Source organism: Argentina anserina, chromosome 4, assembly GCF_933775445.1.
Source record: "Argentina anserina chromosome 4, drPotAnse1.1, whole genome shotgun sequence".
Taxonomy (NCBI): Eukaryota; Viridiplantae; Streptophyta; class Magnoliopsida; order Rosales; family Rosaceae; genus Argentina; species Argentina anserina.
The window spans coordinates 7487183-7551435 of record NC_065875.1 but is presented as its reverse complement, the minus strand read 5'-3'; the positions used below and the strand labels follow the sequence as shown (position 1 = coordinate 7551435).

At 38.4% G+C, this 64253-nt stretch overlaps 5 protein-coding genes and 1 pseudogene across 5 annotated transcripts; 3 read left to right on the top strand and 3 right to left on the bottom strand.

Annotated features, from left to right (window-relative positions):
• Positions 1-5421: 5421 nt before the first annotated feature.
• Positions 5422-12875, top strand: LOC126792808 (calmodulin-binding protein 60 B-like). The gene is made up of 9 exons (XM_050519289.1): positions 5422-5681; positions 5768-5914; positions 6616-6691; positions 7625-7683; positions 8857-9350; positions 9429-9589; positions 9686-9889; positions 10513-10753; positions 11841-12875. The coding sequence occupies exons 2-9, from the start codon at positions 5805-5807 to the stop codon at positions 12422-12424; spliced, it is 1929 nt and encodes a 642-aa protein (XP_050375246.1). The 5' UTR covers positions 5422-5681; positions 5768-5804; the 3' UTR covers positions 12425-12875.
• A 4394-nt stretch (positions 12876-17269) lies between these two features.
• LOC126792821 (probable xyloglucan endotransglucosylase/hydrolase protein 23) lies at positions 17270-18542 on the bottom strand. The gene is made up of 3 exons (XM_050519297.1): positions 18242-18542; positions 17943-18136; positions 17270-17822 (listed from the first exon to the last, which is right to left on the bottom strand). Exons 1-3 carry the CDS (start codon positions 18512-18514, stop codon positions 17432-17434), a joined length of 858 nt encoding a protein of 285 aa, XP_050375254.1. The 5' UTR covers positions 18515-18542; the 3' UTR covers positions 17270-17431.
• A 1557-nt stretch (positions 18543-20099) lies between these two features.
• Positions 20100-21357, top strand: LOC126792820 (probable xyloglucan endotransglucosylase/hydrolase protein 23). The gene is made up of 3 exons (XM_050519296.1): positions 20100-20446; positions 20559-20752; positions 20858-21357. The coding sequence occupies exons 1-3, from the start codon at positions 20168-20170 to the stop codon at positions 21246-21248; spliced, it is 864 nt and encodes a 287-aa protein (XP_050375253.1). The 5' UTR covers positions 20100-20167; the 3' UTR covers positions 21249-21357.
• A 1458-nt stretch (positions 21358-22815) lies between these two features.
• On the bottom strand, positions 22816-23516 carry LOC126792113 (probable xyloglucan endotransglucosylase/hydrolase protein 25). The gene is given in 3 exon segments (XM_050518601.1): positions 22816-23013; positions 23243-23483; positions 23485-23516. Coding segments are annotated over 3 exon segments (471 nt in total).
• A 978-nt stretch (positions 23517-24494) lies between these two features.
• On the bottom strand, positions 24495-25848 carry LOC126792818 (probable xyloglucan endotransglucosylase/hydrolase protein 23; annotated as a pseudogene).
• A 28519-nt stretch (positions 25849-54367) lies between these two features.
• Positions 54368-58564, top strand: LOC126792828 (CASP-like protein 2C1). Its single transcript, XM_050519308.1, has 3 exons — positions 54368-54522; positions 54607-54751; positions 58262-58564. Exons 1-3 carry the CDS (start codon positions 54368-54370, stop codon positions 58517-58519), a joined length of 558 nt encoding a protein of 185 aa, XP_050375265.1. The 3' UTR covers positions 58520-58564.
• Positions 58565-64253: the final 5689 nt, after the last annotated feature.

Sequence of the window (64253 nt, the reverse complement as noted above, 5' to 3'; positions counted from 1 at the left end):
TTCTGATGTTTGGGGACCTTCCAAAGAGTCTACTGTGTCAGGAATGCGGTACTATGTGTCATTTATTGATGATTGCACCCGTCTTTCGTGGATTGTTCTTCTTAAAACTAAAAATGAGGTTTTCCCGGCTTTTCAGGCCTTCTATACCACTGTGCAAAACAATATAATGCCACAATTAGAGTTCTTCGTTCTGATAATGGGGGGGGGGAATATGTGAATCATGTCTTTCAGGAGTTCTTTAACTCACACAGAATTGTTCATCAAACAACGTGTCCTTACACACCCGAGCAGAATGGCATTTCTGAAAGGAAAAATCGTCATTTACTTGAAATGGCTCGGTGTATTCTTTTTAGTGCCCATATGCCTAAGTATCTTTGGGGTGATGCTGTCATCACTTCCGCCCACCTCATTAATCGTCTTCCTTCTCGTGTCTTTCAGGGAAAAGTTCCATATGAGGTACTTGCATCTCATGTCTTCTTACCCTCTTTTCATAATCTTCCAGCCCGTGTTTTCGGTTGTGTTGCTTTTGTCCATCTTCCAAAACATCAGCGGTCTAAATTGGATGCCCGGGCGGTTAAATGTGTGTTTGTTGGGTATGGAGGCCATCAAAAAGGGTACCGGTGCTATCATCTACCTACCAAGCAGTACTATGTCACTATGGATGTTACTTTCTTTGAGGACATGAGTTATTTTGCCCCTTCTGATACTGCTCTTCAGGGGGAGAATTCCTATTTTGAAGAGCTGTATCCTGGAGAGGGGGAGACAAGTAAACCAGTAGATATGGTGACAGGTTCAGTTGAGATTACCAATGTAGCAGCTACACAGGCGCCACCGGATGATTCCGGCGGTGTAGTCACTCCAGAGATTCAGGAACCAGCAGATGAAAACACAACTGCCCCTCATATCTCCCATACTACTGTTTCTAGACCTGACCAATGCTCTCCTGGTACAGAAGATCACTCACCTGAGGTTAGTCATTCTATTAGAGCTAATAGTAGACAATATGTTTTGCCAAATAGATCTACTCGGGGTCAACCAACAAAAAGATATGAACATACCCTTCAGACTATAGCCAAGTATCCGGTAGCAAATTTTATATCTACCAAAAGATTATCTCAGTCATATGAGTCATTTGTGAATCAAATATCTACTGTATCAATACCTAACAAAGTGCATGATGCGTTGGGAGATCCAAAATGGAGAAAAGCAATGGAGGAAGAGATGGAAGCATTACAAAAGAACAATACTTGGGAGCTTGTACCTCCACCATATGGCAAGAAGACAGTAGGATGTCGTTGGGTGTTTACAGTGAGGCATAATCCAGATGGGTCAGTAAGCCGGTATAAAGCACGCTTAGTAGCGAAGGGGTTCACCCAGACATATGGCATAGACTATGATGAAACATTTGCACATGTTGTAAAGATAAACACTATCCGGGTATTGCTTTCTGTCACTGCCAACTTGAACTGGCCACTTAGGCAGTTTGATGTTAAGAATGCATTCCTTCATGGAGAACTAACGGAGGAAGTATACATGGATCTTCCGCCTGGATATGTGGCCGCTTCTCCAAGTAACTCCGTATGCAGATTGAGAAAGTCTTTGTATGGTCTTAAACAGTCACCTCGTGCTTGGTTTGGAAGATTCTCACAATTCATGAGGAAGATTAGCTACAAACAGAGTAATTCAGACCACACGTTATTTCTCAAACATCAACAAGGGAAGGTAACAACCCTAATTATATATGTTGATGATATGGTAGTTACTGGGAATGATTCTGTTGAGGTGGATAAATTACAGAAACAGCTTGCCACAGAGTTTGAGATGAATGACCTAGGTACACTCAAGTACTTCTTAGGTATTGAAGTAGCCCGGGGTAGTGATGGTATCTATCTGTGTCAGAGGAAGTACATTCTTGATCTACTAACAGAGACAGGTATGTTGGACTGCACTCCCATTGATACTCCTATCGAGCAGAACCATCGGTTAGCAGAGTATCCAGATCAAGTCCCTACTGACAAACCTCGTTATCAGAGGCTAGTTGGACGTCTGATTTATCTATCACATACCAGACCAGGTGTTGGATATGCAGTAAGTGTAGTAAGTCAGTTCATGCATAATCCCAGCGAGGATCACATGGATGCTGTTGTAAGGATCTTGAGGTACTTGAAGTCAGCTCCGGGGAGAGGAGTAATGTTCTCTAATCACAATAAAATCCTTGAAATTTGTGGCTTCACAGATGCAGACTGGGCTGGAAATATTACAGATCGGAGATCCGCATCAGGGTACTTTACCTTTGTTCGTGTCCGCAGGTCGCACGGGCATACACGAGTTTCCCTTGTGACCTGAGATTTCACACCCCCCTGCGCGTGCGCGAGAGGGTATAAGGGGGCTTACACACTTTACAATCCATACACAATGGATTCTATATAAAGTCTTTTCAACACTTCTCTTTCCAATGTGGGACAAACACTTTTCCCTCATTCTAAATAGCCATCTTTGAGTGACAATTTCTTATTCACCCACAAACCAAATTACACAAACAAACATATGATTTTAGAGCCCTCATTATGGAGAACTCAAATCTATGTTCATCTTTGATTAATTATAAGTTTAACTTAATTTAATTAATCAATTAAAATTTAGTTTTAAATAATTTATTAACCATTTTTCCAACACTATGTCCAAAATCACCAATACTAGGAAATCTAGAATTGGCTTCTTGTACTTCCATTACCTTCCACGCCACACCCAAACTTGTAAGCCCCAAAGCGTGAGTGTGGCTTAGGTCCACGTGAGTGGCATGACGGTTTGAGAGAATTTGTAGTAATTTGTCTTCCCAAGTGTAGTTTTTCATGTACGTATTCTTATAATGCTTGGAATACGCATAAAGCATATTCGTGATTTTTTTGGTACCAACACTTAGATACTTGCATATATCAGTTAATAGCTTTGAACATATGTGGATTGTAATTGATTATGTTAGTGGTACTGAAACGCTGCAATTTGGTAAAAATGTTAGTTGTTCCATGCTCTGCATAAAAGGTTGCAGTTTAACCATGTTGTGAATGGTTACTGAATTCATGTTGTTGTCCGGCGCGCACAAAGTTGAGTAGACTTCATGTTTATCAGTGCATTGTTATAATGAAGTCATAAGTAATGTTTGGCCAAAATGACGCAACTGTTGTTTGAAGGGCAATGTTTTTGACCTCTATTGAAATGTTGCACTTTGGATTTTGAATAGGTATGGTTGACTGTATGCAACCCCTCTTTCGAAGCAGCTCCGAGAGGACGGTGTTTACATGAGGCTTCTGGGAAATGTCATATATCTCATGTGCGGACCTTGCACATCTCCTAAGATCTGCAACCAGGCACTCAAAAAAGTTTGCAAAAGACTTGAAGAATTTAGCCAATCTCAACTCAAATAAAATCTTGGTTGTAGATTATTCAAGTATCTAGATGCAGCTTAGCCATATCATATTTTTTGAATTCTATCATCGTGAGTTGGCTTGCTTTAAATGTACACCAATGACTTTATGCCTGAAATCAGTGAAATGCCTCTTTTTCGCCCCTTAAAATTTGGGAAAATTAGAAAAAGTTAACTTGAGGACTATTGTATTTACTGTCGTCCATATGTTTTAATTTCTTATTCTCTCATGTGGTGAATTTTTTTTTAAATTTATTAACAAACTAACACACTTTTACACATTTACACGTGTCAGTAAACTCATAACGTTACAAGTTTTAATGATAATTTCTTTTCGTTTATATTTTTAACTGCCATGCATATAAAAATAGAGGGAATATAAAAATATCACCCTTCAATCCTTCATTACATCAATTCATGTTGCTCACTTATAGAAATAAACTACACAATCTCCTTACTTTTAGTGCTAGGAGAGATGAACAAAAGTTTATTTATGTGCTCGAGCAATTGTTTGGTCTTTGAAGGATTCTCGTTCTTGGAGTCAAGACGGGCGAGACCCCGCTTCTTGCACCTCCTACCTCTCCTTAGTCTGTTGCAGATGTTCTTTAGGCCGGAAGTAAAATGCTACCCTGCTTGTGCTTCCACCAAGCCAAGAGACCACGCAGAAAATTAACTTAAATTTAAACTCTGGCTGCTGAAATTGCGTTTTGCAGTGCCCATCAGTTCGTCAGTTTCAGATAGCAGTAGCAGTCCTACATATTGACGGTTATTGATTCTTGTAGGATGGTTAAATTTCCCCAATAGGCAACGACAATAGCTATGTTGAGTATTTCAGCTATTGAGAGCCAGTTGAGTTAATTGATCAATTATAAATGCTCTATGTAATGCATTTTTTGCCGACTGTGACATGCGCATCTACCAATCGTTGTAGTGAGACAAGATTGTATGTCATTTAGTCATTACTATTTTCCAACTTCCCAAGTGGCTAAGAAAGCACCTTTGTCTCTAATTACCTCTCATCCATTCATTTGCCAAAAATAAATACAAAGAGTCTGTCGGACATAAAAGATCACCTTTGCGTAAGAACAGTGGCATTACATTAAAATTCAATGTTATTTGTATTTATATTTTATCTCCTTTATTAAATTGCTTTCAATTTTGGATATGATTGGTGCACACATGTGATGGACCACAACCAATAAGGAAAACGTACTATAGATAATAGAAAACAATTATCAACCACAACCAATAGACCAAGTGAACTTTTGGATATCCTCACACTATTTTTTATGAATTGTATCGTCCAAATTGAACAAAGCCAATGTGCTGCGTCACTTTTCCAATAATGCATCTGCGTCACCCTCTCTTTCTCCGCCTAATTTTCATTTTTCCTCTAATTAATTGATTGGATTTTTAGACTTTAAATTTCCAACAAATTATATTGACCGGACAAACATGAATAAAACTCATTTTTGAGTTTGAACTTTTTTTTCATTATATATAAATTAAATACATTTCACTTAGCACTACAATAATAATTACCCTATGGTTAGATGCAGGTGTCTTTAAAATTGTACAAATCTCTTTTGCTATGAGTTTTTCTACATTATGATTTAATCGCATTGTTTATTAATGCTAATTGCTGCTGCCGCCTTTTATTCAAAAATAAATTACCATATATGCTATAATTAACAACAAAATTTATAAAGATCAATTGACAAAATATAAAAATTGTCTGAAAATGAATACAAATAAAGAAATGACGCATACACCTGCTCTATCGCTGACGCCATCCAAAGTTTTCTATTCTCTTTTCTCGTACGGTGATTACAAACCCGTTCCAACGTACGGCCGCGATTTCACACCACGTCATCAAACTCCCAGCTCAAATCCGAACAGGCCACGTTACTTGTGTCCAAAATATTATTTATTCCTATCCATCTAAAAAAGTGCCGGTGGTCCGAGTCGCACAGGATCATTGACTCTGGAGCAGCTGAAGCAGTCGCCAGTTTAGACTTGATAGAGACTCTCTCTTGTTTCTCTCTCCCCTACCTTCCATTATTATCATATCACGCTCAGATTTTTCAGCCTGCCCTAATTCTTCTCCAGATTCCCCCACACGGATGTTTCTCTCTCACTCTCACCCGCGCCTTTTCCTCTGATTTTTTTTACTCAAAACCGCCGCACTTATTTAAACCACGGTCGCCGGCGGTCTCTGCTTCTCTCTGGTTGATTTCTATTTCTGTACGAGCCAAAGGTAATTTGATTTTGTTTGGAGCTGAGTTTTGTTGGTATGCGCTTTTCGTTTATGGTTTCGATTTGGTTTTTGTGGTGGAGGTGCAGATCTGGGAATCTCGGGTTTACTGGAAGGAGGTGAAGAATGCAGAGACAGACTAGGCTCATGGAGAGGAACAACTCCATGAGAGAGAAGAGGAAAATGGAAGGAGGAGAGGAGGAGCCGCCGGAGCGAAAGCGGCCAGCTCTCGCTAGGTAACTAATTGATTTGGTGCTTTTTTTAGCTGAATCTGCTGGTTTTCGGTTGCGAGTTGTGATGAATTAGCTGCTTAATTTTGAGAAAATTGATGAAAGCAAGCCGAATTGGTTTGAGCTGGGATTGGTTTTTTGTTTGGGGAACTTAGTTCTCAGTTTGACTAATGCTTCTATACATGTGTTGGTTTAGCTACATTTTAGCTGCGAGTTTAGAGCACCAAATCAGTTAGGAGTTCATTTGGTCCATTTGGAGTAGATACGAGTAACATTTGCTACAGCACTTGATGACCTAAATGTTGTATTGAAAGTATAATCATCTGTTTGGGAGTACACATACAAAATGCGAAATTAATCTAACGTTCCTTTGTAGGTTTGAATTGTATAATTTACGTCTGATTACATTTCTTAGTGTTATGTTAAGAGGTCCAAGGGAAGGAAATGAGACATAATGTAGCGCAGATTAGTCATCATCATTATCATCGTATAGTAAGTTTAGGTATTAAGGGGATTTGATGGTGCATAATGTAAGATTGGAAATCATATCTGGATTTTCTCATGATGGGGATTTTATGTAGATGCCATATTGGATTTGTGTGGTGTATCCTAAAATATTTATTAGCATTAGTCAACTGGTTTTTTTCTGAATTTTCAAATTCTAAGTACTGCGTTCTTACATGCTGTTGGACATTTTGTGTTTGCAGTGTAATTGTGGAAGCTCTCAAAGTTGACAGTCTGCAGAAGCTATGCTCGTCACTGGAGCCTATTCTTCGAAGAGTTGTAAGTTGGCTATGGAGAGATTCCCTAATCCCTATAGGGTCGCTGTGTTCATATGTTCGCTTTTTTAACATCGCAAACTATTTGCTCAACACCACTGATATAAGCTTGCAGCCTATCTCATTTTTTTTCTAGTGAACGGTTTAAAATTAAGGCACTCATATCTAATAATTAGTGTTAATTTATCTTCTTCCCATCTAAATCACCCAAACATCGCACATGAAGCCTCATATACTAATGATGAGTTTTGCTAAATGTCAAACTCAATGTTTTCGGGTAGCTCCTAAACACCAAATACTCGATGGAACTTTGGTTGATTGATTAGAGAGGAATTATATCGCGCGAAACTACTAGTTTTAAGTGTTGTCTATATCATATTTCAAGAACCTCGGTTGAAATTCCTTATGAGACACCCTGCTTTGAAGCTATGGTCTTAGATGCCACATTCAATGTTGCATTCATTCATAGTGTTCACTAAGATGACAAGTTATATTGTTCATATTTTAGCAATGGGAAGATAATTTTTATGTAGTTTTGGGGCTAGAAATTTAAAATGAGGTGGCACTTACATAGGCATCATTTAAAGGCAAGGTCATACATCAGAAATTTTGTTTTATTCATAAACAGTTTATCCAACAGAGAAATCTATTTAAACTCAACTTACCAAATTATGTGTTATTAACATAACTTAAACAGAAGGGAATACATTCAGTTTTCAATGTGTCATGTGCAAAGCAGATGCATATTGGATTTTCTTGAGTAATTAGGGGTTTGAGTTTCGAAGCTTTTTTATGAACGGTCAATTTAAGACTATGTAATGTAATATACATGAAGTTGGTAAAAGAAACTATAATTTCTGAATTTTATAGTGATGCTATATGATCTCTAGTCCTTATTCTTAATTCTCTGTAACCTTACTAATATATTGCTTAACAGGTTAGTGAAGAAGTGGAACGTGCATTGGCAAAGTTGGGCCCTCCAAGACTTAATGGAAGGTAAAAGAATATGTTTGAGAGTTTATTTATGCTTGACACAATTTATTTCTTTCCATATGTAAAGTGTGTCACCCTGTCTGCGAGTGTGAGTCTGTGTGTTAATCCGAACTAATTCTTTTCAAGTACTAGATGATGAAAGGAAGAGCCATTTTAAGCTGGCAATGTGATACATTATCAAAGACATAAAGTAGTCTATCATACAAAAATCTGCTAATTTATTCCTCTTTTATGTTTTTGCTGTTGTGTACTAAAATATATATTTTTGCCTTGTTGACATGATAAAGGTTTGAATATATCTGTGGTTTTTTCTCCTTGACTAAATTGTCTCATAGAGATAAAATGCAGTTCTTTCCAATGTCTGATGACACGACTACTTAACCTGTTATCCTGTTTAAATATCATAACTCATTAGTTAGGTCTAAGGTATTTCAGTTCAATCAACTATCATCAATTCTTAGTTTATCTTAGAAATTTAGAAAGCTATCACTTTTCTTTTGTTGTGTACAAGATTATATGAGGAAACAGGACCTGTCATTAATAATTGATCAATGATTTATCATAATTGTATGCCTAGCCTCATTCTTATTTCAAATAGTGGGTGGGGATTCAATGATAACATTTGTATTCTCAAGAACCTAGACATCCAATGTGTTCTTGAGCTAAAGAGTTGATGGGTTACCAGATATTAGCTTTGTTTTAGTTTGGCTTCATTGAGCAGATGGGTTCTTGACCAAAATCTTAAAATCATGTGATTAGTTTGAAGAAGGAGCATATCATTTCCTACAGATTTTCATGTTGCTTCATATGTTATTTTAGACCAGCATAGATGCTGATGTCTCTTGACGTTTTTAAAGTTCAAAATATTATTTGATCTCCTTGCAGATTTGGATAATGAGGTTTTTTTTTGAAGATGATAATGTGGTTTTACTTTTATAAATAAAATCTGCTAGCTCTCTTATTCATTTGTATTATCTGAAAGAAATGCTTTATGCTTCTGAATGTAAGACCTATTTAATTGAGGTAAGAGGGGCTGCTTGATATGGAAATCATCATCACCATGAAGTAAAGAAAGGATTAACAAATAGAAAAAAAAACATTTATATGCCAGCCCTAGAGTTGGTGAATTTCACATTCTGTATTTTCAAATTTGTTTTGACACCTGTGAGATTTTAGGTCTTCTCCCAAACGGATTGAAGGTTCAAATGAGCGAAACTTGCAACTACAGTTTAGGTCCAATCTGGCTCTCCCCATCTTCACAGGAGGGAAAGTTGAAGGCGAGCAGGGAGCTGCGATTCATGTTGTTTTAGTTGATACAAACACTCGTTGCGTTGTGACATCTGGACCTGAATCCTCTATAAAACTAGATATTGTTGTGCTTGAGGGTGATTTTAACAATGAAGATGATGAAGGCTGGACCCAAGAAGAATTTGAAAGCCATGTGGTCAAAGAGCGTGAAGGAAAGAGACCTCTTTTGACTGGGGACCTGCAAGTGATACTGAAGGAAGGGGTAGGGACTATTGGGGATCTGACTTTCACTGATAACTCAAGTTGGATACGGAGCAGGAAGTTCAGACTTGGATTGAAAGTTGCTTCAGGATTTTGTGAGGGCATGCACATCCGTGAAGCCAAAACTGAAGCTTTTACTGTTAAGGATCACAGAGGGGAATGTAAGTTTATGCTGGCCTAACCTATCTTATACAACTATATTATATTTACCTTACTTTCTTTGTTTTCTTTCGTGACAGTGTACAAGAAACATTACCCACCGGCACTAAATGATGAAGTATGGAGGCTGGAGAAGATCGGAAAGGATGGGGCATTCCATAAGAGGCTAAATAGTGCAGGGATACACTCAGTTGAACAGTTTCTTCAGCTTGTGGTGAAAGATCCGCAAAAGTTACGAAGTGTAAGCGGTTTGATATATAATCACACATACACATGGTATAAGATTGTACCGTTTTATGTGTACATATGTTTTAAGTTTCCTGTCTTGCTGTTGTAGATCCTTGGAAGTGGTATGTCAAATAAGATGTGGGAAGCTCTCTTAGAGCATGCAAAGACTTGTGCCCTTAGCGGAAAGCTTTATGTTTATTACCCTGAGGATACAAGAAATGTGGGTGTTGTTTTTAATAATATCTATGAGCTGAGTGGCTTGATTGCTGGGGAACAGTATCACTCTGCAGATACTCTATCTGACAGCCAGAAGGTAAATGCATAACCCCCGCTTTTTTTTCCAGTTTTCTTATTTAAAACCTCCATATCATACTTTTGAGTGGTCAACCTCTGTGTGGTTCAGAATGATTTAGAGAATCAAATAGTTTACCTATCCTACAAGAAAATTTTGAGATATGTGATAGTTTTACAGAAGAGTAGAATCTAGGAATATGATGTTTCTTTTTAATATCTATGGTAGGATATCTGCACTTTGAAGTGTTCTACATTTTTATTCTTAGGGCAGCTTCTATTCGAAGCAAATTGTCACTCTGATCTTTGCCGTGTTGGTTCCCTTTTCCGATTTTTCTCTAAGTAATGTGTTTGTTAAAAAGTTTGGTTTTCTTCTTCCTTTGCAGTATATACATGGAAGTAAAATTGTTTTGGTTACCTTGGCCGTACAAAAATTGAATTAAGAGGTTATTAGTTTGATACCAACCCTACTGTTGTAAGGCTATTGAAATAATTTTATAGAATCTGTATATGGTATTGATGCGTGGCGAGTATGGTGTCATTCCTACATCTAGAGTTCAGATACTGTATTCAATTTTGTTTTAGTAAATTCATTTGAACTTAAATTTTAAGTGCATGACATTGACAATGGTCATATTATTGTAGCTCTATGTAGATACACTTGTGAAGAAAGCATATGAAAATTGGGATCAGGTTATCGAGTATGATGGTAAGTCACTTATGAGCAACAATCAAAATAGGAGGTCAACTGCAGCCCGAAATGAATTTCAAATGGGCTCAAGCAGTTACCCCAATTCTTCAGTCCAGCAGCCGCAAGTTCCTCGCCTGACAAATTCAATTCCTCCAGAACAGACTCTTCTTTCAAATTCTACCCTACCAATTGGAGGTAAGCGTTGTTGCCTGATTTAAGATCTTTTTATTCATTTCCTCTTTGTTAGATTTTTATTTTTTTTAATTATTTTGAGTTTCCATCTATGGACTTAAAGCCATGAACTCTCCCTTGGGTTTTGTAAGTGGGTGGGATCTCTATCATCATGACCTCAACATTAAAGTTTTCATCAAAGTAGCCATATTCAGAAGAAATTCTGGAAACTCCCGAACCTATATAACTTTCAAGATCTATGCATCTACATCTCTCAAACTATCATTTATACTTTATAGACAGGTAAAATCCTATAGTGCACCCTGAGGTTGGCCCTGGTCATTATAAATTCAAAGAATGGTAGACCAAGATGCAATTCTGATGGACTGCATTGCCGTTTTATGGATTTGAGATGTGGCTTTGTATTGTTGATATTTGAAGGCTACAAATTCCAAATAGTTAGCGCATCTGGGTAGTAGTTATGGGGAAATTTTCAGTGCATTTGCTATGATGGAAGTTGGGGATTGTAGGTTTTGTATTGGTCTTTCTGTTTAAGACCAAACAAGATGTACAGTTGCGTATGAAAAACTATATAAAATGGAGGCTTTAGAGTGATTTCCTCAGTTGTAACTTGCATAAAACCTATGATCTAATTTCTAGATCTGTTTTTCTTATGTGCAAGTATGTCATGATGATGATCCAATACCACATGTTTTTAGAATTGGCAGTCTCTGTAGCCAAGTAATCTCGATTGTGTGCTAATGAGTTGAATAAATTTTATTGGTCATTTAATTGCTTCGATGTTGTGATCAAGAAGGTTGACCATGTTTCCTTGAAAAAAAAGAAAAAAGAAGGTTGACCATGTTTTTTATGTTAATAAAAAACCATAACACCTCTTGGGATGAATGGGTTTCACTCCTGCTCTATTTTAAATTTTGAGATCTCTCTCTCTCTCTCTCTCACCCACACACACACACACACACACACACACACACACACACACACACACTTGTATAGATGCTCTGTTTCATCGAGTTAAAGTATTATTTGTCCACTGATGCTCAAAATAGAAATCATGTGATTTATTTTTGTTTCCTTTTGTCCTCTTTAGGGTATAATGATAATCTGTCAACAAGATTTATGACCCAGCAACAAATTGTGAATTCAAATTCCCATTCCCAGTTTGAAGGCACCTCATTTTCACTAGATGGCCAGTTGATCAACAGCTCCCATCAGCCTCAAAGCATAGAAAATGATGCCAATGTTGTTGGGCTGGCCCTTGGTCTTCCACAATCATCAACTGCAGGATTTCAAACTATAAATTCTTCTGGTCAGCCGTCTAGTCTGAATCCTTTAGATGAATGGGGAACAAGCCGAGAAAAGGGAGGTGATGACTTCCTTACAGAGGAAGATATTCGCATTAGAAGTCATGAGATGCTTGAAAATGAGGATATGCAGCACTTACTCAGAATCTTTAGTATGGGAGGTCATGGCTCAATTGATATGCCTGATGATGGTTATGCATTCCCATATATGTCGTCTCCAATGCCTAACTTTGATGAAGATCGCACACGTCCTGGCAAAGCTGTTGTGGGATGGCTGAAAATTAAGGCGGCTATGAGATGGGGCTTCTTTGTCAGAAAGAAAGCAGCTGAAAGGCGACGGGCACAACTTGTGGAGTTAGATGATGAATAGAATCCACTCCAAAGATGCATATGGTTCTTCTTGCTATGATTCCATGAAAGTTAATCTGCAAGTTAACTCTTAACTCTTGGTTCCAGCCACAAGTTCGAGGCATTGGCACTGATTGAAAACTGAATATTTTAGTCTGGCAAATGACTGATATTTGCACTAGATATGATTGATAGCATGGGATATCTTCTTGTACAGCTGCCTGTACAGTAAGTACTTTTTATTTTTCTTACTCTGAAGGTTTTGTGTTTTCATCACTCTTCAATCCATTTGTGAATGTCTTATTGCCTCCCTCAGTTGACATATTAGGGTCACTTCCAATACTTTTAGGTAGGACCTGATGTGTTTTAACCATGCACAACAATGCTGGCCAGTGTTTTATAATGTTTTAGTTTTTTGTGTTTTGGATTGACTGTATTTATGAAGTATATTTTTATTCTATTTTCTTTTCTGATCCGGCCTGGCTTGTTCTCTTTATTATAAATTTACGGTACCCAATTTGGAATGGTAGAATTAGATCTGGTAACAATATTTTGTATAATGTGTAGTGCATATGCCATTTCTTGGATATAGTATATGCAGACAGGATTTAGAAGTTTATGTTGAGAGTTGAGACAAAATCAAGATACTGTAAAGTTGTGCAATTACAGTATTCGATCCTAGAAATGTGGCCTATTCAAAGAGTTGTGAACTTGTGCAGTTACGGTCTTTCATTTGCCGGACGAGACTACTGGGAGGGACCTGAGAATCTGAGATTAGATTTGATAAAGTTTGATCTTATTGGTTTGCCAGAAATGGCTTGATATTGGAAGGGGATGGAGTGCAGTTGTGGTGACGATGAGGTTGGAGGGAGTGGAGGTAATGGTACACGAGATGCTCCACCAGTTTGTCGTAGGAGGAGGATTGATGTTAAAAACGCGTGCCTTACACCATTGAAGGCGCTTGTTTCTAAATTAAACCTTCATCACCATTAGAATTTGGTAATTAAATTCTCAATTCCGTCATCAGGAAACCACATATGCGCAGGTTGCTTATGCAAACTCACTTCCACCTCCTCCAAATCTCAAACTTTGGAACTCCAACATTGATGTGTAACCATACCAAATTGGCAGAGCTGCCACCGTCATAGGGACCCAAGGCAGTATGACGATAAGCCTCTCCATCGAGCCTCGCAAGCTTTGGAATCGGGCAATCGGCACTGAAGAATCACGGACTACATTTGGTCACGTTCTCTCTTACGAGGTACCTGTCTTTCTGATTCCTGCATCACTGATATGAAAAGGCTTTGTTCTACCTGCTAGGGGAACATGGTCAATGGCCATTTTTTAGCCTTGCAGTAAAGGAAGAGGCAACAACATTTAAAGAGTAAGATTGGAGCTTTGGATCATCTCCCAAAAGGTGAAAGCCCTGCTGACCGTGGTCGGTTGAAAATGGGGAATCTAATGCTCCGTTTTAAAAAAGGTTGGTCGCTCATAGCTTGGGAGAAAGCTAAGTTAATATCAGATGTAGAGATGGAGTTTGATCTAGCAGAAACATTTCGTCGAAATTGATTTTATTCTTCAAGTTTCCTTCTGCGGTAATATGTATGCAACTGAAGACGAAAATAATCTCAGTTGATATATAGAACGTTTTAAAGTTAAATTACATGGAAAAGATAATAAGATTAACGTAATCTATTATTTTCATTGATAGATGACAATTTATATAGGGAATTTACAGCGGTTCATAAATTCTACTATTTATAAACTCTCATAAAATCATTGACTGATTCGAGTGCAACTGCTGATCGAAGCCATCTTTGGATAAGTACATCAGTCTTCATTCAACATAACTAACAATTGGTATCAATTATTGGTAGTGTATAACTAGATTATATTCTCATTATCCATATTAGTGACCAGATTTGAAAGGCGACAATTACTACGATTAGTATTGACTTTAAGGTGACCACTAAGCGATTAGCCGTAATTATATTTTGTGACCTAATAGGTTGTTTGTAGGGAAGAATATGGTGGTCGTTAAGGGTTGGTTTTGTAGTATTGATTTTCCTTTTTCAGTTTCCTCCAACAACGTACTGTTTGAATACATAATTCCCATGTTATGCAATTCATTCGATGTTAAAAAGAAAACATGAAGTATGTGCATACAGGCTACAACAAGAATTCACATATTATACATATTTATAGATTGTTATCACGTTAAACGATTAGATGCATCGTGAAAATTCAGTTTAGAAAAGAGAACATGATATATGTGCCTACTACAACTTCAATTTCACATGAAAGATTATTTTTGTCATTTAGTTTTGATCCATAGACCCAGTTAGGGGTCATTATTAGGCCCTTGGACCCGAGCCCGCCCTATTTGATAGGGCCAAAGCCCGGCCCAACCCTTCCTCAAATAGAGTAGGGATAGAGTTTAGAAAATGAAACCCGGCTGTACCCTCCGGCCCAGTTTTATTGAGCCCTTTAGGGCCAAGTCCGGCCCTAAAAGTCCGCCATATTCGGCCCATTTAGGTCTTTTTAATAATTGATTTTTTAAAGTACTTTTTCATATCTTATACAATATAACTTACTATATTTTGTAATAGATTATGTAAGGTATATTTCTATAATTTCTCTTTATTGTGAGTAACAATAATTGATTTTGAGTGATTTAGATAGATGATATATAAATATAACTACTTACACTTATATTTATAAATGTACAAAGTTGAAATTAATCTACATATATATGTAAAATATATTTGTATAATTAAACATAATCTTGTGTAACACGTATGCACCAATTAACAAAATTTTGATGAAAGAAATTCAAGAAATATATTATTTTTGTTAAATAAAAAAGACCATGTTTGGCCATTCTCGGCCTTTTTTAGCCCTATTTAGAGGGTCAGCCCTGTGAACCCCGAAGATATTAACGGGCTAAATGGAGATCGTACAATAATTATTTTATGATTTCGGTAATTATTAAAGTAAAAGCTTGAGAACATTTGTTTAGAAGTTTCAGATGAGTGAATCTGTTGAATTAAGAGTCGTATACGTTATGACGAGTACTTCGAAATATTTGGAAATTTATGAGTTCCCGAGTTATTTTAAATGATTTCCTATGGTTAGGAAATATAAAGAAATTACTTGGAAATCAAATATTACAGTGAAATTAGGATCGTAGGATTTCAATCGATTATTCTCAGCCATTGGATTATTCATTGGGCTTAATACATATATATGGGTGAGTATAAGGTCTTCAGCATTTTTCCCAAAAGCCCATTGAGAACGACCGAGCTCATTCCCGACCCCAAAACACCGCGGTACCTTCGCCGTCACTGCAGCTCCGGCTGATGCACCGGCTTTGTCATGATCGCCACTATGTGGCCAATTTTGAAGATAAGAATCAGTATGACTATTGATCGATATTGCTTTATCAATTTGTATTCGTTGAAAGCGTGTTTCCGCTTTGTATTGGTCAATGATAGCCAATTCTCAGATTAGATGATTTATTAGTTGTCGTGATTATATATGACTGTGGTCAAGTCATTAACGACTATTATGTTGGACTAGGGACTACAGTTACCTAGTGAACAGAAATGAAAAGCTCGTGACTCGCAGAGCGAGTGAAAGCTTTGAAATCGAGGTAGGAATTCATTATTTATCTCGATTAGAGCTTTCCGTATTTATATATTTAAAATGGTGCATGTGTGGTTTGGTTGTTTTAAATATAAATGTATTAACCTAACCATGGGAGATGTGATGGCTTGAGAGCGAAGGGTGACACTGATTTCCTTGGGTTTGATCTCTTAACCTCCGGAGGGTTTTAGTTACACTAGTCGTGCGGGTTCCAATCTTAAGGACGCACTCGAAACGTTGTGTAGCTGGTGTGATAACTGACACTCTTGCTACGCTTACCTGGTACAGTTTATCTAAGGTAAGGTCGTGTAGTTGGTCTATAGGACCAGCCATCAGTTACTATTTGGTTTTGGCGCTGTATTGAGAATCTATGCACCGATTCTCAAGTCACTATTTTTATAAAAGTTGTCATTCATACTTTAAATTGTTTTTTTACACTGGCATGCCAAATAAATGTTCTCAAAGCTAATCGAGACACCCTACATCAGTGTGTCTGCAGGTACTGTGCACTAGTACGGGATAGTGAAAGATGGAGCAGAGTGGTGTTATTCAGGTTCTGTTAAAACTGTTTCTCTGTTTTCATTGGAATTCATATTGCTTGTTCGTAGTCTTCAGAACTCAATTAACGCTAGTTTCTTGTTTAGTTTTGTTGATATTCTGTTCTTTTAGTTCATTGTTCTGAAATATCGATGAACCAAGTTCTGGACGAACAAATATATTATTAAGATTAATTATTTTCACTTCCAAAATTTATTAAAGCTTCTATTGTGTTATTCGAAATTATTTTACACAAAATACCTTGCGTTTCTTTAAAATGTAAATTAGGTTTTCGGTTTAAGTTTTATCGACTCGCGATACTGTGACGTGCTTAAGTTGATGAGGTGCAGTTTATGGCGTTACAAGCCCGACCCGCCATTTTAGCTCTAACAGAATGAGCCTTTAAGACGGGCTAGAGTTTGCATATGGAAGTCTCGGTCCTAAAATATGTTGACCAAAGTCTAGCCCGGCCCGACCCTACCCTAACTCTAAAATTAGGGCTAGGGCCGGCCCCTTCCCGGGCCATGATGACCCCTAGACCCAATTATATCCTAGTTTCTCGTTTTTTTATATGTTTTTTTTAGAAGTAATCAATACAGTGTCCAATATTTCGCATGACACTTGCATGTTAATTTCAATTCACTACCATTCTAAAAAAAATAAAAATTCATCAATTCACTAGACAAAGGCTTAATGTCCAACATGTTACTGCTAATTCATGCATCATTATTGAACTATATATGCCAATTTATAAAAGAATTGCATCTCCTACAAAACGAATAGTAAAAATTTGTATATCTGTGGCGTATAGCGAAAGAATTGATCGATTCATACTTCGTATGTCTCTTTATGAAGTGCTACATTCAACTGGGAGACCCTGAGGGAATCTGTTGACATCTGCGCAGTAGTTGTAGATCATGTAGTTCTTCTGCACCCATTTCATCCTTTCTTGACTTGTATTGTCCAACTCTTGTGAAAGCCAATTGGCATTATTAGTACTAGTTGAACTGCAAGAAGATGATCCCGAAGACCATATGCAAGCTTCAGCATTGAAGTTCCTGTATGACGCGGTGAAAGGAGCTGCGTTCCAATCCGTCTTCACTCGCCCACCCATTGTTGCCCAATCGTCAGCATTCCAGAGGCTCGAGTGTATTTTCATTGCTTGGCTCTTTGGAAATGGCACACCATTTGATTCTTGGTTCTTGAACTCTCTAATTGGGGTTCCATCAACAGAGAAACTGAAACAGAGCAACACGTAATTAAATTGGTCAATATATTACAGGAATGTAGTAACAATAGTGAAATGAATGCATGCCCTTAGAATTGTAACAAGATTTGGATATTGATCGGGTACTTACACAATGCGCTGTGGATTCCAGAGAATGGAATAGGTGTGGAAATCAGCAGTTGGGTCGAACCAGAGATAGAACTGCTGCTCTCTGTTTCCTTTGCCTTGGCTGAACACATTGGTGTGAAGAATGTAGGGGTTGCCGCTCAAGTTCCCCAAGAACTCAAAGTCTATCTCATCCCAGGTAGACCCTTCTGATTTTAACTGCACAAGTTTTAACGAACACAATAAATCACTATGACCATATTTAATTACATGCAAGATATGCAATGATTTGCTAACAGAAATGATATTGCGATGAAGACATACATAGTAGGCTGTGACAGTTCCAGCAGAGTTTCCTGCCACAAGCTTGAGCTGCATGTCAATCTTGCCAAACAGATATTCGTTTGTGGATTCAAAACCAGAGCCAGAGGCTTTGTCGAGGGAGAGAGTAAGAAGCTTGCCGTCGTTGAGTATCTTGGCTCGACCGTCGCCCCACGTAACCTTAAAGTCCTGGTTGAAGTTACCCGCAGAGGCAGCCATGAAAGAGCTAATGAGGAGAAATGGTATAAACAAAACCATTGAACTTGAAGAAGCCATGGTTATATAAGCAAGGTAGGTCTGGAAATGGAAGAATGGTTATGAATGAGAGAAGCTGGGATGCATGGTATATTTATAGGGAGCAAACCTTAAGAGGAAGAACACGGGAAGATTCAGTCAGCTGTTGACAGTGAAAAGTTAAGAATCAGGAACTAGCTGTAAAGATAGAGAGTAATTATCAGACACGAACGTATGGAGCCATCTTTATTGAAAGGATCAGTTTCAGAGATGTCGAGGTTGAATAGAATAAAGGCTTCGTATGACCGTGTTGAATCAAAGAACTTATTAGTTCCAGGTCCAGCTAGCATATATTATGATGATATGCCAGCTTCGTCTTCTGGCTCCTGCCTACGTTGTTGTTGGGCGCCTTTAGTTTGGATAATGTTGCATGCACACCCCATATTAAAGAAAGCAATGGGGGCACATAGTAAAAAGATTATGTATTTAAAAAAGAAAAGATCTAAAGTGTCACGCGTTTCTTTCTCTTATGCTGGAAATGAAGAAATTAATTAGGAACTTATCCAATAAGAGACAGATATTTTATACTGAATCTCACAAGTAACCTAAGTTGAGTTTTAGGTCATCTAATTTGGTACATATATACCGAACAAACCTTAAGATCGACAATGTGTTATTTCATATACAAATTTCATATATATATATATATATATATATTGACTGTATCGTCAAACCCTGAAGTGTTATAAATAATTACAAAATTATTTAAAAAAAATACAAAATATTTTGTACGCTAGGCTACCTTTCGCATATCCTCCATGTCTTCATTTGGTTATTTTCAATATTTGGTTATTTGCCAAAATGGAAGAGTATACGCTCTCTTAACTAGTAAATTTCTATAAGAACATATGGTAATATGGACAAGAACATCAATGAACCTCCACAAAAAAAAAAAAAAATAACTTCAACCGCTTTTCTATATTTTGAGTTTCTCTATCTTAGGGGAAAATTAAAATATTTACTGCAATTTATTCTCTATAACTATCTCAAAAATAAGAAATACTAAGAATGAGCGAATCACATTCTCTGAATTCACAGTAATTTTTAAGATTTTAAGAAGATTTATAAAGATCTTAGGAAAAAATATTCAGGAAACTTGCACGGTAATTAACATATAAAACATTGATGATAGAGAAATATTGATTTCTTTCTAATACGTAAGTTATTTAAAAACCCTCAGATTGCTATACCTTAAAAATTGGGTAGAATGAGACATGAACAAGTTTAAAAGTTCCTAGAGGGGTGCACATGTACATAAAACTTCGAAACTTTGAAACTTTGATCTTCCTCAAAACTCAAAAGCGCGTTTGGTGATAAAGTGCTAATAATCATTTTGGGGGGTTTGGATGTGTTTGGTAGTGCGATTCTGGACAGCTAAGTGAGCTAACAAATTACTAGTTTTTATGTAAGCAGCCAACTGTCCACAGCAAAGTTGACGGAAGCTTCCTTCCAAACTTCCTGTCACTCTCTTCTTCCTACTTTCCCAGCTAAGCTATAGCATGCCGCATATCCTCCTATATAAATTCCTACCAAGCTCTTCCTCTACTTCATACTCATCTCATTTTCTTCTCTTCATCACTACACCTCATTCCATAAGTTCACCAGCTACTTCATTGAATTCCAACACTATACTCCATGGCTTCTTCAGTGGCTTCATTAGTGTTGCTTATTATTCCTCTTCTTGCAATTAGCTCTTTCATGGCTGCCTCTGCGGGTAACTTCAACCAGGACTTCAAGATTACATGGGGCGACGGTCGAGCCAAGATACTCAACGACGGCCAGCTTCTTACTCTCGCCCTCGACAAAGCCTCTGGCTCTGGTTTTGAATCCACAAACGAATATCTATTCGGCAAGATTGACATGCAGCTCAAACTTGTTGCCGGAAACTCTGCTGGCACCGTCACAGCCTACTATGTATGTCTTCGTCTTGGATTAATTCACTTTGCTTCAAACTATCTTGCAAGCATTTCTCTGTTCCTTTTTGGGACTAAGTTATTAATATCGTTACCTGTATTAACTTGTGCAGTTAAAATCAGAAGGGTCTACATGGGATGAGATAGACTTTGAGTTCTTGGGAAACTTGAGTGGCGACCCCTACATTCTTCACACTAATATCTTCAGCCAAGGCAAAGGAAACAGAGAGCAGCAATTCTACCTCTGGTTTGACCCAACTGCTGATTTCCACACCTATTCCATTCTCTGGAATCCACAGCGCATTGTGTAAGCACCCCATGCTATTAACCCGAGTTTTAATTTGTAACACTAACTAAAGTAACATCTTTCTCTATTATTCATCGACTAATTAATTTCTGTTATGTATTTCAGTTTTTCAGTTGATGGGACTCCCATTAGAGAGTTCAAGAATCAAGAATCGAACGGTGTTCCCTTCCTGAAGAGCCAGGCCATGAGAATACACTCGAGCCTCTGGAACGCTGATGATTGGGCAACGAGAGGTGGACTTGTGAAGACAGATTGGAGTGCTGCTCCATTCACTGCCTCATACAGGAATTTTAACGCTGAAGCTTGCATTTGGTCTTCCGGATCATCTTCTTGCAGCTCAACTAGTACTACCAATGGCGATTGGCTTTCACAAGAGTTGGACAATACAAGTCAAGAAAGGATGAAATGGGTGCAGAAAAACTACATGATCTACAATTACTGTGCAGATGTCAAGCGTTTCCCTCAGGGCCTCCCTGTGGAATGCAGCACCTCCTAGAGAAATTGAACACTAGCCAATTCATATAATACAGTTATACACCCATTCATTCATTAATTTGTTACTGTAATCGATCATTTGATTATTAAAAATAGTTTCTTTTCATGCATGAGTGATCCAACATAAATTCTTTTAATCATCATACTGTACTTGCGTTAATGGGAAAGTACAGCGAGAACAAATGAAAAATAAGTTACATATACAATAGATGGTCAACTGCAAAGTTCAAACAACATGATCATAGCAAAGTAAGAGGGAAAAATTAAAAATTAAAAATAGAAAAGAGGACTTGTTTACATTGGAAACTTGCTAACACAACAGTATAGCTACCATAACAATCCCACAAGAACATTAGACAGTAGAGATGCAACTAGTCTTATGTTTTTGGCATGGAAACATATTAATATATAGTTATATACAGACTAGAATACATAAACAGTAATGAAACATCACAGCGGCAGACAGAGCTATATAACAGTTTATATTCTGATTTACTTGGACACTCTGCATTCTGGAGGAAAGCCTTGGGGAAACCTCTTGGTGTCTTTGCAGTAAATGTAGATCATGAACTTCTCTTGCACCCATCTCAATTTTCGCTTACTTGCTACATCCAATTCTTGTGATATCCATCCACCGCTGGTGGCTGGATTAGATCGGGATTTTGAAGTGCAAGAAGATGCTCCGGAGGACCACACACAGGGATTTTGAAGTTCCTATAAGAAATCAGCGAAATGTGCTTTGGACCAGTCTGTTTTAATTAGACCACCCCTTGTAGCACAGTCATCTGCACTCCATAGGCTAGAGTGTAATCTCATGGGCTGGTCTCTTGGGAATGGAACGCCAATTGATTCCAAATTCTTGTACTCTCATTTACTTTGGTTCACTTTTCTTTTCTCCATGATAGAACAAAAGTTTATCATACAAAGTTCATGTACAATAATACGAAAAGAAAAGATTTAAAAAAACATATACACATACATAATGTATTCACAGTTTCATTTTTCAAAATGAAATGAACGAATGATACAAGTACACAATAAGTTTAAAATTCTCTTGTATGATCTATAAAAGTTGGAGTAGTGTTTGTATTTTGAAACTTTAATAGCAGCTATATAAAGAAGTTTTTCTCAAGAAAAAATTGAAATAAAATATTTCAACAATTTAAAGTAGTGGAATCAATGGAATATTTGTTGTACAATATTTTAAATATATACTAAGTTTAAGGAAACTAAAATGATCAAAATGAAAAAATAAAATTATTTAAAAAGAAAAAATAATTAGGTGTGAGTTTAGCTTTAAAGAGAGACTTCAATATTGAGCTTATATCTAATTTTCTCCTATATAAATGATATGAGATTATTGACAAACTACCAACAAAGGTCTGATCTATAAACAGTTATGTTAACTTTGTGCACAAGTAACTAGATGATTTGAAACAACTGAACAAAAGAAAACAAAACCAGATTATGTCTCACTATTTACATCAAAATGATGAAATTTGTGTTAAACTTATCAAGGTCGATCATATTTTTCTTAAATAATTTGATCAAGTGAGTTTGATGGCTACTTACACAATGCTCTGAGGATTCCAGACAATGGAATATGTGTGGAAGTCGCTAGTTGGGTCAAACCAGAGATGGAACTGTTGCTCCCTCTCGCCCTTGCCTTTGCTATACACATTGGCGTGCACAGTGTACGGATCACCAGTCAAGTTACCCAAGAACTCGAAATCTATCTCATCACATGTAGACCCTTTTGAGGACAACTGCAACATATTCACACACACAAGGAAATGATACGTTTTAGAATATTAGTACATGTGTGCGTAATCACAGTTCCTTTGACCGATAACAAACATGCATGTTATGATGTCAAACTATCAACTTATAATTTAGTTTAGGGTTATGGTGCATAAGATACTAGCTAGGCAGTTGATTATGATAAAAAAAAGAGAAAAGCATACTATGGACTGGAACAATTAAATTGAAACTTACATAATAGGCGGTGACAGTTCCAGCAGAGTTCCCAGGAACAAGCTTGAGTTGAATATCAATCTTACCAAAAAGATACTCATTCCTGGATTGGAATCCTGAGCCTGAGATTTTATGGAGGGAGAGTACAAGAAGCTCGTTGTTGTTTAGTATCTTAGCACGGCCATCACCCCATGTCATCTCAAAATCGCGATTGAAATCACTAGCAGAGGAGATAAAAACCGTCAAAGAAGCAATGACGAGTGAGCAAAAACACCAGGCAGTTTCTGTTGGCCATTGCAGCTGTATTGTCATGGAAGTGAAGGGAAGGTAGAAGCAATGGGTATTATATACGTGGGCATCGATATACAGATATACACGTACAGGTGGCAGAAAAAGAAAAGGACGAAGAAATGGGTTGTCAAAATATTGATGCAGTGGCAACATGAGCAAGACCAGGCAATACATGACAAAATGTTATTCTGAAATACAGGATCAAAGAGTTTGTTGATGTCTGGCCAGTTACATCAGAAAATCGTCATGTTTGTTTACATCGAAATATCAGAAACACCGCCAGAGGGACATTTAAACAATTTGATTTGAGGTGTGGGGAGGCGGGAGTGTTTGTTTGCTAAGGAAACCCTAGCCGGTGTGTTAGGAGAATAACGGATTGATACATATGGACTTTGATTAATTGATCAACAGTTGGCACTACCGGGCTACCCTGTGCGTCCCCTGAAGGGGTGGACTCGGTGTGCAGGACTGCAGTGGTGTTTAGGCTAGAACCGACCACCGAACTTATCACTTGGTTCTCCAGATATCCGGCACCGAAACCGGCTGGAATATTACAGCGTAGACCAATATGATCCGTTTAACTGACATCGTTGTCGGTTTCAGGTAGTAGAATTAATGAATTTTACCAAGAATCCGAGATGGTCATGTCACTTATGTACGTGAGATGTTATTAAATGCCGGCGGCAATCGGTTTGCCGGGGGTCACCCTGCGGCGATCCCCTTGCTTGGGTTGGGAGGTGATACTGGGCCACATCGTTGGGCCTGTTGTCCTTTTCCACTGCCTTTTCCAACAATTGTTCGCTTCAACTTTTGAAGGATGGGTACGTGGAGATGGAGGGTGCTACTCTAGGCAAATCGAGCACTTTGTCGAATTGGATTTAGTAGCACAACATCAAAACCAAAGCTATGATGCCATGAAAGGAATTGAGATTTATTGAATTGAAATGTGCCATAAAGTAACAGAGAGCAAGAACACTTTAAAGAGTACAGGGTGACTATTCTCATTGATTTAAGATAAGAGGTTACATCAAGTATATATAAGATCTTGCGACTAATAAGTCATTACCTGATAAACAAAATGTATAGATACAAAAGAACTGGATTAGTTTACAGCCAAACAATGAATCAAAGAATTCAGCGATGAATTCGAGTCATCATTTCACGCCTTGCATTTAGTAGGGAGTCCCTGCGGAAATCTCTTAATGTCAGAGCAGTAATCATAAATCATGTAGTTCTTCTGCACCCATCTCAGCCTGCCCTGCTTCGTTGTGTCGAGTTCTTCTGCGAGCCATTCATCACCAGGTTTTGTAGAACCTGACGACATCGATGTCGAGCTGCATGAAGATGCTTTCTTAGTCCTTGACCAAATACAAGCCTTGTCGGCATTGAAGTTCCTGTAGGAAGCAGTGAACGGAGCTTTGCTCCAATCTGTCTTCACAAGCCCTCCTCTTGTTGCCCAATCATCAGCATTCCATAGACTTGACGTTTATTTCATCGGCTGGTTCTTTGGGAATGGAACGCCACGTGATTCCATGTTCTTGAACTCTCTAATGGGAGTTCCATCCACAGAGAAACTGAAACAGAGTAAAAACAAAGGTCAATATCTCCTATTTGAGAATATCACACATATTTTGAACATAGATTATTATGGGGTACTTACACAATGCGCTGTGGATTCCAAAGAATAGAATAGGTGTGAAAATCAGCAGTTGGATCGAACCAGAGATAGAACTGCTTCTCTCTGTTTCCTTTGCCTTGGGTGAACACATTGGTGTGAAGAATGTAAGGGTCACCACTCAGGTTACCCAAGAACTCAAAGTCTATCTCATCCCATAATGATCCTTCCGAACGCAACTGCAAAAATTAATACAAAGTTACAAACTATGTCAGATAACTAGGTCAGAAGGTCAGAATATAAATAAGCAGATCAAAATGAAGATCAAATTCAAATTCAAAATTAAAACCATACATAGTAGGCAGTGACAGTTCCAGCAGAGTTTCCAGCAACAAGCTTGAGCTGCATGTCGATCTTGCCGAAGAGATATTCATTTTTGGATTCAAAACCAGAGCCAGAGGCCTTGTCGAGCCTGAGAGATAGAAGTTGGCCATTGTTGAGTATCTTGGCTCGGCCATCTCCCCATGTAATCCGAAAGTCCTGGTTGAAGTTACCCGCAGAAGCAACCATAGGAAGAAGAGGCAGAGCAAGCCGCAACACTGAAAGAAAAGATTGGAAAGACGCCATGCTTGTTTTGGAAATTGTTGTGGGATTACTGTAAATGGCCATGAATTGACTGTGGGATTGTGGAAAGGGATGGAAAATTTTGCGTTAGCTGTGCACAGCACGGTTAGCAACAAACTCATAAATTTTAGGAAGGCGAATTGGAATTTGGAGCCCAATTCTTGCAGGATGCGTTCTTGAATGGAAATGCAAGTGTTTAATCGGGTTAGGTGAGTTCCAATTAACCTATGGGCCTCCACCAGCTTTAACCAAAACTCATAATACTTGTTAAAGTTACAAACCACCCGCCACCGACCTTGGTGAGCTAGATAGATAATTCTACGCGCAGACCAATAGTGGCCAAAACGTACGCAAGAATGAGCTAGCTAGCCACAGCCAGGTACCAAATAATGTCACTATTTGACTTGCTTTCTCATGATGGTTTCATGATAGCGGAAGTAAACAACCGCGTGATATGATATCAATCGCACTCGACGGGAAAATGCATACAAGGCAAGTTGCCCTGAACCCATTTTGACTTGCATTCAAGTTCTCGAAGTTTTTTTTTTTTTGAAAGAATTCAAGTTCTCGAAGTTGCCAGACCTTTCTTGTTTGAATTGTTGGTAATTTGTACCAAAAGTCAGTTACCAAATAATGACTTTGTGTTTGAGAAGGCATCATTCTAGCATATTTGATTCATTTTAACTTTTGAAGTTGTCAAGATCGCATTTATTCAAGTAAGTTCCAACCAAAGGCCGGAAAGAGAAAAAGATCGAGAAGGGTTGCAATGATGGGTAGAGACCTGTTACGATCAGCTTAGTGATAAAATTGGCAATTTGGCGTTGCCCTAGTTCAGGTCTTCAGGACTTCAGGCTTATTTTTTTTTGGGCTACATATGCGCTAGCCTGCTTATTTAGGGTAATTATGAATGAGCGGTCTTAATCCAATTCGGGTAACCCATGTCTTAGTTCTTGTAAATAAATAGGACTGATCGGGTCATGCCCACGAAAACGTTTCTTTTTTTAAGAAATGACAATTTCATACTAATTTAACTTTCTAATTGTCCATTTTAATAACAAAATTCAAAATATAACAATTTCAACCCAAGGTAAACTAACATTTACCCAATTAGTTAAGAAATTACAGTTTTAAGATTATTTTACTCTCATCTATCAAAACGCTCATTTATAGAAAAAGTTGATGAACGGTAACACTTTACCGGGCTCTTGTCGCCGTCGCCGGACTCCAGTAGCCGGAAATATTACTGACACCCAATAACCCTTAATAATAAATTACTAACATCCAGTAACCTTAAATAACAAATTATTGACTCTTAGTAACTCCTAATAATCATATTACTGACACCTAGTAATCATATTATTGACTCCTAGTAATTATGTTACTACCTAATAAACCGTGTATAGTTGATTTACTAATATAAGCTCACACTTAAAAGTAGACAAAAATAGGTAAATGCCAAAAGGATAGGACCACAACAGATTGGGCTAGCATTACTAGCGTTCAGTAATTTTATTACTATGGTGCAGTGAGAGGAAGCCAGGACCTTCGTTCACATCCAATCGCGTCGGTGAAAAATGAAAACAAATAACCAATCGCACCCGATCAAGCCCCGCCACACAAGATCAGTTGCACCAGACCAAACATCGTCGGAAGAGGCTCACCTCGCCAAAGGAAAGAGAAAGATAGTGAGGGAGTCGTCAGACTAGCGACACTAATCTTGGATCTACGGCTGATCCTGACCTGGCCAGCTTCGTCAACTCAAACCTTGAGTGGTGGAGAGATGATCTCGTCGATCCGCCGTTGTTCTCATCGAGTTGGAGTTGTCCTCGTCTATAGCCGAGTCCGAAGATGGTGCTACGGTAACCACGCGAGGACGAATGATATATTATAGTAAACTAGTCATCAACACACTTTATGAGTGTGAATAACTTCTTATATTTTACGTAGTGACTTGTAATTGGCTTGTAATTTCTCTATAAAATAGGAGATAATTTTTCTATTTTTTTATGTTCTAATTTTGCTATTTACTTTTCTATCTTTAATTATTAAACCAAATTTTAGATTAAAATATGGTAAAAAAATATGTGTAACTTCATAAGATATTTAATTAACAAAGTGAGTTTGAGTTATAAGAGTATAGATATCTAGCCTTCTACTTGCGAAGGCTCAACCTCTATCATTGCCCTTTGTTTTGTAGTGGTTCCGATTTATGGTGGCCGCTTGGTGTTGCGTTTTGGTCTTTTCACAGTTGTTTTAGTTTCTGGGCGGTTGATCAAGACTGTAATGGCGGATCCCTCATTCTCTCATTCACAAAGATCTTGATGCCATTGGTGGGGTTAATGATGATAAATTTTCCAAACCAGTGACATCAAGTTGATTTCAGATTTGACTTTCGGGGTGGATGTGATATGGATTCAAATTGGCTTGGATGGATGCCGACTTGTACAGCAATCAGCAGTTACCGAACTTACTTTTTGTTGAGGGGATCAATATTCGTTAAATTCATATTATATTATTTTTATAACAAAAATTGCTACAAAATTCAATATAAAAATATCATTATAATAACAAAATGTAACTTCTCGATTAGGGCAATTAATTAAAGAAATTTATTATAATTTTTGTATTTCAACTAGCTACCGTGACGCCACGTAGGTGATAATGTTGAGTAGTTACTATTCTAATTATAGTTTTACACGCGATATAAAAGTAATATTTTAGTTATTTTGTTAGAGATTATTTAAGGGTTCTTTACTAAAATCATAGACTCTAAATCTTAAACCATACACCCTAAAAACGCAAAACTGAAAAGCTAAACCCTTTTTAAAAGAAAAGATGTCACTCCATATATTGATAATGTAAAGAAACCAACTTGAACATAGAATGCCTTCACGGGCCACGTAAAAGGTGACTTATGTGAAACTCACTAAAAGCTAAACTAACTAAATGAAATTTCTAAGCTGAATAACCATTTTGGAAAAGCAAGTACCAAATTCAATAACATAACATGTTATGTTAGACCTAACTTTAAAAATGATAGGGAAAGCCTCCGGAGCCATCTTGTAGAGCTTCTCAAAATAAGTAGTTAATTCTTTTCTTGTAAATATCTTTTGAAAAAAAAACTCTAAACCGCTTAATTGTAGTCGAAACTCATAAAAAATGCAACTCATGTTTTGAGTTGTTATGCAATCTTGTTCCAAAATATTAAAGTTTGACTATGTATAGCATGTATGATCTAAATATATGTGGTGAGATTAATGATTAATTATTAACCCAAAGATTATTTTTGAGAAACATGCAATGAACGTCATATACATTGTTATTTGTACTGTGATTGTGGCACCAGTTAGGGGAAGTTGTTTCATAGATGACTGGGGGAGTCTACCTCACATGTTATTAGATATAGATGGTGTACGTGTTGTGCTCTTTTTTATCATTTGATCAAGATTTTGTTTTCACCAAATATGTTTTAATTTTACTTGACAAAGTTTTTTCTGAGGCGACGTTATGTATGCAACATAGGCATGTGACACAAAAGATAGTGCTCCAAGATATTACGGTTATATCCATATGTGTGTCTTAGCCTAAGTAGATTACTTTATCGGAGTAGATTTTTTGGAATACTTAGTAATTTCGTATGTAATGTCTATATATAAGTCAATTATCAATCAATAAATATATTTTATGTCTCGTTACATTGTTAGTATTCTCGTTTCGTTACTTCTTAAACAATATCTAATTATAACTTCAGTGTAAATATATCACATCTCAAAATTTAACTAGTAAGGACTATGAAGAATCACTAGCTATTGTCACATGGTGTTACAATAACATATAAAAATTTCTCTAATTTTAAAATGGCCAAGATCATAAATTATGGCTTGAATATCTTCTAATTATAAAAAAATTAATAATTGTTGATGTATTTTCCAAAAATTTGTACAGGGTCCCTTCGACCCATGAATAGCTCTTCCATTGGTAGTCAGAGTTCTTATTTATGGGTTGAATGAAGTTTGTTCAATTATAGATGATGATGATGGAGGTTTTACTAGATACAACGGTGGTGGTGGCGGTGGTAATGGTGGTGGGTTGCTTGCCGATGGTGCTAGGAATGATTGTAGTGACACTAGAGATGGCTGCGGACATGGAGACCAAAATCTCTCTGCTGACCAAAATGTTTAGGTTTCTCTGGTGTTATTTGCTCGGGCTATTTTGAGCCCCTTTTTAACCAAAAAAAGAAAAAGAAAAGAGAGAAAAATGATAGGCCCAAAATTAAGCCGAAGGAAAGAAATTGAACCCGAAGGATATCCCAAGACCACATGAGGAAGGCCCAAAACAACTTAAGAGCCTAGAAAGTCCATCGAGGAAAAAATCTACCTATCTTCACCCAGTCCACGATTGAGCCCGATGGGTGTAAGGCAGAGTGACTGAGATTTCAAAGCCTAGGCCCAACCCAATGTCCAATCCATTGAAGACCATATGACAAAAGCCCAGTCCGACTCTAAAAAGCCCGCACAAAATCCCATATATTTTTTAAAAAACAATAGATTTTATTTATTTATTAAACAAATAATTTAAATACTATAACAAGTCTGATATGCATCGAACTCACGACCACCCACATACAGAGGGGAGACCGGTACTCTTAGACTAAAGGGTATTGGGCTAATTTTATATTAGTTAAACAATTAATATGTCAACTAATTAAATTATTAAGAAATATTTTTTATATTTTACATTATATCTAGTTTAATAATTATCATATTAAAATTTCTTTTTCTTTATTTTCTTAATAAACACACATTACACATGAATATAATGGGCCTAGCCGGATCCATTTCAAAGCCCGGCCTAACCTGTTTTAGAAAAACCCGTAAGATCTGAGCCCATGAGTAGTTTGTGGGTTTTATTTATTTTTTTAAAATCTCACCCTAAAATTATATATATATATATATATATATATATATATATATATTTGAGGTCCGTCCTGGTCCACTACTGGACCCTTGATATGATTTTATATCAAAATTCTTAATAGAAAGATTATCAGCTAATTTTAAACCATAAAATTCCTAAAGTCCTATGCTCTGGCGTATCTAGGAGTATTGGCTAGGACCAGCAACACAGTAGTGGTCTGAGACCAGGAATAATTCCTCTGCTCTGGAATATTGCTAGTGTCTCTCTAGGCCTATTCATATGGTAGTAATTTATTTACTTTCAATTATTACCTATTTTTTGGAAACTATCTGCACTTTTTGTATCTAGCTATAGTATGCACTATTTCAAAAATCTTTTGTTACTTAATTATGTGATTTTTTCTCGAAGAAGAATCGACTCATTCGATCTAGCGATGGAATTCTTCAAAGCTAATTCATGTTGGAAGAGTATCTTCGAAGAGATTTAATGGGGCGAATATATCCCTTCGGACAAGGATCCATAGTCCAAAAGGATATATTTGAGAGCTAAAAGGGATATCCTCAAGTCATAGGAGACTCAAGTGAGAAGAAATCTCATCGAAGGTGACTTAGTGTGAGGACAAATTTCCTCAACTATGAATAATCTGTTGCAGGAGAATTACTTTCCGTAATCTTCCGGGGTATCTTATCCTAATTAGTATGTATATGTTAGTCTAGTTAAAGAACGATATATAATCTCTGGATCTACAGGATACTTCTCCATATTCGATGCGTATTACATTCTTCTGTAACACGTTATCAACACGTAGTTCTAACCCTGAGTCCCTAAGTCTAGAACCGTAATTTCTGAGAAAATTTCTTCTGTCATGAAAATAATTCGATAGAAGACATAAAATTCATTCCGTCATATAAAACATTCGACAGAAGAAGATGAAAAATTATGAAAACAATCGTAGAAAAGACGAAAAAACCAGAAAATCGGTTTTGTTGTTGGGCACCCAGAAATCGTATCTAGGCACCCCCTTTCTCCTTCGACCATAGAGGTCGACCCGCGCCGACCAAAGATTCGCCTGGCTTTGCGCGTCCTTCTCTTGGCGAGACCGGCCACCCTCTCATAGCCAAACGCCTCGCAGCCATGAAATTCGGCGCTCAACCTCGTCGCTCGTCGAGACTCCCAGACTCCCAGACTCCGGTGTTCAGATCGCAACTTGCTCCTCCTCGAAAATGCGACGACGACGAAGATCGACCCAATCACGTCTTAAAACGCCGCCGCACGCACGTCCCAAAACGCCGAACCGACCCAGATTTGTCGATCAGGCCTTGTTCGACGACGGCGTCGATGACTCCTCAACATCACCAACGCAGTAGTGATGAGCCCCAGTCGGCGTCGTCCAGCCCAGTCCACTGGCGATCCTCCTCAAAACCCCCCTTCGGTGCGGCTACACGCTGCAAGCTCAGCGCTTGCTCGACCCGTCGACCCGAATATTCGAGTCTAATTGGCTCGGTGAGAGAGGTTTTTACCTCTTTCGGTAAATCAGTAATTTTATTTTTATTTTTATTGATTTCCTATGTGATGAATTTAAACTAGCCATATGATTTTCATTATGGTGAAATTTATCACTTGAAGATATGAAATCGAATGGCGAGAGTTACTTCGTGACGTATGATCGTGGAATCAAGCAAGAGCAACTATTACGCTGTTTATTTGACAGACAACCAAGTATGTTTTAAATTAACGTTGTTGCTTTCATGCAAATTTAAATTCCTCTGAATTTTGTCTATCATCAGGGACTTTCAACCTCCTTTTCCTTTTCAGCCCGATTCTTTTGCTTCCCGGGTGGTATATAGGGATATGATTCCCCTGGTACCGAGTTTTAGGAGCGGTTGGGAGTGGCGCTGTCACCATTCGTAGCCGTTGTTTGTAGCTACAATGTTTGAAAAAAATGGGACAAACATCAGTCTACGACGGAAATTGTCGCTTATACCATTGGTTTGTGACGAAAATTGTCACTTATACCATTGTGACGAAATTTGTCACGGTTTATTGAATTGAATTACCATAATATGGGACTTGACCTGCAATTCAGTACTTGGAAGTTGTGTCATATATTGATACATAATGAATCTTCCCTCTTGTTAACCGCAACATGCGCCTGAAATTTGGCATTTTCATGTTGGATGTGTTTATGCACCTAGTCCATATTAATTTCTTTTGGTGCAACATCGTTCATTGAAAGAAGAAAACATTATGGTCGAAATATACAAGAGTTAGATATGAGAAGTTCTTGAAACAAGACACTCATTATATGAAAGAGCATGAGAATATATTATCAGAATTACGGATTTTTAAAGCAATTATATATTGCGATTATTTAATGAAATTAATGAATCATAAATGCTTCGGTTAATAGTCTAAATGACTAGAAATCCATTTATTCCCAAGTTTAATGTGACTAATGTTACTTAGTCTTTACAATTTTAAATTGGTTCATAGTCAAGATCTCAATACAATTGTTGGCTATAAAATTCTCATGTAGTTCAAGTAAACGAACATACGAGAATGTTTCCATCTATTTATGGTTTCATTACCAAAAACAATATGTTAATGCAATGTAACACATTACATACTACATGACACTACCTACATAAGTCCACAGTTTTAATTGTGACATAAGATTGATGTCTTGTTATGACATGTTTCCACCTTATTTTTGTGATGATTTGCAGTGTTACATGTCATGTAATGCACTCTATATTTCTACCGTTCTAAAATATGGTGATGTTTTCACAAAGTTCGAATTGAACTAACACATGAAACTTAGGGGGAGTGACAAACTATAACAGGTTTGTGAGCTATGGCCTTGGAAATTCACCAAGGTGGTCCGTCCGCCGCCCGGTTTACCCCCGCAAGACGTTTAAAAAGTTTTGACCGGAAAAATGGCCGGAAATTAACAGGAAAAGGTCAGTAGAAAAGTCGCTGGCGATGTCACCGGACCGCCGCCGGAGCCACCGATGCAGCCATGCCGGACCGCCGCAGCCTTGCTGCCGGCCCTGCAGACCCCCTGCAGCCCCTCCGCACGGCTCTGCACACGCCCGCACGACTCTTGCATGGTACCCCTGCATCGCCCCGCGCGGCCACCCTGCAATCCCTTCTGCAACAGCCCCGCACGGCCCGCGCGGCCGCCCCGCAGGACCCTTGCAGCAGCTCTGCAGCACCCTTGTATAGACATCTTGCAGCTCCCCTGCACGACGACACTGCAGCCCCGCCTAGGCACCCCCGCCCAGGCCCTGTAACCCTACCATGGCCATGCAACCCTGCAGTGATACTTTTTTTCTTTTTCCGATCATAGTTACTTGATCTAATGGCAACGTGCTTACTATTTGGCACACATTAGTTTCTCATATGTTAAAGAGACATTGAGTGCATAGCTAAATGAAAGCTACTAATGGATTTAGTTTTAATCCATTGTAACTATGATGACGAGATCATCACACATAGAATCAAGAGCGGTTTAGGTCCTCAAGTTTAAATGACTTACGACATCATGATTCTAGTCACATGCTTTTATGCATCAAGAGAGCAATGGAACCTATGAAATGGTTTTTGTCATAGTAGTTGTCTACGTTGATGAATTCACAACGATACCATATATAAAAATTGGTGAGACGATAAGCTACTTGAAGACAATTTTTGTGCCAACATTATATATCACTTACAAACTTACTGTGAAAGAGTTCTTATGTATCGCTTCTAATGATGTAGCGCATCTCATGAGTCAAAATAGTGTGAATTTTATTCTTTCACGATACTATGATTCGGAATAATGAATCAATGACTGGATTAGGCTATTCTTTTGAGCAAAGATGTTATACGAATCAATAATATTCCTCCAAAGTAATGGAATGTAATCTATGCATTATCATGTGCATAAGCCCCCTCTATGATCCTTCATTGACTATGCTCAATCTCTAAGCCTATTCTTTTGCAAAATTTAGGAGTGACATACACCCTCCTATGCTAAAGAGAACGAGACATAAGATGGAAGCCGAAACTAACTTATCATAAAATGGTAAATACGATACATATATATGGGTCACTATATTTTATACTGTTACGTTCTTATTTCCAAATGTGTTCGTACTGTGGCAACTATATTTATATTATTGAGCAAGAGTCGCTTGGTTGTAATACAATAAACATGTGTTGATTGTTATATTGTACGCAGTTTTAACAAGAACATTGAGTCTTGTTAAAACGTTTCTGGTCTTCGGACGTTGTTGGCAGTAATCGGAACCAAGCCTTGACCGTGTGTCGTTTACGATTCAGTTAGAGCTCTAGTATGTCTCCCGGTGTACTGCCTGAAGGGTAACAAATAAGTTGCCTGGGTCTCATGAGTACCCATATTTTTGTGAGATATTTTGTGATAGATGGGTTGCCCATTATCTGTCGGCGTACTGCATGAGGGGTAACAGATGAGTACCTGGGTCTCATGAGTACCCGTATTTGAAATGTAAAATTGGGTAAACAGAAGGGTTGTCGAATAAGTCATGAGTACTTATATCTTTAGATGTCATTGGACAACCAGATGGGATGTCCAATGCTTTACGAGTACATTTATTTTTAATGCCATTAGTATTTTCTTTTGTATGCGATGAGTGTTATACTATTGGTTTACTCATACGAGCTGCAAAGCTTACCGGGTTTGTGTTTACAATCCCGGTGCACCTATTCGATGGTGTAAGGGATAGTTCTGCAGGTGCGGATTAGCAGAATTAGAGGGTTTTCTCTTAAGATTGTCGCAATTATTTATTTTTATTTGTGGTGAGGATTGAGAGAATTCCATTTGTTATAATACTTGAATTATAAACTGGTTTTGTAATAATCAATTCGACTGAGTCGTACTATGAACTCAGTTTCGATACATTGTGACCATACAATGATTTCAATATATTTGAGATTGTTTTAGAGTTTTTCATGGCTTCGATTCGAGTTTTATCACTCGAAATTTCGAAGTTGTGACAGCTTTTGACGGACATGCCTTAACATCAGCTCAAACTAATGGTCGGGTTTTGTCAGCGGGTGTAGTTGGGTCTGTAAGGAGCAATGAGATGGGGGAGCGATGGCGGCGGGTTGCCTGGATTCGGTTTGAATTTCGGGTCAATTTTTGCCTTCGGTGCTGGGTCAGATCTTCAAGATGGAGGAGCTGCATCTCTGACACGGTCTCGGTCATAGGTTTTTCTTACGATGGTAGGTGTTGACAATTGGGTGACAAGTCGAGGATTGAACGGCAGCGGCGAGTCAAGCTGTCCTTGGGGTGTGTTGATTGTTGGCGGTGCCGTGGAGGTGGAACTGGGTTGGTTAGGCCAGATCTAGTTTGGGCTGGACTTGAGCCCAGGTCCGTGATATCTTTATTTCTTTGTTTTTAGCTAGGTCTTTTTGGGCTTAGGTCATTTTGATCCTAGTTTTGGGCATTAGCCATTAATTAGGATTTTGTGTGCTCTTCGTGTAGCTCCCTCTGCGTAGGGTGGTCCTCATATTCTTCATAAGAAAGCTGGTCATGCAAGCATTTTATTTTGGTCCTGGTGAACATTATTTCTTTTTTGAGGTTCATGCTAGGGTAGGGTACACTTAGTTCCATAGTTTTTTTTTCTTATTTTCGTTCTTTGCTTAGTTCCAATTCATGCCGGGGACCCTGAGGGTGTGAACTAGGCCATTATATCCGTCTCTCTTTCTTGAGTTCTATTGAATTAAATATCGTCGAGTTAGAAGGAAACTTGCAAAATCACATGCAATCTATAATTAAGTTAAAGAGAATTTAATACTAAAGTTGATTGATCATAATTAAATAGTGGCAACATGTAATTTTTGTTTAAACAAATGAAAAATCTTATATCTTATTTAACAATATTTCAATAAAAATTATAATTAAATGATAGGTGAGTTTATTTTAACAACATTTACTAAAAATGGATATAAAACTAACTACCCCATTAATATTAAGGTTAGAAAAAGTTTGTTTGATAAACAAATAATTGTTATGCGAGAATTACTATTCTACCCTTGTGTGTCTTAGCCTTATTAGGTCTCCTGTTAGAGATAGATTCACATTTCTGTAATAGATTAGGACTCCGAATCCTATGAGATTGTGGTTATGTAATGCCTATATATAGGCCCCATTATCAATCAATAAACGGTTACGTTCTGTTCCATTACGTTGTTATTATTCTCGTTTCGCTCCTCCTCAAACACGTTATCATGCAATTTGTAATAAAGTGTCTGAGCGACGAGGCCACCACCAGAAAAAAAATAAATCCTAACCCTGAAATCTCAGTCTCCGGTAGCCTTTTTTTTTGGCATTTCCGGAAAATTCAAAGTAATTCCCGACAATTTGTTGTCGGCAACAGAAGCAAAATAGGGACGTATCTGCTATGGGCACCCAAATCTCTTTTCTGGGCACCCATCCTCTTCCTCCGACCTGCAATAGTCACCCCAGACGGCACCGCTCCTGTTCCAAAGCTGCACTACTGCTCTCGCACGCCGACGCTGTGCCTTGCACACGTAGCGACAAAGCCGACGAAGGACGATGACGGCGGCCCAAGCCTCGAAGCCATGATTGCTCTACTCCGGCAAAACTGCAAGATCTACTCTGACTGGTTATTGGTGGCATAGTCGACCATGAAAGGTGCGTCAGAACGTATCGATGACGACGCCATGATTCCCAGACAACGACGTCCCTCGTCGAGCGTAGCACGACGGCTACAGTTTTGAGTCATAATTTCCCGACCCGTTATCCATGGGTCCAACCTGGCTCGATTTCGGATTTCGCCGCCCAGTTCCTACGTCGTCAAATACGCATCGCTGCCTTGCTCCCTTGCGCCGACGACGTCGAAGTTTTCTCCCTCCCGGCGACCCATGGAGCTCTGCTCCTCCGACGACCCAGCTTTGCAGCTCCCGTACTGGCTTCGACCCGGAAATGCTTGATTCGACCCAAGTCTAACTCCCAGACTCGACCCAGCCCAACCAGATCTTCTAGGCCTCAGGCTCTCCGATCCCAATGGCCCCTTGGGCTTTAAACTCTATTTTTATTTTTCCTTTTCCTATTAATTTATTTATGTTCCTTTGCACGTTTTAGTTTCTAACTATATTTCACGTGATCGTATAGGAAAAGTGATCAATCATCGAACCTTATGATGACATGCATGCCAAAGACGGACGTTACTCCAGTGCTTTTTATGCCATCAGTACAAAGATCAACAAGGAAAAAGAATTCATCAAGCCACTTTCTTGCGTGACGATTAATTTGCAGAGAAATTTAATTATATGCGGTCTATTTGGCAGACCACGGTCTATTTGGCAGACCAAAAAGTATGTTTTTCTTAAAGTTGATGCTTTTGAACATATATATAAATTATCGGGCGCTATTAGCCTTCTTCGTGTCTCTTTTGCGGCTTTTCTTATAACGCCGATGAGACCAAAAAGGGATATGATTCCCCTCTTGGTCGACGTTCTTCATGTGACGGTCCTGGGGGAGTCACGTTATTATTTAAAAGGAAGAAATCAGTTTTGTGTGGTCGCCTGAGTGGACCGCTTTTTTGGGTTCGATCATGAGAATTGCCGATATGCATCGATTATTTTGTGACCATATACATCACAACCCTTCTAATTCCGGTTACATACTTGAACATTTTCGATTACTCGAAACCTATACAACCCTCGATTCTTATGGATACGTCGCCATCGCGACTGTTATTTGAATGTTTGAGGTTTTTTAAACTTATGTTTATAAACGATAATTCCAAGGTCTACGTACTCATTTACCTAAGTTGAAATTCATTACTCTGAAGCAGCACTATTTGCTGACAAAAGATCCCAAAAATAACAATTCTATGGGATACACTTAAAGTGATTCAATAAACGTTTATGACGTTGTATTACCAGAGTTAACTTTGATGCATGCTCCAGATCCGAGAAACACATACCATTTTTGGCACCTGTATCTATTTATATTAAGGGAACTTTGGAGATGGAAACGTAACATTATTCTATTCTCAAGTAACAAATTTTTTCGAGCCCCAAGATAAGGCTCCGCCCGATCCGATATGCAAGATTTTATTGCTACGGACCTTTGATTAGTCAATCTATTTTGACTATGTTTTCTGCTTACTATTTTCAAGTATGACGTTGGGTTAAGTCGTCCATTGAAATTGAAAGCTTGTTTGTGTTATATTAAATATTGGCATATTCAATAAAAATTTCTCGAATTCCTTGATTATAAGATGATCTAGTGAAAGTATTATTTGTCTTGACTTAGCATGAATGGTCAACGTTTGCAACTCACGTAGTTTTTAAAATGACCGCTTTTGGGTTACATGAGACCCCAATAGTACTACATTGTGAATTTAGACTTTAAAATCTAGAAAACAGACCTCGGAACATCAAAATTGACGTCGTTTTTCCCGGTTAATGTTCCGGCGTTTCTAGAACATTTTCCGGCGTTGTGACCGCCTTCCAGCCACTTGCCGGCGTCTTTGTCGGACATGCAGCTCCAGCCTCCTTGCCGGCCAGCTCTGGCCGCCGCTGGCCGGTTTTTCGGCAATCGGCGCCGCCGGTTTCCGACGATGTTTTCGTCGTTTCTCGTTATTTTTCCGGCATATTTCCAGCAGTTTTTACTGCCACGTTTTCCTAGTTCAAATTTGACCCAGTTTTGAGTTATTTTGACATGGTTTTCCAGTTAATTTTCCTGTTTTTCTCCAAGTTGTTTCATAGCTCAAACGATTTTATTATTATTGGTGACCACCCGCACCAATTGGATGGTTTTTACCACCCTAATTGTTTGGTATTCAACTGCTCCAATACCATGTTTTTCCAACTCTTCTGTTGAAGAATGTAGTTCTATTGCCATGTGATACACTTGATGGGATTGCACTTTGTTTCAATTCCCCCTCTTACAATATTCTACGGTGTATTGTCTAGAGAAGTTCACCGTGTCGTTGACTCTCTTAATTTTATTTTGAGAATGTCCCGCCGTGAAATCGAGTTTCTTGCTAATTGCGTAACCACTCACACTGTTCTACGGAGCAGGTAGTTGTTTTACGGATCTCGTGCATAGATTGTGTTTTATATCTTCGTGCCTTGCTAAGTTTTAAAAGGCCTTACATGCCAATGATGAATTTTCATCTTGATATTTGTGTTAAGAATGTAGAGGAATAAATCTGTTAGATTTCATTGACAGTAACTTTTTCAAGCTTCGACAATAGCTTTGTTTAGCCTACAGACATAGCTTTGCTTGCTTGCAGTAGTAGCTTTATGTAACTCAAGATTCTTTGAATCATGGGTTCGGTTTTGGTGTCTTCTTGGTTTTGACATGATCATTTTTTGGTCATTTTGAATGAGATATGATGATTACAGTTCTATGAAATTCACATGATCATCTATTTTTCATGTTCACGAAGCGATTGGAGAACCACCTCACCCGTGCTCCACACGGTGAGGCCGTACCTATCCGTGTTAAGCACGGTGAGGTCGAGCTTGCCCCTCTCGGCGGCTTTATGGCATTTGGGCCGTCGGTGGCGGCATCCCCTCCTTCATAAGAGCTTGTGATACCTCCCGTATTTTCTAATGCCTCCATGAAAATCTCTGATGTCCATCGCTCATTTTGCAAAGTTTGTTCTCTTGATAAATTTCAAGAAAGTCCTTATTTTCTAAGGCTCTAACCGAGAACATTTCATTCTTACAAAGTATTTAAGGTGACATTAGTAGATCCTATCCAACCGAATGCGGACATTTTTCGGTATTTTTATGGTATAGGTTAAGAGTATCGACGCGTTGGTTACACGTCGCTTTGCTTTCCACAAGGAACGCTGCATTTGCTAAGTTTGTAGTTATGATCATCATACTAAGGGCTCACCACCCTTCCCATCCTCTTAAATCTATTTGATTGGATACCATTGGAAAGTTCACCTCCACGACTTTTGATGGTTTCGTTTTCCATGTCTACTAGGATCGTCGTTGAACATATTATTCCTCATGTTTATTCATTGCACGATCTAGCAGAGCTCGGACTTGGTTATGGGTATTATCCTACCGATTTTTTGCATGAGGATATGTAATAATGTTGCATGCAGCGACACTCATTCGTTTCAGACCCACAACTTGCCAAGCGTTTAGTGAGTAGCAAATGGTTACTAGATATGATCCCAATGTTCTTTTTACTAACGCCTATTTGGTTAAGTTTTTTATGTGTCTCTCTTGTAGTAATCTCACTGGGTCTACATGAAATGATTAAGTATTTTGGTTGGTTATGATTTATGAATCACCAACACTTGTCCACTATTTCCAATCTACAACTGTGGATCTCTATCCTGCAATATCCGCAGACGGTCACTTTGATGAGACATACTATCCGTCGTTAGGGAGAGATATGAAATGCTCCCATTCCGATTTTAACGCCAGGAATTGACGTGGTGTGGCACTATATCTCACTCAGATCTCGCACTACTCAAAGTGAGCAAATGTGCAACGCATTATCGACCTCCAGAAAATCAAAGATTCGATGCTCAATGAATTTACCGATATTGCAAAAGTGACGAGATCGCACATAAATGTTGTGATGTGCCGGTAAGGTTTTAACACTAAGAATATAGGAGAATTTCATATGACCTGGTCCTAGCACCGTTGGCACCATCCCTGATAGTGGGAAGGAAGCCGGCGATGGCACCATCGTACGCTGTGGTGTTGTCGGCGCCCGTGGTATTGCACCACAAAACAAGGGTAGCAAACGCAAAGATTGACTAGTAAAAGTCATAGCTTCGGTCTTGGCTCTTACCTAGATGAGGGGGAGACCATTATTCTCTGGAATAAAAACCAGAAAGAAGCGAGGTGCGTAGGCACAAGTATTTCGGCCAACATCAAGAGATATTCTCTGAACATGTCTATCAACTAAGTTTATGTGGGACGCTATAGACTCCTTTTGTTGATGTTAGAGAAGAATAGAAATCTCTCAAATTGAACGTATAAAGCGCGCGTATGTTAATGTTTTTATCTCCCATGATGATGTATTCGCTTATGCTCTTATTCCGTTGTAAAGTATCAATGATGAGCAACTTGACCGAAGTAGAAAGAATCAATTCAGGTTGAACTAGACTTGTTATGTTGGTCGTTGTTCATAAGTGTAATGAGCAATATGAAGTCATGCGATATTTGCAAGACTTATGGCACAAATATTGTATACCTATTGTATCAAAGATGTTATGAATGTTTAACTGCGTGAAGATCATACCACACGTGAATATATTTTTATTGCAAACTCTTATTTTGAGTTGTTATGCAATTCTTTTTCTTTTGATCCATGTATGGATAAATATTCATGTTTAATTTAAGAATGTTTGGCGAGATTTGATATTTAAATAATTGACCAATTGCTACTTTTGAAGAATGTGAAGAGCGTTCGTATATGCTATTTATCTAAACTCCGAGATTGAGTTACCGATTAGGGGGAGTTGTTTTGTAGACTTGAAGGGGAGTCTATACCACATGTTATCTTCAACTATAGTTGGTGCGTTGTGCTTTTTTTCCGTTCGATTAAGCTTTTGATTTTACCCAATAAGTTTTTGTTTTGCTTGGCAAGGTTTTACCGAGGCAACAGTTATGCACCATGACACATTAGGATCGCGATACAAGGAGGAGTGTTGTAGGAGAATTACTCTCCGTAATCTTCCAGTGTATATTGTCTTAATTCGTATAGGTTAGTCTAGAGAAAGAACGATATATAATCCCTTATTCAACGGGATACTCAATATAATGCCTATATATAAGGTCTCCTTATCAATGAATAAATATGATGTTTCTCCCTATTTGATGCGTATTACATCTTCTGTATCAAAGATAATGATTATTTGAATCATCTCTGAAAGTTTCATTTATAATTTCTATGTTTTTCTTTAAGTTTCCACCAATTTTATCAATATTTTTTTGAAATCGATATTTCCTCGAAATTTCTGTCGAAATTTCCAATTTTCAAACCCTCGATATTTTTGTTCTCGTCGATATTTTAGGGAATACAACTGCATCACCAAAATGTCTATATGTTTTTCTTCCAATTGAATCAACCCAAAAACATTTGACAAGCCTATTTTCATCATTAGTATGGAATTCAAAAAAGAAATTCGGATCTTTCTCTTGCTCAGCTTTGAAGTGCTCATATAAAATGTCTACGTCATGACCCTTAACCACTTCTTTAGCATCTCGCATTTCATTCTTCAAATCTCTTTCTATGCAGCCAATATTTTCATACCCACCAGCTTGTGTCTCAAATAATTCAAATTGCTTGTATATAGGAATGTCTCCTTTCCCAAGTCCTCTATTAGATTCTTTTTGGCTACAGACATTGTACGGTGTGAAGTTAACAAGTGAACTCTACTTGGTGTTGTAGGTGAATGGTTATGTTCCTCCTTGAAAGTCTTGACCACATAATTGGTTCCGTCATGACATACGGTTAACTTTGCATCGCATCATGTTCGAGTTTTCCATCGGTGTTTTTCCTCAGGTTCTTTGTTATTTCTCCATCTCCCATTAGTTTCCCCCTCTTTAGAACAAACATATTGTTTCCAATAAATTGTTTTATTCCTCTTCGTCTCCTTGCTTTTTCTAACACTAAATCCAGCCTTACGAGCATAAGCATGGTAAAAATTATATATCGCATCCAATGACTGAAATTGCTGCCCAACTTTTGGTTTCATATCATCTTCAACAATGGGGACATATGCTATCCGAGCTTCTGTTGGGGAAAATTCCAATTCCTCTGGAATAATTTCCATAGTGCCCACAACTCTGTGAATGGTCCAAAATGTGATAACTTGTAAACAATGGTAATGGTATAGCAACAACAAGGACATGATATTCTCATTTAGCTACAATGTAGATATAATAGGATTGCCACAAAAATGAAGTCAACATAACATGTGAGTTTCATAGGATTACCATATCAACTTTTTTCCGATTGCAGCAAACTATACCGGCCAGTTGGAGACAAAAAGAGCTCACTTACCTTAGTGTATTGAACACTTCAGTACGTATATTATACTATCTAGGTCTCAAGATTCTCTAAGATATTAATCCCTAATTTATGCCAAAAGAACAATCAAAACTGATGAAGAAAATAATTGGTATAGTGAATTAGGTTCGCAAGATTCTCTATAAACCCTAATATTGGTGTGCAATCTTGCACAACTAATTATTTATGAATCCTAAATACTTCAGTTCGTAACCATTCCATAAGAAAGGAAAAACTATACTTCAACTGTTGTTTGCACTCAATTCCTCTATAAACCCTCATACTTCAATTCGCACGACTGTTTAAAAATAACACCCATTCCATAAGAAAGTAAAATACACTAATCAGTATTTCACCCACATATATATGGATCGATGTACTAACCTGACGTAGACGGTTTTGGCTTTTTCAATCTCCAAAATTTTGGGGAAGATGAGAAGATGATGAGAGGAAGATTGGAGGAAGACGATGAGCTGGGAGGAAGAGATGACGTCCTCTCCTCTATTGTTTTCCAATACTAAATGAGATATTAATCATTTAAAAATAATTAAGAAAGTATAAAATAATATTTTAAGTTTTATTTGGCATCATTATTTTCAAACCGTAAAATTTAAATGAGTCTAATCTAACGGTAGTTGAACAAATGCTCCATGGTCAGCTAATGTTCGTGTGAACGGGACTGCCGGCTCCATACGTTGGTAATCATTTTCTTTTAGACATTGTTTTAACTTTTTGTGTGCCTCAATAAGTTCAAATTCCTGACTCCACCGTTAATGTTTCTGACAATTTTTCAGACGAGATTTCTTGTTGAGCCACTCATGGGGGACTTTTTCTCAGGGCAAGGAGGAGGGCATGGGATGCGAAGTTTCCCATTTTGACTATAAATTTCTCCCACCAATTTGTCTTTTGGAAGCCTCTCATACATTTCCGGACAAATTTGAGACTAATGTGTAAAGGTCTTTTTTTTTTGGGTCTGAAGTGTACAGGTCTCTTGCATACTAGTCCGCCTACATATATACTCTTAAAATTAGGAGACGATGAGAATGAGAAATTTTAAATACACACCTCAAAAATACATATCCATATTTAATACATAACTTATTTCAATTCTCATTATAATATTTTTACTAAATACACCACATAAAAAACTTAAAATACCTTTTAAATTAAAAAATCACAAAATACGTCATTATTTGGATATACAAGACTACTTTTTACAGTGATTAGTATGTTAATATATATATATATATATAGTCTCTATCCAGAGTGAATCTTCACTCTTAAATTACAAAATGAAGTTCTAATTTTGGCACAGTTTTCGGTCAAATGTTTTCACCATAAACGATTCAATATTTAAGTATGTTATTCAAGATTATCTCTACAAAGTTTCATCCAATTTTTTATATAAGATAAAGGGATGAATTGATTGTTTGAAGAAGATGAACATTTCTTTGTTAAGAATGTATAAAGATGAAATTTAATGAAGGATGAAAAATCATAATTCTTTTTCATGAATTAACTTGTTTGAGACTCTAAAAATAGAAATGATCTTTTTCGGTGAAAATTAAGAAATGAATTGATTGTTTGAATCTCCCTGTAAATTTTCTTATTTTAATTGTTTCTAAAAATAAATTCTTAGTTTTGATAATTTAATTTATTTTTAATTTTCTGAATTAGTACATGTACCTATTTTGGTCATTCAACATACATGCAAAATGTTATTTGAATTATTAAATGATAGTGGTGTGTATCAAGAGTTTATGGGTGTGTATTTAAAACTTCTCGACGAGAATATGTCTTTAAATTAATATCACTTGTTCTTTTTTCTAAACCACACTCACTATACATGTGGAAATCCAACATTATTCTTAACAACCTCACTATTGTTTGAAGAGGAATGAAAAGAGAATAATAACAACGTAATGGAACAGAACATAACCGTTTCTTGATTGAAAATGGGGCCTATATATAGGTATTACATAACCGCAATCCCGTATGATTTAGAGTCTTAATCTATTATAGAGATGTGAATCTATCTCTAACAGGAAACCTAATAAGGCTAAGACACACACAATGGTAGAATAGTAATTCTCCCGAAACACTCCCCCTTGTGTCGCATGTCTAGGTTGCATGGTGCACACATAGTTGCCTCGGTAAAAACCTTGTCAAAAAAAACCTTGTAAAAAAAAAACCTCTTGAGTGAAAAACAAAAGCTTGATCGAAGGTAAAAAGAGCACAACGCACCGTCTACATTTGATAGCATCATGTGAGGTAGACTGCTCCTGAAGTCTACAAAACAAATCCCCCTTATTAGTGTCAATAATCATGGAGAACGAAGTATAACGTATACAACGTTCATTACATGCTTCTCAAAAGTAGTCTTGGCCTAATGATTAATCATTAATCTCAGCACACATCCTTAGATCATACATAACTACTTAGATATTAGGAAACAAGATTGCATAACAACTCAAAACAAGAGTTTGCAATGAAAATCAAATTCTCGGGTAGAGTGACCTTCACTCACTTAAACGGCCATAACTTCTTCATCACAATAAATATCAGCGAACAGTAAAAGTTTTTGGAAACTAGACACCCGTAGCTTTCGAATGACATAAAGTTCACAACCTAATCGATCAGAGCAGTTCACAGTACACTGTCGAAGTTGACTGACTTGCAAATTTCCGGACAGAACTGTCATACTTTGCTAAAATGGCCATAACATACTCAATACGATAGCTATGAACACATGGTTAGTGTCCTTAGAAAGTAGACACATAGACATTTCCAATGGTACCAAATTCACCATATTCCATTGAGCGAACTGTCTTGTAGGTCTCGTTGAAGGTGACCTACGAAACTGGACAGATTCTGATTTATCACATACAATGTGTCTTTCACAAAGGAATGGGGGAATTGACCAATGAATGACTGATTTTGGTCCGAGACGGAACCGTACGCATCCTCTACGCTACGAGTGTTGACTGCTACACCAAGGCGTACGTTGATGTTGCTGAAGCTGTTTGCGGCATTGGTGTGGATATGATTTGTGTTGGTTCACCAAGTGTAGAACTAAACCCATGTCAAAGGAGCAATGCAAGTCCAATGACAATGCATAGGCGCATAGTTGATCACATCATAATGAAAGAAATAGTGTCCCAACAACACTTACATGTATGAATCCATAACTCATTGCATATCTTCATCATCTTTACATAGACGGAATCGAGAATCAATAATTAGCTTTCATATGAGCACATATGGGTATAAGTTCTTGCAACCGATTGTACTACGTTCTCTTGAACATCGCAATCTAATTACATAATCTCTCCGTGGTCTGGAGGCATTTAATCAAACAATTAAGGTCCATCTGACAGTTTCATATCTGTGTCAAGATCCCTTTATAGATATTGTATGACCACTATCATATGCTGCAAATCAGTTTTCATGGACACTACTACTGATCAAGTAGGGAAAAAAATTATGTCCATAACGAGATAATATAACTCATCGTAGTCAATACTAGAATGAACTGTGACAAGTTCTGAAAAGTAGACACATGGAGCCGATCACACAGCTCTGTCGAAGTTGACTCATATGCAGTTTTCCAGACATATATGCTCTATTTTACTAACACAGCTATAACTCACTCAATATAATAGATATAGTCAAATGGTTGATGTCCTTGGAAAGCAGACACATAGTGTTTTCCAATAGTACCAAAGTAAGTTGCCCTATAGGTCCCGTGGAAGTTGACCTACGAATCTGGACAGATTCTGATATCGCTTCATGAAAGTGTCTTTTGTGGTGAGATACATGATTTAACGGCATAACGTGCTGTGATCAAGCATTGCCATATGTGGCACACTCAGCCATCATTTTGGCCTTATGAGTTTAAAACGAGTGAGATGTCGAGTCAAATATATTACAACAAGTACATGCATACACATATCGTACTTAAATGGAGAGTTTCATTTCCTAAGACGTATCATCGCTCAAACAGCAGAAACACGTATTCTCTTCACTTCGACTGATTCATGGAATACTTGTAGGGATTGTTTTAACGTCTTTACTGCTTTTAACCAACCGATGAATAACATCATCAATAACGGTCATCAATTTCGAGACCTAGTATTCTCAAGATCCTTTCATTCTAAGTACAGCTGCATGCAATATTGCATTATCTCCAGACAGTTATGGGTAAATTACTTACGTGTAACGAGAGTCCTACCTATAAGTTTTAACTGCTTAATTGCCGCTCCTGCTCATCCATTCATACAGAATGAACATGGGGTTACGGGGATGTCAAATCCCGGCTATGCAATAAAAAGTCTTCGAAGTGAATTCTTCTGCATTGTCAGGGTGGCGAGCCCTGAGTTTTGAGCACGGAGCTTCGGAAATCAGCATTTGACTCTTAGTTCATCAAGAGTCCATCACACTTCATTTTAACATCCCTACATTTATCAATTTATCACACTCCGTAGTCTGGAGGCACTTGAATTAGGTTAAAACCAACCCATGCAAGATATTTATCTACATCTCTTAACTTAGTTCCAACATAGATGATCTGTGACCACAAGCTGCAAATTGAGTTGTTTTGTAAACCACCTAACAAACAAGGTATTATGAGAACAAGCAGTCTCATATTTGATTCCAGGGTGTTTTGTCAAAGAGTTTGCGCCATATGGCTTGGTTCACTCATGAGACCCAAGTACCCATATGTTTACCCAATATCGCACTCCGTAACCATCTTCTCCGCGGTTTCCTGAATCACCTCAGGTTCCATTAGTGCTTCATCACCAACTTCGGCCCAACAGATAGGTGATCTACATGGTCTACCGTAAAGAGCCTCATAAGATGCCATGCCGATGCTAGAATAGTAACTATTTTTGTAGGCAAACTCAATCAACCTCAGGTTATCCTCCCAATCTCCTTTAAAATCAAGAATACAAGCTCTTAACATATCCTCTATTACCTGATTCACCCTTTATGTCTGTCCATCCGTTTGAGGATCGAATGCTGTACTCATATCCAAGGTAGTACCCAAAGCCTTCTGTAAACTACCCAGAACTTCGAAGTGAAACGTGCATCTCGATCATAAACAATAGAAACAGGTGCACCATGAAGTCTCACTATCTCATCCACATATAACTCTCTAACACATCCACTGAGTACTTCATCGATACTGGAAGAAAGTGTGCCAATTTTGTCAATCGATCGACACTCACCCATATTGCGTCGTGACCCTCCTTGGACTTAGGCAGTCATATCACAAAGTCCATAGAGATTTGCTCTCACTACCAAAGAGGAATAGGCAATGGCTTCAACATGCCAGTGGGTCGCTGATGCTCTGCCTTCACTTGTTGACAAGTAAGGCACTTTTATACGAACTATGCCACATCTTTATACATCTTGGTGCTCTTTGGGTGCACTGTATAACGAGATCGTTGTGCTGCACGAAGGACCTCCTCTTTGAGATCTGCACAATCTGGAACACACAATCTTGTCACAAATCTCAAACCTCCATCGGCTCCAATTCTCCACTCGGATGGACATTCATCAAACGAATCTACCACAAGATCTGCCAACTTAGCTTGTGCGAATCTATCTTGTGCCTGACCCTGAATGATTCTTGAGATTAATGTAGGCTGCATTGAGACACTACTAAGAAGACCGTTGGTTCTCTTCCTGATTGTACAACATCAAACTCAGATGCGGTATCGAGCATCAGCCATTCTTGAACAATAAGAGAAGCTATCATACCCCTCGGTTTCCTACTTAGTGCATCAGCAACCACATTTGCTTTTCCAGGATGATACTCCAAGGTGAAGTCATAATCCTTAAGGAGTTTCATCCATCTCCTCTGCCTCATGTCATTCTGTGAGAATATATACTTCAAACTCTTATGATCATAAAAGAGTTGAAATTTCTCACCATACAAGTAATGCCTCCAAATCTTTAAGGCAAAAACAACTGTAGCGAACTCTAGATCGTGAGTGGGGTAGTTCTTCTCATGAACCTTTAACTGTCTAGAGCGATAAGCAACCAGACCTCCATGTTGCATCAACACACACCCTAAGCCTTGATGCAAAGCATCGCTATATATGACATAACCACCCCCACTAGTGGGAATTGTCAACACTGGAGCCGTAGTCAATCTAGTCTTTAGTTTGTTGAAGGTCTCCTCACATGTTTCTGTCCACACAAACTGAACATCCTTTTTGGTCAACTTGGTCAAAGGCGATGCAATACTAGAAAACCCTTCAATAAATCTCCGGTAGTAACCTGCCCCATCCTATAAGGTGCCTTCGACACAAGTGCTGTACCGGATACAATATCAATGTAGAAATTAACAACACTCCGAGAAGGTAAACCCGGTATCTCTTGAAACACCTCACTATAGTCGGATACCACAACAATATATGTGATAGCTACTTCCTGATCCATAGACTCCACATGTGCCAAGACTCCTGCACTCATGGCATTTTCCGACTTGGGGCAACGATAACGAAAAACTGGCTCCCCGGGACTATGGAAAAACACTACCATGTCAAAGTATGCTGTGGCCTCAACCAATCAATTCATAAGATCACATCATAGGTGTGGTCCGGAATCACTATCAAGGAAGCAGAGAATTCTCTACCCCCAATCACAATAGGACAAGCCTTGCAAATTGACTCAAGCTCAAGAGACACTCCAAGAGGTGAAGTAATACATAAAGAGCTGCCAAGAGACGTAGGAATCAACCCTAACACCTAAACTACCGAACTAGCAATAAAAGACTGTGATGCTCCCGTATCAAACAGTACTCTAGCAAGGTAGTCAAAAATAGATAAGGTACCTTCCACTCATGTGTCCCACTGACCCACCACAAATACTCTAACTTGGCCTGCAGGTAACAGCCTCTGCTGATGTTCTTGTCTACCCTACTGAGGTCGGGTGTAGTCTCTAGCCATATGTCCCAATTTCCACACCTAAAACAGCCCACCTTTCTCGGCTTCGGACAAGTTGTGGCGTAGTGACCCATTTCGCCGCAAACGAAACACTTTACTGATGCTAGTTGCCTGATAGGTGCATCCCTAACAGATGGAGATGCCGCCTTAACTGGAGTCTAGTAATAGGTCATCGGCCTCTTCCAAGATCCACTTTTCAGTCCCGCAGACCCACTGCCTAAACTGATTGTCTTCCCTTTTCCTCGAGCATTCCTAGCTTCCACATCGCCTCCTCGAGTCTTATTCGCCTGTTCCGAATTCAGGGCACTCTCATACATTAGCTCCTTGGTAGATAGATAAAGTGCTGATATGATGGTCTTGTACTCTTGTTTAAGTCCCCGTAGGAACTTTTGAGAAAAGGAGGTCACACCCATTAGCCTAACAAACCGATACAACTGTGCAAAACGAGCCTCATACTCCCTGACGGTCATATCCCCCTGCACCAGATCAAGGAACTCAAGTTCCAGTTCCTCCTGCACTGTAGATGGAAAGTACTTTTCTCGAAAGAGTTCCACAAAACCATCCCATGTCAAAGTGGACACATCCATAGTCCGTCTTGTACTCTTCCACCAATCCATAGCATCATCCTTTAAGAAGGATGATAGGGAAATGAAAACCGTAACATTATATAATATAGCAACCCAAATATATGTATCATATTTACCATTTTTGTACACATACACAACTCACTATATTATATAGATGTCACAGTTCACTCTTTTTAAGAAATAGTAAATATGAGTCACCGCCAATGGTAGAGTTGTGATAGTGAGATTTACTCACCTTATTTCTTGCGTGCAACTTCCAAGACACCGAAGTTGATTCCCTCACTCGTTTAGTCGGTCACCTAAGAGCATGATCAAGTGCTTAGAAAAACGATACGTAAAATCACAAGAGACGATTCATTTCCATTGAAATACGGTTCCAAAAACACTGTTCCTGAACACACTATTCACAAAAACATTGTTCACGCGATGACGCAGACGACGGCGTGTGGGGCTTACGCGCCGCCCACAATAGCTGCACGTGGGGTTCATGTGATGCCCTAACAGGCGCTTGTGACCTCACACACAGCCTCTAAAACTCCGCCATTTGTCCTCCTACACCGTCCTAGATCGATAGCCGATCCCTTGCCACTCTCACCTACTCCCATGCCCCGCCACAAACGGCGGCACGCGCTCCACCACCACCTCCGCTCAAACTTCCTCCAAACAACAAACTCCCAATATGAAAAACGTAGATCACAAGGAGAGAGACACAACCATACCTTTAGTTCGTCTTAAGCTGGGCCGGAAACCGCCGAAATCGCCGCCATAAGATCCCAGATTGGGATTTGAAGATCGGAGCAGCTGCGGCTCGATTTGAGCCATATCGCCAGTGGTGACGCCGATTTTTCCGGTGTAGCAGTTGCTCTCCCTCGGTGGTGACGCGTCACGGCGCAGGTTGGGTCGCTGCTGCAATGGGTCGGAGCGTCTCGACATGTAATTCTAACGACACCGGCGGTGTCGTGCACGATGGTCGGAGGAAGGAGATCGATGGTGGAGAAGTCGGCGGAGAAAAGTCGGATCGGGGGATAGGAGAGAGAAGCTCGGGGGAAATTCGGACTTAAAAAAGTCCTTTTATAGCCTTCCAAAATCGGAAACCAACTTTCGTTGATAATAACTTTCACATACGACATCTGATTTAGGTGTACCGCATGTCCACGAACTCGTATCGACGAGCTCTACAACTTTCGTGAAGAAAGTTTTCAGAGATGAGCAACGGAATAAAAGTCAACTCTCGAGTCACAGAAAACGTAACGTTTTTCAATTTAAATTTCCGAGAACAGTTTCGCTTCGCCTGAAATCGACGAGAAAGCGAAAAATGCAATTTGTACTCAAATTCTAAGTTTAATAATCTACAAAAATTATATAAATTTAAACCTGAAAATTCAGGATATTACAATAAATGCGAGTACAAAGTTGCCAAAGGTTGAAGAAAAGTGAGTTAGTGGTATTCTTCATTTTATTTGATACTCCTTAAAAGAAAAATGTGTTTAACTTAAAATATTGACTCTTTGTTCAGCAGAAGCGGAAGTGCTAGCAGATTGAGTTCATTAAAGACTTTACCAACCAACAATACGCATGTCTACTCCTTCAGGGTAAATGTCTATGTTATTTTGTAGCTTCTTCATCTATGACTGCTTTATTCAAATAGTTTCATTAGATTTTTTGTCTAATTTACCTGTATTTAATTTCTAGTTTAGCTTATGGTACAATATCAGTACTGGATTATGAGTGTATTATAGCAGTAATTTTTCAATTGCATAGGAATACTGAGTCTCAATTTTTGGTGATATATTAGTGAATATAATATTTCAATGGCAAATATATAGAGATTGTGTGATTAATTGTTCATTGTTATGATATTATATATATTTTCTTGGGACTGGTTTGCAATTACTTCCCATTATAGGGACTATGAGCAAAACGTATAGTTATGTTAATGTGCACATATAAGTGTCCCTAATTGGTGTAGTGTATCTATACACATGTATGTTATTTGTACTTTAGTTTGTGTTTGAGATAATATGGACCCACCCTTTTATTTGGGGACACATGAATTAAGTGTCCAAATTAGCAATATGAACACCTTCAAAAGACTTATTTGCACTAATTGTCTCATTTGGCCAATAGAGACATATATGTCCATATAGTTAGCAATAGACACACATAATGTATGTCCCCTCAAGCCTAATTTCTAGTAGTGCGTTCTAGTCATTCGTTAAAAAAAAAACGGTGGGTTGACAATAGACGCACCCTACAAATAATGGTGGCATGAAATAAATGAGATGGTTGAGCGGCGGCAGATTTGTGGCTGGTCTCTCGTGATCAATATATAGCACAGAAAACTGAATAGGAAAGTAATTAAATGCTAGTTATCTTTCATCATCAATTGGGAGCCCAGTTCTGACCATCTAGCTAGCTGGAATTCTTTAAATTAAAGCTATATGAAGATCGATCTGGTATGGGGAGGGACTGTAAGTCCTACTTGGCAACTTGCTCATTTACTTCTATCTTCAATCATTTTTCCATTGAGTATCACGGGATCCCATAGTGCAACACAGTTAAGGCCAAGACAGTTGGGATCGAGATATCTAGTATAAATGCGCAACTATAACTCAATTCTGAACCTCTTCAGTGCCTTTACCACTTGCCCACTTGGGTTAATCCGAATTTCAGAACAACTCTTAGTCATGTTCAGTTAACACAAGTGACTTCTTTTTCTTTCCATTTTAAGATGGAAACTCGAAACACTTTCTTAATGTTTCCTTTGCAGGATGAGTTTTCGTTTACGTACTGTGAAAGAAAGTTGTCGGCCTAACAAGATCATGACATCCTTACCAATCACCTTACCAATCACCATACAGCAGTGCACCCTAGAATTTTCCTAAAAATTTCATGGTTTCATTTTTTATTTTACAAGTGGCACTCAATTATGAACTGTGCACAACGTGGACATTTTCATTACCAATTAACACGTACTGTTCGTAGGTAATCCCTAACAAGTTGGTATGCATCCCAACGCTTAATAAATAGAGTCGTAAAAGGTAGAGCACTTTATTAGAAGAATGGATTAGATCGATATGAGTAGCTCACAACCATAACTGTAAGAAAATGAAGTTCCACATGGAGAAAACAGAAGCCTTTCTGAGGCTCTCTTCAGTTTTCCTCTTGGTTCTCACTGCGATACTTGTAGGAGTTGATCACCAGACCAAATTTGTCTTCTTCATTAGGAGGAAAGCTTCTTTCGACGATGTCAATGCCCTCCTGTAAGAGTCTCTCTCTCTCTCTCTCTCTCTCTCTCTCTCTCTCAAGCATGAAAGTGAATTTGGTTTGTTGGGAAATATGTATAGGGTTCTGGTTTACGTCGATGCTGTGGTTGCCGGATATAATCTGCTTCGACTTTTTGGCGAGTGTTCAATGTCAGCTGGTTTTATCAAAGAAAGTCGAAAAGAGTCCAACGTAAAAATGGCTTGGATTTCTCTCTTGCTCGATCAGGTAATGCACTTTATTACTTAATTCCACGGCTCTTACGTACTCTGTTTACTCTTAGGGGTAACCATCGCACTGTTTAGACCACTCAAGATTGCTTTGTTTCTTTATAATTCTGGACATTTGATAATTTCTCATCAAAGAGTATCGGTCATGAAGGTTCACTTGTGGTTTACTCAAGGTTTAAAATATCGGTATCAGTACATATATCGTTTTTTTTAAATGGAGATATAGGATATTGGAAAAAATATATCGTTCATATTATGAAATTATTTATTTATTTATTATTAAATTACATACAAACATATACAATTATTAACTTTACCTAGTACCAGAAAAATACTATAGGTGCTTGAAAAGACACACGTTGGTCAACAAAAATACAATACTATGCCCAAAACATATGAGCCATATAGTACGAATTGTAATATTTAACATGATAGACATATATCTTTTTCGAGCTGTCGATAATTTCTCAAAAAATGGGATAAAATAAGGATAAATAAGGATAAATCCAACTTGATAATTGATCATATACTTCTCCAAGCTGATCATAACCGTAAATAGGATAACCTGATTAATAGTTTAACTTCATGTGATTCGTTTGACGTGTCACTATGCTCTGTGCTTTATTAATATAGAATCAAAACTTAAGGCAACTAAAATAACATCAGATGGAATACTTCGATCATCAATGACCACTCTTGTCCTCCTCCCGCACCTATTTTGTTGTTGCGCACCATGACCACCTGCTCTAGATCCCTGATCCTCATCTTGGGTAGCATGATCAAAATTACTTTCACAAGTAAATTGCTCAAATTCTCCACCTACATAAGATTGTCCACATTCAAACCTTGTATCTCCACCACTACCATCACCATTACCACCACCACCACCACCACCATCATCATCATCTAACTATCTGGAGTTGCTACGCCGCCCCACACACTAGCATTATCAGAATCATTTTTCAGGTCTCCAACTTTATCAGATAATAACTTATTTACATCAATTCCAAAATCAGTTGCCTTTTCTACGACGTGTGGAGGAGATTGACATTTCAGCATCGAGGTCAAAGAGAGCACTTATCACTGATATAACTTGACTCTTACGACTTAAGATTTGAACCTTCACTCCTCATCCAGATTTCATTTACGAAAATTTAAAAATTAGTCGATTGAGTGACTACTCTTCTAGTCTTCTTTTTGATATCTCTCGAGGCTCGAGGTGATTAATTAATCAAAAACTCATCTCTGAGAGTCCGAGACATCCTCAAGTTGAGATAACAAACTGTAAATAAAATATTTCAGATATTTCCCTAAAATATGGAAGATATATAAGATATATCGTAAATATCAGAGATATTTTATGTTATCGGAGAAATATCGCAAATACGGGAAAAACTAAGATATTTACTCCTAAGATATATCGTTTTTTTTTTAAATATCAGTAGATATATCGAAAATATAAGAGAGATTTTGAACCTTGGATTTACTTTTGATTTTCTGAAAGTTTATGGTGCCAAAATTTTACACTTACCTTCTTTTCCCTGTGGAAACATTGGTAATTTTTAGTTATTTCGTTTAAGCTGCATACTTTTTTTTAATAGTGAAACAAAATAAATGTGACCTCAAAAGGCCTAAATCAAAATAACTTGTAAATTTCCCAACTACCTAGCCTTTCCGTCATATCCCAAGCCGATATACGGAGCCAAGGTAGCTTCCGATCGAGGGTAATTTATTAGAAGTATCCGGGACCCTCTGATTTTATGACCTGTCATTCATTTATATACGTGAATATTTCATTGAAATGTCAGTATCCGATGTCAATACCCATATCTAGTAGATATAGATTATTTTACAGGACATCACTAATTAATTGACTAAACGTGTATGTGAAACTCCAAAGAAAAATGTCATGAATCTATCTTTATATACATGATTGTTTAATTTCCTTATTTATACTTGAAATAAAATAAGAAAAATGATTTAGCGTCATAATATAGCGCCAGATTCGGCGTCATAATCTTATGTGACATGAATTGTCAGCGTGTCATGTCAGTAATTAAAATAATCACAAAATTTCATTTTAAATCAAAAGATAATTATATTTTTTATTAATCCCACGACTCTAGATTATTATAAAAAAATATTTGTGAATATATTTTTATCATAATCTTTCCATCCCAATAATGTTTTCAAAATGTAAGAAAAGAACTTGATATTTATGAAAGTATGCGAATATATATATATATATACACAAAAAATTTCTCAACTGCGAACGTGCAACGACGGCGATTCTGGCCACCGGCGACGTGCAACAATGGCGCCAACCAGCATAGCCACACGCCCCTCCTCCAGGCGCTCCTGTCTGTGCTGACCGGAGCTGCAGTGCCGGTCTATGGCGGCCGGAATCTCGGAATCTCCGCATGGTGCCTAGTAATTTAAAATTTCAAGATTCCGGCCAGCACAGACAGGAGCGTCGAGAGGAAGGGAGTGCGGCTGTGCTGGTCGACGCATATAATATATATATATATATATATATATATGTGCACATATACATACATACATGTGTGTGTACGCGTGCAAAAAAATATTTCAAAATAAAATTACTTCATTCGAGAAAAATATAGACGTGTGAACGAAAAATATTTTAAAATAAAATTATTTTGTCCTAAATATTTTTTTAGAGATTTTTCATATTTTTAAAATTTAATTAATAATTCGATAGAGAATATATGGTAATTATTGTCTTTAGTTATAGCTATTAATTAATATAATTATTAAATATAAATAAAATAAAAATAGAAAAGTCATGAATTAGTTTTGAAAAATTTATGGTAATTTATTGACAGAAAATGGAAGTATTCTTTTATTATGTACCATATTATAACATACAATATTAATTCAGATTAGAGTATATATGAAAAAAAAATAACATTTATTGCCTTAACTACTTTTCCCGTAAAATCTAATAAATTGTTATAAATTTATAATATTGTCATTAAGGTAACTTTTTTATTGTCATTGGATTAACAAGAATATCATTTTTTTTCATTTATAAATAATATTTTATGATTATTTTAATTACTGACAAGGCAAAATGACATGTCATGCCACATAGAATTATGGTGCCGAATTTGGTGACATATTATGAGGCCGTAGCAGTGCTCATAAAATAACTACAAGTTCTCTTATTGATGAAATTCATCTCTCAAGCTAGAAAGACCATTAGCTTGAATTCACTACATTCTACAGACAAAACATTAGCGTGACAAATAGAAGAATAAGAACGGTAGGCAATAATCCAATGGCCAAAGAGGCAGATCGAGCCCAAGGCCTAATATATAAGGGTATCTTATTTCAATTCACTTGGTGGTTTGTTATTTGACTCTGTTTGTTCTAATTTCAGAGCGTTTGTTTATAGATTGCTGCTGGATTTAATACATGTTATTTCTATCGTTACTTAATATAAAGATGAACTGTACTGAAAGTATGATATTGAGTTCGATCACAGGTAGCAGTATATGTGGCGTTTGGGGCAAACTCAGCTGCATTTCAGGCTTCACTGTTAGCAATTACAGGTGTACCAGATTTTCAGTGGATGAAGTTGTGCGACAAATACACCAGATTCTGCTTTCAAATCGGTGGAGCTTTGTCTTGTGGATACCTAGCATGCCTCCTCATGATCTTCATATCCTTCATCAGTGCCTTCAATCTTTTTAGGCTTTACTCCCCCAATAAACTATTTCTCTTAAAGAGCATATCAGGGTGAGAATCGTGAGATCAATTTCTGACTTTCTGCATGCATGTAATTTGTGGTGTGAAAAAATTAATTTAATTTATGTTTACAGCAGGTTGATCTATATATATATATATATATATCTTGTTGTATAATTATGGGAATTTATAAGTACGTGAATTTGTTTGAATCCCTATTTGGCACAGCCCATGTGGCATGACAACTAAGCCGAACCCGCAGTAATTACTAAAGTTACTACGGTCATGATATTACTGCGGCCATGATATTATTGCGGCCACGATATTACCATGGCCATTGTGATTTATGTCGGTTTAGACTCTAGCTTGATCAAAGGTACGAGGCATTGTCAGTTTTGATAAATTGACTGCGTCTTAATGATGGAGCAATCAGAGGTGAAGACGTTACAATTCGTTGCCAAGATTTTGGTTCTTAGCTTCAATAGGAATTTGTATCTCCTGTGAATCATCATCAATTAGGATTCATTTGTAATAAATCTCTCACAATTAGTGTCAAGATTTCATTTATTATTCTTTATGTAGTTTTGCTATAAAAGGGACCGTAGGCATCATTGTTAGAGGTCCTCGACCAAACGCTCAACGCGGCTACACTGTTTTCTAATCAATACAATTCTACAATTCACAACACACCTCTCTCTTTTCAATTTTCAAGTTTACTTCATCATTTTCTTTACTGGTATTTATCTTTCTGCACTTTTCTATATCGTTCTTTAGCATATTGTTTTTTACGTTCTTGCTTTATATTTCCCTGTCTTTTCTTTATATTGATTACATTAAGTATTAAGAAAATTACAAAGAACCACAATCACCATCACATTCACAACATTCACTCGTACCACACAACACTAAGATTGCGGCTAGCTAGCCGATCCGTGTTAAAGTCCTTGTATCAAGGCATTGAGAACCCCGCGGCCGAGAGTGATCCTTCCTCCGCCCACAGTCGTTTGACTACAAGTTAGATCAGCGCAAATAACAACTTTGAAACCTCGCTTGGCCCATTGGCCGCGAATTGGCACGCCTTAGCACACGTCACAAGCCAGAAGGACACGTGGAAGCCAAAGAGGACCCCGGCATATTTACACGCGGCCGGGACGATTTTTGAGCCAATATCTTTTGGCACACCCAGTGGGACGGCTGGGTGAATGTTACCAGATCCCTACGCTAAAGCTCGGGGAGATCATTGTTACAGGTGTAGGCAGGAAGGCCACACCTCTTCATTTTGTCCAAATAGATCTAGAACTTCAAGAGATATAGTGGGAAATATGTCTGGTTTTCCAGTGACATCTAGTTCAACCTCGGGTCCAAACCTGACAACTACGACAAGTATGGTTTTTTCACATCCATTGAGTGGGGCTTTATCAGCATCAGCCGCAACCTCTACTATAGTATCGACCTCAACAAATGGGAGTCAAACCATTTTTGGTCGACCGCAACAGTCACAAGCATGGTCTTCAGGCCATGTAGGAATTACAAGTGGAGCGGCCTCTCGGCCGCATGACCCGGTCGCTTATCCGTGGGGTCTGCCACCAGGGTACACTCCTCCGTATGAGTCGGTAAATGTATCTACTGGAACTGCGGCTAGTCCATTCCCTGGGGGGTTCTCACAAGGTTACAATCCACTGTTCGAACAACCTAGTGTGTCAACGACAACAGAGCAGCCACCATGGAACCAAACATCATGTTTCAATCCAGTTTTTGAGCCCATGCCAGTGAGTACACCAGTGACAAATGCTCTCGATGTAACATGGCAAGATGTTCATAACAAAGTCGATAACATTGATGATGGAATTGGTCGGTTAGGCCAGAGGCTTGAAAATTGTATTGGTCAGCTTAATCAAAATTTGGGAGTTCAATCAGAGACGATGAATGCCTGGTTACGTTAGTTTCAAACTGGAACCGGAACACAGATGCCGCATAATAGCCAGTGTGATGGTAGTCGGCCTTGGTCATTTGAGCCAGGGCAAAGCAGTCAGACACAACAAAATCCGCCTTCAAGTGGTTAGACGGCACCAACGCCAATAAGACCAGCAATGACCGTTCATTCTTCCACTCAAACACAACAGGTTTTTCCTAACAGCCAATAGAGACAAAACATAAACAATCAAAATCATAGAAATCCAAATTCTCGTTCGCAGAATCCATCATACCAACAAGCACCTCATTTGAACACTACCACGCGCCCCACATTGCCTGGCACTCTGGCAGTCAACAAGCATATGCTCAACAATATGTTTTTGGGTCGCAGGCATGGCCAACACAACCGACAGGTCAAGGTTACGGCCAGCACTTTCAACCACACTTTGCTACATCATTCTAGACTCCACCACATTCTATGACTCCGTACCAAACTCCACTGTATCATGCTCCGCCTTATCAGGCTCATATCCCACCGCAGCAGGGATGGCCACCGATTCCACATCAACAACAAATGGCGCAACCGGGGCCTGGAGATCTTAATAGGCCTGTACTTTTTAATGACATTCAACACATGGTAGAAGGCATGGTGGGGGATCTGCGTCAAAGGGTGGATCGTCCTACTTATACGAAACCATATCCACCTCATATTGATCCCATCCTATTGCCACATCGTTATAGAGTACTATCTTTCCATCTATTTTCAGGGGATGCATATCAATCTACGGTTGAGCATATCGGTCGTTTTATTTCACAGTGTGGTGAAGCTAATAGTGAAGAGAACCGTATGCAATTTTTGTGAATTCACTTACTGGTTCCGCATTTTCATGATTCGTCAATCTTCCACCTAATTCCATCCATAATTGGAGGGACTTGGAGTGAGCATTCCATGATTGATTCCACAAGGCAGAGCAGAATATTCCTCTGGCTGAACTAGCAAAATCATTTCAAACGGGGGCTGAGTCGGCTCAAGAGTATATAGGCAGATTCAAGCGTCTCCGGACCAGGTGTAAGGCACAGTTACCAGAATCAGAGTTTGTGGAGATGGCATTGGTCGGACTTGATTTTGAGTTCAGGAAAAAGTTTGAGGGATTAACTTTTAGAGATCTATATGAGCTAGAGTCAAGAGTAATCCATTATGATGAAATTCTTAGAGAAGAGCTACATAAGAGGCTCGCTTAGAAGGGTACCTACTACATGAGTCAGGCCGTAAGTACGGCCCAAATTGAAGAATGGAGTAGTGACGACGACATGGCCGGAATAAATTCGGCCGAGCTCTTAGTGAAGTGCCCTTTTGTTTACAAGGGTTTAGAGAAAACTGAGTCAGCCGCACGTTCACTTCACACCACTTCTAAAACTACACAACGCACATATACAGTTGAAATTCGCAAGGCTGATTTGATCTTTGATCAACTTTTAGCCGCGAAATTGATTACATTATCTAATGGGCATGTTTTGCCAAGTCCTGAACAAATGAAAGAAAATTTTTTTTGTAAGTTTCATAATTCTTGGAGACATTCCACTAACAATTGTGCAATTTTTCGTGATCTGGTGCAGGATTTAATTGATCAAGGAAACTAAGGTTCCCTAACGTGTCAAGTTCTACAATGAAAGTGGATACCAATCCTTTTCCTGCGGCTACAGTGAACATGATCCATGTCGGCGCTCCTTCATCAGCAGGTGTGAGTTTGAAGCAGAAGGATCTTTCAATGGCTGAAGGAGTGATGATTGGCTCCATCAAGCTCTCTCCTTCCAAGCTGACAGTTGGTAACGTTCCCGCTCCAACTGTGTTATGTGGACGGTGTCAGCAGGAGTTATGTCTGGTTGATATCTTAAATGGTCGTGACAAGCCTGCACGCAAGTTACCTGCACAACCTGTTCAGAACGTATCTTTTGTGCTGGAGTCAAATCGTCAAAGAGACTGTGGAACTGGGGTTTCTAAAAGAGAACGACAGGATGTTCCTAAGTGTGAGAATAAGTCAATCAGGAGGAAGCTTTCTTATGGTAGTCCTTCTCGTGATACGAAAGAAAGAGTTGTTTCTCCAAAGCACAATAGTAACGATCGGAGGAAAGGAAAGGCCCCGGATTACAGTGCTAACCGGGTTGCCCAAACCTCTGCTCAGGAGTACAGGGGTGAACGAAAGTATGGGGAACGCAAGATGCAGACATATAAGCCTCTAGTGACTCACGATAACAGGTGGTATGGTAGAACATCGAGATAACATGATATTGCACCCTTGACAAAGACTCAGAAACGCCAACATCAGCGGGAGGTCGCTCTGGCTAGAAGGCTAGATTCGGTGGAGACAGGTCCAGTAAGACACATGCGGCTTGAAGGTGGGAACAACATACACTATCGTGGTCTCCAGGAGAAAACTAGTGGGCGTCAAGGCCATAATGGTGGTTATCAGGAACCAGTGCCTAAGTTACGAGTACAAGATAAAATGAAAGAACCTAGTTCTTCTCATTGTGATAGTGTGACTCGTTTGAGTGGATCTGGTGCTCAAGTTATTAATAAGCCCATGGCTCAAGAGCATCATTCGAATTTGGTGGAGCCGCGACCAAGTCCAACCCTTGAGAAGTTGAAGGTTGCAGTTGTTAAAAACAAATTACCTCCTTTCTCTACTAAGGACTGGGTTGCTATGAAGGAATACCACAAGACACATTCAGCTTTGGCTTTGTATGGACCTACATGGGAAGAAATGGATACCATGAAGGCCTTGGCAGAGAATCCTGGACTTGAACCTCTCATGGTGCAAAATACTTCAAGTGCGGCACTAAAAATTCTATACCAGGCACGATTAGACGGCGTGGAGATATTTGCAAGCAAAGAAGACTTGCCCATATCTGGAGGAGACTTTAAGTATTTGGAAGGTTATCACAAGATGTATTCAGTTGTTAGTACGTATGGGGTGACTACACAAGAAAGAGATTTGTTACTCAAGATGGAGGCACGTATTCACCAACGTGAGCAGGAATATGCTGAAGCAGTTGGCGAAGGTGATTCGGACTTTGATTTAGACGAGGAGTTGGCTACAATAGACATGGAACCTTGTGACTTTACTTTGCTGATCCTGAGAAATTCGTTATTGATGATGTGCAGCCAATGATTGAAGTAGAGGAAGAATTAGGGTCGGTGACACCACCTGAGTTAAACCTTGGAGAAGAGTTGGTTGACCGCAATGGTGACTTTGTTAGCTCCGGCCAGGTTCAAGATCTTCTTGGATGCAATGAAAGTTTCACCAGTCCTGATGTTATGCTTAATCTTGTTAGTCAGGGTGGATCCGATGCAGTAGGAGAACATGACGTAGAGTCTGTTCCAGTGCCACCGATTGAAAACGCACTGTGACTCTGAACATGGTGTATGTTCTTCCTCTTGACTTTTTGGCTCAGCCAGACCAGCCTCACCACATGGATGGGGACGTGGAGGAGATGGTACTACCCAAAGTTCTCATAGAAGAGTCATCTCAGGTTCAATTTTCCAAACCTACGTCTGAGATGGTTAAACATATTAGACCGCTATACATTACTGCTTGTTTTGAAGGGTATCCTATTTCTAAGGTGTTAGTCGATGGTGGTGCCGCGGTTAATGTTATTCCTTTATCTGTGATCTCCAAACTCAAGAAGACAGAGAAAGACATTTTACCATCTAATTTGGCTGTATACGATTTCTCTTGTAGTAAAAAGCAAACATTGGGAGTGATTCCATTGGAGATCAAGGTAGGAAGTAAAAGTATTGTTACAGGCTTTTATGTGATCAAAGCAGATACGACTTATAATGAAATTTTGGGTCGTGATTGGATACATAAGCACAT

Bases quoted from the DNA above. Each gene is read 5' to 3' on its own strand.
- LOC126792808 (XM_050519289.1), top strand. From the start codon at position 5,805: ATGCAGAGACAGACTAGGCTCATGGAGAGGAACAACTCCATGAGAGAG. The intron at 5,915-6,615 runs GTAACTAATTGA...TTGTGTTTGCAG, and splicing joins AAGCGGCCAGCTCTCGCTAG to TGTAATTGTGGAAGCTCTCA. The intron at 6,692-7,624 runs GTAAGTTGGCTA...ATTGCTTAACAG, and splicing joins AGCCTATTCTTCGAAGAGTT to GTTAGTGAAGAAGTGGAACG.
- LOC126792821 (XM_050519297.1), bottom strand. From the start codon at position 18,514: ATGGCTTCTTCAAGTTCAATGGTTTTGTTTATACCATTTCTCCTCATT. The intron at 18,137-18,241 runs GTATGTCTTCAT...AAACTTGTGCAG, and splicing joins GAACTGTCACAGCCTACTAT to TTAAAATCAGAAGGGTCTAC. The intron at 17,823-17,942 runs GTAAGTACCCGA...GCTCTGTTTCAG, and splicing joins TGGAATCCACAGCGCATTGT to TTTCTCTGTTGATGGAACCC.
- LOC126792820 (XM_050519296.1), top strand. From the start codon at position 20,168: ATGGCTTCTTCAGTGGCTTCATTAGTGTTGCTTATTATTCCTCTTCTT. The intron at 20,447-20,558 runs GTATGTCTTCGT...TAACTTGTGCAG, and splicing joins GCACCGTCACAGCCTACTAT to TTAAAATCAGAAGGGTCTAC. The intron at 20,753-20,857 runs GTAAGCACCCCA...TATGTATTTCAG, and splicing joins TGGAATCCACAGCGCATTGT to TTTTTCAGTTGATGGGACTC.
- LOC126792828 (XM_050519308.1), top strand. From the start codon at position 54,368: ATGAAGTTCCACATGGAGAAAACAGAAGCCTTTCTGAGGCTCTCTTCA. The intron at 54,523-54,606 runs GTAAGAGTCTCT...AAATATGTATAG, and splicing joins GACGATGTCAATGCCCTCCT to GGTTCTGGTTTACGTCGATG. The intron at 54,752-58,261 runs GTAATGCACTTT...GTTCGATCACAG, and splicing joins TTTCTCTCTTGCTCGATCAG to GTAGCAGTATATGTGGCGTT.